At 36.6% G+C, this 72,089-nt stretch overlaps 1 pseudogene; it reads left to right on the plus strand.

The window, feature by feature from the left end:
- The first annotated feature begins 9,266 nt into the window (after positions 1-9,266).
- LOC101553152 (ADP-ribosylation factor 4-like) lies at positions 9,267-28,617 on the plus strand (annotated as a pseudogene).
- The last annotated feature ends 43,472 nt before the right edge of the window (positions 28,618-72,089 follow it).

Raw genomic sequence — 72,089 nt, forward strand, 5'->3', positions numbered from 1 at the left:
TGGCTTTTATTTATGATTCATTTTAAGATCTATTTTACTGATTAACTATGTCAAACTTCTTTTTTAGGTGCACTTGGCATATCCTTTTCTAGAGTTCATTTCCACTATTTGTATCTTTAAATAATCAATGTTATTTCTTATGGGTACCATTTTATTTGGGCATGCTATTTGATGCATTTTCACAATCTGGGTTTTTGTTTTACTTTTTATTTTTTACCAGGTGATGCTTGGGGATCACTCTTGGCAGGCTTTGGGGGGAGGGGGGTCATCTGTAGTGCTGGTGATCAAACCCTCTTTGGCTGCATGAAGGTGCCTCATCCACTATGTATCTCCTCCTGACAATAGTGGCCAGAGCACTGCTCTATTAATACAAAAGAAGAAAAATGAATTGACAAATGGCCAAAGAAAGTCCCTATCATCTAGAAAAATTGCCAGTAGCAATTCATGACTGCAGAGTCTAGACTAACTCCTGAGCATCACTGGGCATGACCCATCCCCCCAAAAAAAAAATTGAAAAATCACAGAAATGTATATCCATAATGTAGCAAGTTAAATATAAAATGCATAATTTAGTACAGATAAAAGAACTAATATATAGCCATCAGGTTTTATAGTGATCAAGTCAAACTTTGTAGGTGCCAATAAAAAATGTGAATACAGCACATTTCTTTATCATAATTTTCTCCCTTTTCTGCAACTGTAGCAAGGTCATCGGGCCAATAAGGTCCAGATCCATCAGATGTTACATGTCTAAATATCAGCTGGCAATTCCCACAGTTTCTGATTAAACTCAAGAATTAAGTCATGTGCTTTTTACATTTTAAATAGTTCATTTTGTGTGCCGGTATCATTTTTAGACTAAACAGTTTTCACCTCCTCTGATGTCTTCTCAATATCTTCTTGTGTTTTTGATTACTATTTATTACCATGTGTTGGATATTAATCCTAAGTGCTGTTAGGCTACATTAGTGAATTGCCCCTTTTCCTCTCCCAGAGAAGCTTACAGTACTCTTATGAACATCCCTAATCCTTTAATCCTTTATCTTTAACCTTTCCTTTGTGTTTTAGCCCTCATTGTCACAGTTCCCCAAATCAGTCTTAAGGCAAAACTTTCTGGTAATTCTGGATTTTGTATTTGAAGTGCTGTGTATTTGTACCTGCTTTTCTATTTCCCCTGTAGCCTTTTTATATTTTACTATAGAGCAATGTTCTTTGGTTAAACACAGACATATTGTGAATGCTGTGCTCCTAGTATTTGAGAGTTGATTGACTCAGGCTTCAGTTGCTGTAGTTCCCAACACCTCGAAAGGGAGGTCCTGCTGTGGGACTGACTGGTATGGACCCGGGGCGAGTGGCAAAGCTACCCTGGCATTGGAATGGGGCAGTCTAGAAAACATAAATGCATGTTTTTTTTTTTGTTTGTTTGTTTGTTTGTTTTTTTTTTTGCTTTTTGGGTCACACCTGGCAATGCACAGGGGCTACTCCTGGCTCTGCACTCAGGAATCACCGCTGGCCATGCTCAGGGGACCATATGGGATGCTGGGATTTGAACCCGGGTCGGCCGCGTGCAAGGCAAACGCCCTACCCGCTGTGCTATCTCTCCAGCCCCTAAATGCATGGTTTTGATGCAAGCTGTTATGACTTAAGAGACAGGACCCCCATGGGGAAGGACAATCAGAACTTGCCTGGTGGACTTAATCTGGGATTTACAGTAAAAGCCTTGCTTGCTCTCAGAGGTCAAAGAACTAAATTTTGAGATCTTTGTTTCTTACTGTGTTTATCCAAACAACTGAAAAAAAAGAAAACTGATAAAAAAAAATATAAGCTTAATTGTTTAACATATACAACTGGAAGGAAAGACAAAAGCAATGTAGATGTCCCTGGGAGAGTGTCTTTTTGAGTTAATCTCTCCAAGAGAATTGCCTCTTTCACATGTTTTACCTGTGTAAATGATCAATCATACTTATATCCTATACCTCAACCCCTCTCAGATGTTCCATAAGTATGCTAGCAGCTCTGCATTAAACGGGCCATTTTCACCATCAAACTGTGGTCCCCTGTCTCTCTGTCTCTCTGTCTTTCTGCTGGTGAGGCCTGGGGAGGATGGGAGAAGGCAGGCCACTGAATACATGTATTGTACAGCACCCACGTACTTACGTTGTGAACTCACAACCATGTACATCATTTAATACTCTTCTATTTTGCTTTTGCTTTTCACATGAAAGAATTTATTTTTATATAGTTTGGGGTGCACACTTCATTAACTATTGCATGTGTGGAAAAGCTTTTATTTTGCAATCATATTTGCATAATAATTTTGAAAAGTATTCTTGGCTATAAATTTTATACTGCTGAATTTCGAGCATCTTATTTTACTTTTGATTTATTTAATTTTTTTTTTTACTGAATCACTCTGAGGTACAGTTACAAAGCTTTCATGATTGAGTTTCGGTCAATAATGGAACACCCATCCCTCCACCAGTGCGAATTTTCCACCACCAATGTCCCCAGTGTCCCTCCCGCCACCCATGCCCCATCACACCTCTTGCCTCTGCAGCAGGCACCTTCCTTTTGAATCTCTACTTCTGGGCATCATGGTTTGCAATGCAGATACTGAGAGGCTATCATGTTTAGTCCCTCGTCTACTTTCAGCACATATATCCCATCCCACACTATCCCTCCAACTATCATTGATTTAGTGATCCCTTCTCCATCCCAATTTTCTTCTCCCCTAGCACATGAAATAGGCTTCCAAACCATGGAGTGATCCTCCTTGTTCTTGTCTCTACTGACCTTGGGTGTTAATCTCATATTATGTTATTTTATATTCCATCATTTTACTTTTATAACCAATAGGTTTCTACTGGAATGTCTTATGATAAGTGTTTGGGGAATTTATGATAGAAAAACTTATAGGTATTACCTAGAAGTTTTTAATTTTTTATTGTTGAATTTCTATAATTAAAAAAAAACTGTGAGTGGGGGGTGGGCTCCCAAGCGATGCTCTGGATATTTATGGGATATACTTGCTATATGGGTCTTGCTTCAGTGATAAAGCCTGACATTGAGGTGCTAATTGGCCCTGGTATTTCTGAGGACCACCAGAATCACCCCAGGGGATAGTTGAGGGCTCCCTAAGTCCATATTTAGTGATGCTCAGGCATCTCTAGAACTTCACTTGGTGATTATCAGGAGGTCACACGGTGCTAGGGATCAAATAGGGTCAGGTGCATTATGGTCTCCCCACTATACTCTCTTCCAATCCTGACTTTCAATAACTTAATAATAAATATATCTAGGCATAGACATTTTGAATTTTAAAATTTTGGTGCTCACTCAGTTCCTGGATTTCTACTCCTAGTTTTTCCTTAAATTTTGGGATTTCTCAGCTACTATTTCTTTGTGAAATCATGTTATTCCCATCTCTTCCTTCCAACAACTGGCATATCCATTACTATCATATATTTTCTTTTGTTTTTTATATTTAATTTCTTGGGCCAAACTCAGTGTTGCTCAGGTCTTGCTTCTGGCATGCAAAGGAGCATTCTGTGGTGCCAGAGACCAAACTGAACTCAGCAGCTTGCAAGAAAGTATCTTGAACTCTCTGAATTCATGTATATTTTTCTTAATCTTATACTTTTCAAAATGCTTCTTTGTTTTTTCAAATTCTTATTTTTCTCCTCATCTTCCATCTATGTTTATAATTGATTCTATTTCAATTTCACCTATCTCTTCTTCTTTGCTATTGAGTCTGGTTATATATTTCCATGAAGATTTTAATTTCACTTAGTGTGTCTTTCTGTATTTAGCGTAATTATTTTGATATGTTTATAGCTTTAATCTCCTTGATGAAAAACTTCTGTACTTAAATTTCTTTGTAATTCCATTAATATTTCATTCTGATAGTGTGAATTTGATAAGTGCCAGTGATTTTCTACATAACAATTATCAATCTATTATCTATAGATCCCTATTTTTGTGTTATTAAAACCAATCTCCAAGAATTTTTCTTTTATTCTTTTGAATGCATAATTCAACATTTTTGACATTTGGTTTGTTTTTCTTTTAAGATTAAGAACTGAAGACTTCATCTACAAGCAATAGTGAAAGAAAATTCAACTTGCTATATCATATCTGCTAAAATTTCTTGGATGCTATTGTAGTAACAGCACAAAATTTCAGGTGACTAGGTGGGTATTATGTTTTAGTGAATGAAATCACTCTAGTCCGGGAGGCTCATAACTCTACAGATTTTTACCTTGCAGAAGCTGCAGTATCCTTGAATATTCTGCCATTAACAGTGGCTTTTAGCTCCCATTCATTACAGGTGCTTGTAATGATCAGAAATTCTCAAGTGATAAGCAGAGGTGGTTGCATAAGTTATTTAGTTTGATTTCTCATTGAGTTTTTTGTTTTTGTTTTTCTTTTTATTTTGCTTTTTGGGTCACACCTGGAGATGCACAGGGGTTACTCCTGGCTTTGCACTCAGGAATTACTCCTGGCGGTGCTCAGGGGACCATATGGGATGCTGGGATTAGAACCCGGGTCAGCCTCATGCAAGGCAAACACCCTACCAGCTGTGCTATCACTCCAGCCCCTTCTCATTGGGTTTTAAGAAAATCTTTCCCTTGTGCAAAAATAAATTACTTATACAGTTGTTAATAATCAGGTTGAAAATGACTTTCAGATTCAAGAAATTTGAATTGCACTGTTACTAACTTTTATCTCAATATTACCATGGATGAATACCCTTAGAAATTCTTCTGGTTAATTCTCTGATCTGTGGTACTTGAGTTGCCAAATCTCTATTTGTATGAGAAGATGACAATGCTATTCAATTTATTTACAAGCTGTATTCAAATGACAAAAGACTTATACCAAAGTCTTTAATTTCTGCCTTAAAATATAAACAGAGAACAAGTGATTACATTTTAAATGCATTCCAGTTCACTTTTTTTTTCTGCAATGACTTAGCTTGTTATATGTCAGTCACTCAATAAAATGATGTTTTTTAAAAATGGATTCTGAATACTCCAATTTAGTTTTAAATACCTATGTTTATTTTATTATTCAATTTTCACTTGACAAATAGCAAAATTTAAATCACTATCTGAGATAAACCTATTTGATTTGTAGCAGTGTGGAGTTATTAAAGTTATAAGAACTCTTGGGAATGTTTGGTAAGAAAGGATAGTCATCAGTATGTGAACTGCTTCTTTGTAAAATCTGTCAATAATATGATTTTAGAATGCAAGACTCAGTATAGCTCATTAGTTTAGAGAATGCTTGATTTTAAATAATGATCTAGAATGTACTTGCCTTTCACCCTCCATAAGAACATTTGTTTACTACACAACTCAAGTAAATGTTTGTCTCTAGGGAATGGTAGAAATGACATTGCATATATTTTATTCATAATCATCTTAATACAATAATCTCCAGGGTATTTGAAAAATTTGATATGATGCCACTAATAATCTATAGTATTTCATTCACTGAGGAAATTATTTCTGAATACTGATTGAGAACCTGGAATATAACCTTTTTTTCAGTACTTGAGATTCTTATAGTGGCTCTTAAGCAATAGATTATTAAATAACATTGGATTAACTTTCCTCTTCCTGTAAATAAGCTGACTTCTTTAGTAGTGGCATTTTGCCTTAATAGCCTCTTACTAGCTGTGAGACCTTGGGCAACTTACAGAATCATAGCCTCTCATCTCAAGGATAAAAATAATTTTGGAGGTTATATTGCCACATTATTCAGAGAGTCATAGATCTTCTCCTTCTTCTGCACTCCCACGGAGTAGTCATTCTGCTACTGTTTAAGTGTTTTTCAGTAACAGGGAGTTCAGTGTGCTTAAACTGACTTCATATAACTCTGAGTCATAAGAATTATTTCTTTGCTCACTTTTGTTTTGTTCTTCAGAATCAACTTCCTTAGTTGAAATGGTGATAACCCTAGTTGTCTACCAAAGGATAAAATACATGTAGAACACAAAGTTCATATAATAAAACATCTCTGAAATACTTATTTTAGTGTAGTAAACTATCATTGCTCATAAATTTACTTTATAGGAAAATCTTGTGCTTTATTATCAATATATAATTGTCTTGAGCCAGTAAATTTCCTTGATGAATGGAATAAGAATCTCAATAGTATGTATAATTTGGGAAAGCACCTTTGAAGGGTAAAACACAACCTCATGTTTATCTTTCTCTTTCTTCTGTTCCAGTGGTCAGTAATACTTCAGACGATATCTTAAGCTTTGATGGGATCCTGGAATTTTAACGAAATTTTTGCATTGCATTTTAATACTGCAACAATAATATTGCATCTTTTAAAATCTTTCCATTTCCATAATGATTTTTCAATAATATTTTTGCAGACTTCTTGCCACTTCAAAGAATACCACCTTTTGCTAAGCAACCCTATGAAAACCCATCCTAATTGCCAGTTAAAATTTTAAGAAAACCTAAGGCCAGAGAGATAGAACAGAGAATAGGGCATATATGTATACACCGCCTACCTGGGTTCCCCTGAACACACCAGGAATGATTCCTGAGTACTGAGCCATGAGCACTAGTGGGCATGGCATTCTTCTCCCCTCCCCCATTAAGAAAGCTTTATCTGAGTACTAATATTCTATGATAGTTTTCATTAAAACTTCTAGCTCTTTGTCTTCTAAAAGGAAAAAAGTAAATTATTAAATTTGTGTAAGAAACATCATAATGTATGGTTGTAGTATAAGATAACAGAACTTTAGCACATTAAAGTTAAATAATTTCCTCATAACAAATTTGGTACTTTTAAAAGTGAAGTCTCCTAAATTTATGAGACTGTTTAAAATTCACCACATTTCTCCAAATCAAAATTTAACATTGTAAAATAGTGTCTCTTTGGGACAGAAAGGGACAATATATGATAATATTAGCAATAAAGAAATAAACTGTCTACTCATTATGCCTTTATTATGTGACTAACTTTAGTCTGCAGTATTTGTTTCTATTTTAAAACAAACTAAAATATATATTACTATCATTTTATGCATAAAATTTAAACTTAGACATTTAATCAATTTTACATGGAAGATAAGTGATAGAACCAGACTATCTTTTCAGGGATGTCACAATTAAATCTTCAGAACTTAGACATAAGGTATTTTGTTGTTTTATTTCTACTGCATTGAATTCTGGTTGCATGGGGATTAGTTTCCTTTACAAGTTAGAACTGAGAGGAACTCAGTTCCCTGGAATTCCCCTGAGAGAGTTCTTTTAAGAGTTTAGTAAAGGATGGGGCTGGATCGAAAGCAAAGCGGTTAGGGTGTTTGTTTGCCTTGCATGCAGCCGACCAGGGTTCGATTCCCAGCATCCCATAGGATCCTCTGAGCACCTCCAGGAGTAATTCCTGAGTAACAAGCCAAGAGTAACCCCTGAGCATTGCCGGGTATGACCCAAAAAGCAAAAAAAAAAAAAAAAAAAAAAAAAAGTAAATAAAAGAGATTAGTAAAGGATCATTCCAGCTCTTTAAAGATTTGTGTGTCTGTGTTGATATGAATAATTCTTCATTCTTTTTGCTTTCCAGAACTTGTTTAAAGGAAGTTTTCTTATGTTAGTTCTTCAGTTTTTCCACATGCCCCTTGATCTACAATTATGACATTTTCATTTAATATTACGCACTATAATGTTATCTGAATCAAAGTACTATGGTGTGAGGCACACTGGCAGTGCTCAGGATTTACTCCCCGCTCTGTGCTTAGATATCATTCCCACGGTTCTTGAGGAATATATGGTGCTGGGGATTGGACTGGAGTCCGATGTTTGAGGCAAGCACCTAACCCCTATACTTTCACTCAGGCCCCTAAATATTATATTAATATAATTTAATGCCATTGTTCCATTGCTCATATGTTTATGCACAGTCTATTTTGTAAAATATATATGCTGAATAAATGAATAATAATCTCTGGGGTAACCGCTCTATTTCTGGAGCTAATTCTACTATATGATCTCTTAGCTAACTTCTTTCTAATGTATCATTATTCTTTTAATAATAGTTCCAAGACTAATTGGGGCACTTTTGTGTTGTAAATAGTTTAAGTAGGTATGGAGTATGACATCTGTTCAATACATAAACACTGGCCAATGAGTGTTATTAGATTTTTAAAGACAGCAGATTGAATTCAAGCATTTAAAGACTCAGTGGAATAAATATAAAACACCCACAGTAATAAAGAGAAGAGTGTTCAATAATAGTGGTTGATCATTCAAATTTCAGAAGTCAGAAATCACTTAAAGATGAGGTAATAAATAATACAGCTTAAAGTATGAACATAGATGCATGTGTTTCTTTTTATCTGTTTTTCCCCTTCTTTCTTCATACAGCGGGGCTTTCACATAAATACAAATCAAGATAACAAAAACAGACAAATTAAAACCTACAGAGCTTTGAACTTTAAGTAGCTATTATAAAGAAAACTAAAAATGTTAAATTGTAGCTTGGAGTAATGAGGTCATCTGGTGTATTTAAGGTTGTAGAGGACAGACGCTTCAGCTCATTTCTTGTTCCTGTCTCACAATATACTCACTGCCTATTAACTTTTGGGAACACATTAACAATTCTTACGTTAACAAATAAAATGAATAAAATAAAATGAAACTAGCCTTAAAGAAACTATGAGTTATGCTTGATAATATCTTTTCCTTATCTTTCCTTTCCTCCCAAATGTGTACATAAATTGGCATATGTCTCAGAGGACCAGTTCACAAGGAAATTTACTGTTTCCTCTGGTTGAAGAAGGTAGTCAAAGTCTGTGGTCAGAGATAAACCTCAGGGTGAAAGCAGAATAAGTTCCAAACAGCTCTTGTTTTTAAAGTCTCCTAAAATTTATTGTCAAGAGTTTTCCTGGGCAGGAGCTTCACAGGGCCCTGACCCGGGAGCAGGGCAGGAAGTTCTAAGGGAAAATTCTCAGCTATTCCTTAGATGCTTTAAGTTCACACACACACACACAGAGTACATTTTAAATGAAAATATCTCACATAATTGTACTAACAACATTATATTGAATTCTAAAACCAATGAACAGAGGCTACACTAACAATTCTGTAACAATATTTATCATATGTTTGTTAAAAGATATGATTTGATCTTTTCTAATGATCTAAGGTCAGGAAATATGTGTTATTTGAAAGAAACTCTTATTGTTGAAAGTGATGTGGCAGTATGCAACTTTAAAGGAGATGAGGGAGAGAGACAAATGTAGGGAGATGAATGTTGAGAAGAGATTGGAGGACAGGGACAAGGAGAAAAGGTAAGTTAAGGGGAAAAGCAAGGCAGGAAATGACAGATGATTTTTTTTCTGTTTTTGTTTTGTTTTGTTTTGTTTTTGTTTTTTTAATTGAATCACCATGTGGAAAGTTACAAAGCTTTCAGGCTTATGTCTCAGTTACACAATGCTCGAACACTCATCCCTTCACCAGTGCACATATTCCACCACCAAGAACCAGAGTAAACCTCTTCCCACCCCCCACCCCCCCAGCCCCACACCCTGTTTGTGTAGCTGATAAATTTCACTTTTAATCTAAATTTACCTCTGGGAAATTCTCAGTGCACATTTACTACCACCAATATCCCCAGTTTCCTTCCCCACCCCCATTCTCTGCTTGCCTCAATGGCAACTCTGTCTCTCTCTCTTGCTGAATCTCTCTGTCTGTCTCTCCCTACCGACAGCTTCTTGCACGTGGCTGATCCAGGTTTGATTCCCGGCTTTTCATTTGGTACCCGGAGCCCACCAGGTATAACCCCTGAGTGCACAGCCAAGAGTAAACTCTGAAGCACAGCAAGTATGGCCCCCAAACAAAACAACAACCACAAAAATTCCAAGATGAAAGAAAGTCATCAGAACAAAACTCGGCAGAAAAAAATAAAAGGCTGGGGGGGGGGGGCATCAGCTGGAGGGCTTTGATAAGATTCTGAATCAAGAAGATAAAAAAATCAGTTTTTATTCTTGGAAGTGCCCTAACAAGGATATTTTTTGTTATTCTTTGTTATTCCAAGCCTGAAGCTAAAGCAGTCCGGTTCCTTCTGACTTTTCCTGCAGAGAGCATACTTTTATCTCAGATTCTTAGCCATGTCTCCAAACATTTAGTGATAGGAATCATCTCATGTGCAAACATTTGGGTGGTAGAAACACCTCATATGTCTCATATATCCAGTAACTCTCAAGTGCAACTTGATGGCTGCATTAGTGAGCAAGGTAAGACATTGGAGTCTACTCTTTGCAGGAGGTCATGCAGACTTCTTGACCTCTGGGCACTCTATTAGCAACATCTTAGAAAACTGGCACTCAAGGTAACAGTACATTGTTAACTATTCCTGTTCTGTGATTTCCATTTGAACTTCACTAGCAGCAGAGTCAAAAATAGGTTAAATGTACAGAAATCCAAGTACCTATCCTGGAAATACAAGCCTCTAGCAATAGGAGATTCTAGAAGTGAACGTATTAAAAGAAATAAAATAATTGTGTATACAGTAAATAGTACCTTAATCTGCTAAGGGACATGAAGCTATATCTAAAAAGGATTGTTTTTTTAAATTCCAAGCACATTCTTTTCTAGTGCACAAAAAAAATTCTCCAAGATACATATAAGGTCATAACACAGACCTATATACATTTATAAGTATGAAAATTATACCAAGCATCCTTTCAGACCACAATATCATGAAAGTAGAAATTAACCCTAAAAAAGTTAGAAAAGGAATTGAACCTGCTAGGTTCAATTGGTCCACATCCCTTATGGTCCCTGAAGCCTGCCATGAATAATTCCTGAGTACAGAGCCAGGAGTAACTCCTGAGTAAGTTGTAGTCCTAAAAACAAAAAGGAAATGTAGAAAAACTCTATCATCTGGAAGCTAAACGATGTAGTGCTAAATCACAACTAGATAAAAGAGGAAATCAAGGAAGACATTAGGAAAAATCATCGAAGCAATTGAGAATGAAGAAACAAACCATCAGGATCTATGGAACATAGTAAAAGCTGTACTAAGAGGAGCATTCATTGCAATAAAAGTCTACATTAGGAAAAAAGAGAAAAAGCTCAAATTAATGACATAAACACATGCCCTAAACACCTGGAGAAGGGACAATAAATGAATCCCAAAACTAGTAAAAGGAAGAAAATAAAAAGTAGAGCAGAAATAACATAGAAATTAGTAAAGAAATGCAGAGTCAATGAAACCAGTAGCTAGTTTTTCTAAAGAATAAACAAGATAGGTCTCTTAATGAGAGAAAAAAATCATATGCAAGAGATAGAGAAGAAAGAAAAGTATCAGCCATTGAGGCAGGCAGGTAGAGTAGGGTGGTGGGGAGGAAAACTGGGGACACTAGTGATGGGAAATATGCACTGAAAATTTCCCAGAGATAAATTTAGATCTTAAAAAAAAAAAAACAGAAAAAATCATTGTCTCACTTGCTGCCTTGCTCTATTCCTTAACTTACTTTTTCTCCGTTTCCATTTCCTCTATTCTCTTCCCAATACCCATCTCCCTGCCTTTGTCTCACTCCCTCATCCCCTTTAAAATTAATACTGCCACATAACTTTCAACAGGAAGTTTCTTTCAAATAACACATATTTTCTGACCTTAGACCATTAGGAAAGATCATAACTTTTAACAAACATTATATGATAAATATTTTTACAGAATTGTTCATGTAGCCTCTGTTTATTGGTTTAGAATTGAAGATAATGTTGTTAGTACAATTATGTGCAATATTTTTATTTAAGAAGTACTGTGTCTGTGTGTGTGTCCATGAATTTAAAGCATCTAGGAAATAGCTGAGAAATTTCCCTTAGAACTTCCTATCTTGCTCCCATATCAGGGCCCTGTGAAGCATATCTACTGCCTGAGTAGCCCCCAGTTTGACCCTGGAAGGCCCTGAAAAGCAAGGAAATACAATGTCTCAGTCCTGTGAACACAAAGTGTCTAGGAAGTAGCGGGGAAGCTACACTTAGAACTTACTATTTCAGCCCCAGATCAGGAACCTGCAAAGAATTTCTTCATATGTTACAGTGAGCATATACTGACGACCTAACTCTAGTCACCTATCCACACAACACACATAATAACACCTCCAAACTACAAAACTCACAATGGAAGAGCAACACAGACTCACAACACACAGTGCACAAATATGGCAGTCCTGAAGACTCAACCAGTAATGACCGGGTATATAATCTCTTTCATAAAGACTTCAGAGAAGAAATGTTGAGAATATTTAAGGAGCTCATAAAAAACAATGGAATAGACAACCAATAAAATGCAAGAGCATATGAGAGCAGAAATTAGAAAACTACAAAAAAAAATGACAGAACTAAAGAATTTGTAGTGGAAAATTCATTGAAATTGGAAAATGGAAAACTCATTGAAAGGTCTTAGCAACAGAGTAAAAGCAGCTGAGGAAAAAAAATCAGTGAGCTCCAAGAGATGCAGAAAACTTCCAGACAAAATCAAAAGATAGCAAAAGGACTCAAAATAAATGAACAATGTAAAAGAGAATTATGGAATAAATTCAGGAGGAGTGACATAAGAAACATCAAGAGCCTGGAATCAACAGACATCATTATTGAGAATTTCCCAGAGCTGAGGAACATAAAACCCAGATCCAGGAGGTTTAATGGGGATGGGTCCCAACTAAAAGAGACCCAAATTAAAAGACTCCAAGTTACATCCTTATCAGAATAATGAAAATATATTTGAATACTTAAAGGAGCAAAACGAAAGAAGGTTATTAAATAAATAGGGGCATCCTTAATATTTAGAGCAGACCTATCAAATGAGATCCTCTTGCCCCAAAGACAATGGAGGGGAATATAGTCTAAAAAACAAGCTCAATGAAATGAAGGCTTCACCAAGAATACTTTACCTAACCAGACTCTCATTTGAAGGAACAGCACATAACTTCATTGATAACACCAGTGCAGAAACTTCATAGACTCAAAAGCAACTTTAAAAGAACTGAAGGGACTACTGCAAGCAAAGACAAATCTCACAAACACAACAAACATCTACACAAAGGTGGCATAAAATATTCCATGACCATAATCTCACTCAATATCAGTGGATAGAAATGCACTAATTAAGAGACAGAGAATGGCAAGATGGATTAGAATATTGAATCTGATATTCTTCTGCCTGCAATAAACATATTCGCATAGAGCAAGCATGTAAAAATATATTTGAATAGAGCAAACTAATAATCAAAGGTTGGAAGACAATTCTTCAAGCAAACAAATCCCTCAAAATGGCTGGGGTTGCCATACTAATGTCAGATAAAATAGACTTCAGGATCAAGTCTATGCTTTCCAGCAACTATTCATGATAAAACTCTAAACAAAATGGGAGTTGAAGAAACTTTTCTCAATTCAGTCAAAGCCATCTACCACAAGCCCACAGCAGCATTATTCTCAATGATGAAAAATTAAAAATCTTCCCTCTAAGATCAGGCACAAGTAAGGGTTGCCCACTCTGACCACTTCTATTCAGGACAGTGCTGGAAGTACTTGTCATAGCAGTTATGCAGGAAAAGAGGGCCAGAGTGACAATACAGTGGATAGTGCACTTACCTTGCATTCAGTCAACTCAGATTTAATCCACAATATCCTATATGATCACCCAAGAACCCCCAGGAATGATTCTTGAGTACGGAGCCAGGAGTAACCCTGAACATTTCTATGGATGGCCCCAAGACAACAACACAATACCACAAAACAAAAAGATATTAAGTGTACCCAGATAGGAAAGGAAGAAGTTAAGCATTCACTATTTGCAGATGGAATGATACTATGTTTACAAATCCTACAAAAAAGCTTCTTGAAACAATAGATTTGTATAGCAGAGTGGCAGGCTACCAAATTAACATGCAAAAGTCTGTGGCTTTCATATATGAAAATAATAAAATGTAAGAGAGAGAAATAAAAAAATAACAATCTTATTCACAACTGTGCCTCAGAAAATCAAATACTAGGAATCCGCTTAACCATAGAGGTGAAAGACCTATACAAAGAAAACTACAAAACCTTATTTAAAGAAATAAAAGAGGACATGAGGAAGTGGAGACATATCCCCTGCTCATTAATTGGGAAGAATAACCCACGTTCCGTGCCCTGGAACCGCTGTGTGTGCTGTCGGTCAAGAGTAGGCGATGGAAGGAAGAAGGCCAAACTGGTTGCTCAATAAGTTTATTTCATTCTCTCTCTCTACTTCTCTCCTGGCTCTGGATCTCTCCTGGATCTCTGGATCTTCTCTCCTTCTCTCATCTCTCCTTGTCTCTCCCACCTTGCCCTCTAGGCTACACCCAGCCAGGTAGCAAAATCAACATAAGAAAGCCCTTCCTGAGGGCAGGGCACTCCAATGCCCTTCCTGACTCTTAAGGTTTTTTTCCTTTCCTTAGTCCAAACACTTATTAACATCTCAATACTAGTTATTTTTGTATGGACATAGCAAGAGATACATTGAGGCTTGCAAGGCAGCTCTCCTGGCAACACCTTGCCACAGGCTCAGACCACAGCACTCAGGCCAGATTAATCATTCCTCACCCTAGCAGGGTCCAAATCTAGTATCACTCTTTGGATCATGACAACATTTGTCCATGATCAAGCTCTTAACTTATAGTTAAGCATTAGGCACCTTGTCCAGGCCCATCTCGATGCCAGGGTAGCACACAACTCACTCTTTGCCCTGGGTCCGTCTCGTCCCTTGTCGGGACCCTGATTTTGGGGGTGGTAGGAAGTAAGAGCAGCTGAGGCTTAGGCAAAGAGAGCAGATGCCCAGGAGGAAAATATGTAGAGTCAAATGACTCCCAGGTTACAAAAGCATAGCATTTGCTAAGTCTTCCTGTGTCCATACAAAAAGGACATTGCTCTGAATAAACTATGCAAAGGACTCAAGGAGAAGAGAAAAACAGTATTTGCAAGTCAACAGAACACTAAGAAAGAAGTTACAAATAAACAAAGATGAATGGGAGCACTGTAATGGGAGTAACCCAATAAACCTAAACTACCTGAGGCTATGTTATCCTACACTATACTACAAATTAATTAAAAAGTAAATTAAATAAATTTAACTAATTATTAAACCAACATGATACTGGAATAAAGACAGACCCTTAGATCAATGGAACAGAGCTGCAAATCCAGAGACAGATCTTCAGGTGGATGATCAATTCATCTTTCACCTGTTTATCTTTGATAACTTTGTATCTCACAGTGATTCAATAATGTTTTAAATGAAATATATGTGCAATTGACCATAAAAGTGAATAAAGTAATGATAAATTAAATAGAAATTGGCAGCCTGTGGTTTAATTACCAGTACTGTGTATGGTCCCCTGAATACTGCCAAGATTGACTCCTGAGCAGAGAGGCAAGAGTAAGAAGCCTTGGGTAAGTATTCAGGGCTTGCTTCCACACTCCAAAGTAATTGAAAGCCTAGTGGCTAACTGATCTTGGAAGAAATTGATAAAAATACTATTTTATATCATTTTTAGATATAATTGCCTAAATCAAGTAAATGAAGTCTTTAGTTTTTTTCATAGTTTTGAAGTTAACCAAGAGAGTAAAAAATATTAATTCAAAAATTATGAGAATGAAAAGAGTTATCATGTAATATAATAAATTGTCATATAACAAAAACAATGTCATGTAATAGAAACATAAATATTTAAAAGTCTTCATCTGAACTTAGTCTTATACTGTTTCTCCTCATTCAGGGAGTTCCATCTTCTACTTTTCAATTAACTTTTCTACTTTCAAAAAAAAAAACAGGGGCTGGAGAGATAGCACAGCGGGTAGGGCGCTTGCCTTGCACGCGGCCGACCCGGGTTCAAATCCCAGCATCCCATATGGTCCCCTGAGCACGGCCAGGGGTAATTCCTGAGTGCAGAGCCAGGAGTAACCACTGTGCATCGCCAGGTGTGACCCAAAAAGCAAAAAAAAAAATAAAATAAAATAAAAAATAAAAAATAAAACAATTTAAAAACGTCTTCATCTTTGAGGATCTACATTATTTATTTTCAGGTCAGAATTTTACTGTTTTCTAGTTGACTGAATGGAACTACAAGTTGAATATAGTACTGTCTTAAAAAGGTATAATTTGTATTAAGATGTTCTAATGCAAATGTCTTTGTATTAAGATACTCTATGGTAAGGGCAGTCTTGAGTGTTCAGATCTCTGCAAGTAAATTTATTTTATATGTACTGTGCATGTGGACAGAAGCAACAGTTTTCAGCATCCATTTCCATTAAAAAAACAGTTTTCTCAAACTAATGTCAAATTATTTGTTCTATGCCTCTTTCTCTGAAACTTCCAAACTATCTAAACTCAATAAGGAGTATCTCTAAATATCCTGCTGTAAAGACAACAAGTTAATTCTACTGCACCTCATGCCTGCGTATTATTTGAACACATAACTGTTTTAACAGTCTCAGACTAAGCAGTCATTGGAAAAAACTTGGGGAAAACTTTATTTGAAGTAATTGTCTTCTTCACTATGTAGGAAATTATTCCTTGAGATTTGTTTCATTATAAAGAAAACTCATATTTATTTATTTTAGCCAAACCAATAGATGTCCTCTTTTCATTCTTATATGTTTTAATCGAGGATGGGGGAATTAACTAATTTGAGTTAATTAGTCAATGCAAAGATTTTAAGGCAACCAATATGGAAATAAAGGAGGGTAAATCAACATCATTTTTATATTAAAAAAACAAAACCTTTACTTTTATGTGACAGATAACACATATTCAAACTAGAAATGGATTACAGATATAAATGCAAAGAAGTGGAAAATAAAACAAAGTTCATCTGTTGTCATGTGAACCAGATAAATATTTCTAAAAACACAAAAAATCCCAGCTATGAAAAATTATAAATTGAATTTCATAAAATTAGAAAGTAAAAACCACAGACTGGGGGAAAATACGTGTATTTGACAAAGAAATGTATCTAAAATTTATAACTATCTATTTCTACAGCTATATGAAGATAAAATGCACTCAGAAAAAAATGGAATATGTAATTGATATTGGAGAAGATGGAAGCATACCTGGTGGTGCTCAGGGTTACTTAAGACTTAGTGTTTCAGGGTTGCTCCTGTCGGTGCTTAGGGCACCATGCAGTGTGGGATGAAGCCTGGCCCTCCAGCATTCAAACCATGAGCTTTAGCCCTTTGATCTACCTTTGCAGCCAGAGGGCAATAGTTTTTTTTATAGAATACATTATTTTATAGAAGACCACATAGGCATAACAAGAGAAATGAGAACATACCTGTCACTAGAGAAAATTAAAGTCATAACCAAATACTAAATTATCCATTTGGATAACTATAATTAAAAGATCTGACAATGTCAAGCTTTGTCTAAAACTTAAACTCACAAGAATGTTACTGTACTGCAAAGATTGTAAAATACTCCACTATGAAAAAATAACCTGGTGTATATTGTAAAATTAAGTATGTATCTGCTCCATAACTTAGCAGTTTTACTTCTATTAAGTACTTGGGGAAGTCAATACTAAAAACAATATTGAGATTAGTAGAAAATTAAAATGATAAATTTCATACAATTCAGTTATCCCACTTCTGTATTTTCCCACAAAATACATAAACACTAGTATTAATGTGTACACACACATAAATTCTCCTCCTCTCAATATTCACTGCAACATTGCTTATAATATACACAAATGTAAAATAAACAAACTGCTCATAAATAGATGGTAAAAATACTACTCAGCTATAGGAAACAAATTTCTATTCATTGAAATAGCATGGTTAGACCTAAGGGATATTATCTTACCTAAATAAACCAGAAGGATAAAGGGTACCTTATGTTTTAGCTCATATGTGCGTTCATAGACATATAAAAATTGATGAATAAAATAAACCTGCAGATTATAAAACAAATTAACAATGACCAGAAAGGAATGGGAAAGGAAGATTATAAATCAATTATACTTAGGACTTTTAATGGTAAACTTGTAGTATTTACAGGTGTTGATTTAGAATTATGTGCACTTTTAAATTTATATAATGTAATGCAATTTTATTTCAAGAAAAGAAAAATAACCTCAAGTCCTTAAAATTATTTCTTTTAGGGAATATTAAATAATAACTGATGTATTATCTTACAGTTCTGGAGGCTGAGAGTCTGACATGAGTCTCAGTCTCAGTCTCAGGCTAGCATCAAGCTATCTGCTGGTATGCAAGGCTAAATTCCTTCTAAAGACTTTTAGTTTGCTTGCATTCCTTGGCTTGCTTGTGGTTGCTTCTTCCATTTTCAGAGCCAGCACATTTTATTGAGCTATATGCACACTACCATCTCTTTGGTCCTCACTTCATATTTACATATTTCCTTTCTAAGGATCCTTATGATTACAGCAGACTTACCCAGATAGTCCAACATAATCTTGTCTTTTAAGATCAGTTGATTAACAAATTTTGTAGTGTAAAAATTATTCAGAGTTCCTGGGGATGTGGAATGAACAGCTTTGTGGTATGGCATTAATATCCCTCATATAACTTTGAAATGATTGTTAGAGGAAAATTCTTACAACTTCATTCTTATTAACTGAAAACAACTAACTTCAAATGCTTTACAACAAATAGAAGAATAGAAAATGTCGAGCGGTTTTCAACCTTTTTGCACCTGCACATCTATGTTAAGCAAATTTGGGAAACAAATTTGGGGACTCAATTATAATGGATTCAAGGTCGAAAACCACTGTTACTTCATAATTTATCTAATATTTTGGAAAAGCAAGCAAATGGAAGGAAAATTATTTGATAGATATTGGGAGGGAAAAGGAGGTTGCAGTTTATTGCATAAGGACAGGAAAGACTTTAGTGTTACAGAAATATCTATAACTTTGTTTTCATTGTGGATACATATTTGTTAAAACTTATTAAACAAAGGCAGTGTTCAGTGTTCACTCTTGGCTTTGTGCTCAGAGATCACTCCTGGAAGTATGCAGAACCATATGTGGTATCAAGGAACACATTAGTGTAAGTTTCAATAATAGATAAAGATGGGTGATCCAATGGGCCCGCACAGGCAGGACATGGCAATGGCATTCTGCAGACAGAGAACTGCCTTTCCAGGTCGGATGACGGGCGGGCAAAGGATGGGCGACGGAAACAGTGAAACAGGAACTGGGACCCAGGCTGGTGGGCAGTTAGTTTATTTCTCTCTCCTCCTAGAGTCGGCCGATCTCTCCTTTATGGCCCAGTTTTGGCCACAGTCCCAGTCATCAGAGTTTCTTCATCTTAGTCTCCTCGCAGACCTCAAAGTCTCCAAAATCTCAGTTCTCCTTCTTGTCTTCAGTGTCTTGTTGTCGAACATCTCGTCCTCAGCATCTAGTCTTCAGCATCTAATCTTCACAATCTCCTTCTCAGTATCTCCTTCCCAGAGTCCAGTCTACCTCCTCCAAGTTCCTCTGCCAGCCACAAGTCTCTTAGCTGCAAGTCCTCGCCACAAGTCTCGTCTTCTCACAAGTCTTCGTCCCCAGTCTCTTTCTTCAATGTTTGCTCTCATTCTGTTTCTCTTTCTTACGTTTTGTTCTGTTCTTCTGTCACAAGTCTTTTCTCTTAAGGGAAGACAGAAGACTTTTCACAAGTCTTCTTCTTTCTCCTGTTGTTGTTTTCTATCTCAATCTTCTATCTCAAGTCTTCTCTCTAAGTCTTCTCTCTCCCCAAGTCTTTGTCTTCTCTCTTCCTAGCCCCTTATAGCATAGTTATATAGGAATCATGTAGGGTGGGCATACAAAGGTGGGGTTGAACATTATCATAACAACAAAGAGAAGTAAAGGCCACTCCTTCAGGAGATTAAATCAAGGGAAAAAAAATCTAAGGAAATTACTTCAGATTACTAGGAGATCCGCCCAACGGCAGGATCTCAACCAGGATGTGTTGCTTTCTCTTTTCCTCAGCTAGTAATTCATTTAAATAGTTATAGCAAATTTACCTCTCATAATATTTCTAGCAATGTCACTTTGTATGAGCACAATAAAAGATATATCAAGCTTAAAGTTTAGCTCTTCCTAAGAACATCTCATTATATATTCCAGACCACAGTTCTCAGGCCAGATTAGTCTTTCCTAACCCCAGCAGGGTCCTTATTCAGTTACTCTTTTTTGGGTCATGACAGAATTGGTCCATGACCTTGCTCTTAACTTACAGTTAAGTATTATGGCACTTGGTCTGGCCCATTTCGATGCAAGGGTAGCTCACAGCTTGCCCTAGATCCATTAATTCCTCATCGGGACCCTGCTCTTAGAGTACTAGGGGAAACTGAGGTTTAAGTCAAGTAAATATAAATGCGCAGGAGTAAATATTATTTCGGAATCATTTAACACCATGTTACATGGCATAGCATCAACTGTCTTCCTGTGTCTATACAAAAAAGACATTGCTAAATAAATCATACAAATGACATAATGGAAAGAGAAAAGCAGTTTAGAATTATTAATGCCTGGTGGAATTGGGTGTAGCTCACTTGCACTGTTGTAAGAGTGGCTCAATAAACCTTAAGCTCCCTGTGGGAGCAGCAAGGACAACCCAGGGTTATCCAACACATTAGGTTTAGATACATGCAAAGCAAGTGCCTTAATCTTTATAATATCTTTCTGACCCTAGTTTTCTTATGTATAATTTATATGCAAAAAAGTTACCAAAAATAGATAGTTTGTAGAAAAGTGTATCAAAAGAGGATAAAAATGTTTTAATTTTATTATAATTTTACTATTGCTATCAATATTATTTTAATACTTTGAGCTTCCTTGAGAACAAATAGTTTATGAGGTTATATATTTGCTTAATTTGTTGCCTTTAAAAATTGGCAAGTAGTAGGGGCTGGAGCAATAGCACAGCGGGTAGGGCATTTGCCTTGCACGCGGCCGACCCGGGTTCGATTCCCAGCATCCCATATGGTCCCCTGAGCACCGCCAGGGGTGATTCCTGAGTGCAGAGCCAGGAGTAACCCCTGTGCATCGCTGGGTGTGACCCAAAAAGCAAAAAAAAAAAAAATTGGCAAGTAGGGCTGGAGCAATAGTACGGCAGGTAGGGCATTTGCCTTGCACACGGCTGACCCGGGTTCAATTCCCAGCATCCGATATGGTTCCCTGAGCACCGCAAAGAGTCATTCCTGAGTGTACAGCCAAGAGTAACTCCTGAGCATCACCAGGTGTGACCCAAAAAGCAAAAAAAATAAAAATAAAAAAAGTATGACTTTACACATAGATATATGAAACTAGTTGTTTAACACACATGGTCAAAACATGGAGTTGAATTAGCTATCAGTAGCATGCATGCTACAATGCTTCAAAGGTTATCCAGGTAGTGCTCAATTTTAACACTCAATTAACTCTCACATAACTCCTGGCAGGAATTATGAACTCAATTTAAGGGAAAATGGAAGTGAAAGATAAATGAACTTTCCAGCTGCCGGAGGCTTTAGAGTCTCTGTTAGAACTTGAATGACTTCATTCTCCTAAGACCTTTGTGCCAGTTGCAAACATATTAGAAGTAATAAGCAAGTATTTTGATGGGAAGCTATGAATTGCTATATGTTAGAAGTGGGTTCTTCTACTGAAGAAACTAACTGATCCCTTTTATTCTGAAGCCCTAGTATTATTTAAAACCTTCATTTCTTAATCAGGAAAATGAGGGCTTTTAAAAATATTAGATACTCTCAGTCAGAAGGATTTTTGATGAAGCAGAAGTTAGATCAATCAATAACTTCAAAAATTTTATGGAGTATATGTTAGATCAATCAGTAGCTTCAAAAAATAATTCCAATTATTTTTGCACTCTTACAGGATTCAGAAAACATGTGTAGCACAAAAATTTAAAGGTTGCTATTAAAAGAATTGATGGGAACGGAACTGCTATTCACCTGTGTTCATTTGTGCTCTCTCACTCAGAGGCCAATTAAGAACCAAGACCACAACTGGAATCTAGCAGTTGGTAATAACATCACAGAACAGTGTTTGGTTAAGATTCATAGTTTTCTACTTCTTGCAAGCAAATATTTTTTTTTACATTGATCCTCTACTTTAGTTCAAGCAATGTTATATCTATGATGTACCTTTTGAACACATGTATGAAAGAAAAATATAGGTTTGTAAACTCATCTAAGATTGTATCCTAGAACTGACTTAGTGAATTTACTGTGAAAAATCACTACAGACTTAATAAGTGTTAATCAAGAAAAAAATGTGTTATGTTGCTGTTCAGAAATCCATTAAATTCTGTGAATAAGATTGTGAATTTTATTAGATAATATATACTAATTGAAAAATACCAAGGAGCTAATTGCACAACATATAAGCCATGCTCTGCTAAAAGTTTATATTAGCAGTATTAAACAGATGTCAGAATGATAATGAGGTGAAAGTAAACTACTTGAACTTCTTTAAAAAAAACACTGCATTTCCACTCTGGTTCTCCCCTGTGGCACCTGAATTCCACAGTAAGTATACAGAATCATTCTTACACTTGGAATTTTTCTGAGTTCATTTCTAACTTAGCCCAGAGAAAGGCAGTTTGATTTAGGTACTTTGGTGGACCCTTGATAACAGAGGGTATTCTCTATTTAGGAGTTTGTGATTTGAATAACATCTTAAAATTATTTTATTCTTGTATTTTAAGCTATTCATAAATTCAATTGATTAAGAAAAGCAGATTCTTGGGTCTTTCAGGGGTCATTATTCTGCATACCACACTGACAAATATCAAGAATATCAATCAGAACCAAAGTTTGTCAAGTAGTGAAGGTTTTATTTCTTATTATCTGTTGCATGAACCTTCCTGCAGTCAAAGGCACTAAGATAAGGAACACAGAAGAAATGTGTTTCATGGAGGACCAAGGCTCTCTCTGACTCTTGGCCAAGGTAGAGAGCCCCATGATCTCCTTTTATTGATCATGGTACCTCTAAAGGGCGCTGTATTTCGTGATGTCACCAAAGGCATCAAAAGAGGTTACAGGAAGAACATTGAGGCAGTAGAATATGTTGTTTCCTTGTACCTGCAGGCTTGTAGCCTGGGGGAAAATATACAAAGCCAAAACAGAAACCTTTCTTGGGCTATAGGCACTTGGATTTACATCCCAAAGACAAGGCTGGGTGGCCACCTAAAATCTACACTTCAAATACAAACTGGGCAGACTCCTGAAATCTACATCCCAAAGACTAGGCTGGGCCAGAGCCTATATTTTGCAATCTCAAAGGTCAAGCATGGCTAACACCCGAGATCTGCATGTCAAAGACCAGCCAGGCTTCTGTGAGAGATGGAAAACCCGCTCTTTTCAATATACTGAAATTATTTTTCTGAAGGCAGCTTGAAGGGGGAAAATGTTCCTGTCTGTCTATGAAGGCTCACCCTGATAGCTCAGTTCATCCCCAACAATTCTCTTTATTACTTTTTTTCCTCTAGCCACTTTCTGGAGAGAAACTCGGTAAATCCTCCATAGAATATGTTCTGTGTAAAATAAATTTCAGAAATACTTTATATTTACAATAGCAGTTATTCACATACACATAAATATGCTTAGGCATCTGGACATCTTGATATATTTACCCACTTTTAGGGTGGCTCATTCCCAGTCATGCTAGGGTTCTGAGGGCTCTCAATCCAGTATAGATTTGATGGCTTTTGGTGCTAAGGCCTTTTGGTGCTTTGGGTCCCACTGATGCTTGGGGATCCATGCAGTTCTGGGCATCAGATTTGGAGCCTCCTGTATGGCAGGCCTAATATCCCACCAATTGAACTGTCTCCCTGGCCCCTGCACTCATTAACAGTCCCTGATTTTATCTATTTTGGTTTTGGGGCCACATCTAGCAGTGCTCAGGGTTTACTCCTGGCTCTGCACTCAGAAATTTCTTTTAGGAATGTCCTGGGGACTATATAGAGTGCCCCAGATCGAACCTGGGTTGGTGTGTGCAAGGCAAGAGCCCTATTTGCTTTACTATTGCTCTGGTGACATTCACTGTTTTTAGATATATTTAACACTCTTTAGCTCTTTGTTTGTCTTAAAAGCACATATATTATACTTATTAACATTTTCACCTAATTCCAAAATAGTTATTTTCTTTTGCTTCTATTCCTACCTCAAAATATACTTCTTATAGTATTCTATCATTGATGTTTTCTCATTTCTTTAGTCTTTAATTGTGAAGTCATTATTTAGTCTAAGTTTTAAAATCAGTTTTCTGACCTCATCACTCTTTGAATGATACATTAACATACATTATCAACTATTTGAATCTCTACCTTTCATCAGGAGACAGTACTTAACACATCAATTGCAAAAATAAAAAATCTGCTCCATTCATAGTGTTCAATATCTCACCAACTAAAAATTTTAGTCTTTTGGTTCTTCAAAGTAAATATTTCAAATTATTCTTAACTCATGTTTCTGAGGTCTCATATATGAGTCATGAGCTAATCTTTCAATTCTTTTTTTAAAAAAATAAGGGCCTAGTTTTTTTTTAATAAAGGTTTTAAAATAAAGGGTTTTGTTTCAAATAATATTTGAAACAAGAGGACCCTTAATTTATCAAAACCTCAGTTTTTCCTCTTGCATTTCAGCTCTATTTTAAATATACCCCTAAAGTTGACCTCTCCCTATTTATATTATCAGGATTGAAATAACAATGACAAAAAAATGACAAAAAAACCCACAATGTTTTATATTAAGTATGTGATACCCTCCTAACTTTATTCTTCATTGGATAATGTTGATTACAACAGACCTAATTTGGGCCCAATTTTCATTTCATTATCTTATTCAGTATAAGATTTGTGCAATGAATATACATGTCAACATCTCACCACTCAATGTAGCCCTTCTTGGACAGAAAAGAGGAAAATTGAGGACTCAAACTTAAGTTTCTGAACTTCCTGGACTGAGTTTTGTTCCTGCTTAAGCTTTAGAGAAGGATTTTCTTTCATCCTCCACCCCTCTACTAGAAAGTGGATTTAGACAAGAATTCTCTAGAACTCTATTTTTTAAAAAACTTTATTTAATTTTACTTTATTTTTTTGCTTTTTGGGTCACACCTGGTAATGCACAGGGGTTACTCCTGGCTCTGCACTTAGGAATCACCCCCGGTGGTGCCCAGGGGACCATATGGGATGCTGAGAATCAAACCTGGGTTGGCCATGTGCTAGGCAATTGCCCTACCCGCTGTGCTATCACTCCAGTCCCTCTAGAACTCTAGAAACTCTAGAATTTTCAGAGAATTTATTTCAAAGAATTCAGAAAATCTAGGATTTTCAGAGAAGTTTCCTGTATGTATTACTCAAGTAGATAGTCCTCAGAAAAGCATAGTATTTCTTTGAAAATTAAAAGTTCATTGAGAAAATTAAGTCTTTTTTTGCTTGTTTTATTTTGGAATTACACATGGCAGTGCTCAGAGACTATTTCTGTATTCAGGGATTACTTTTAGTTGTATTTGGGTGATAATAAGTGATTCCTGAATTCAACACATGTCAGCTGCATAGAAATAAAGCATATTATCCACTGTACTGTTTCTCAGTCCCCTAGTCTTAAAACTATTATCTAATGTGAAAAAGTCAGCATGTTAAATAGAAAACACAAAGCATATACCTTATCCCTTCTCTTCATACAGAATCACCAAAACTAGATGAATGCCTCTGGATAGTTTCTTTAAATGTTTTAATAAAATTTACCCTAATAATATTAAATCATTTTGTGAACTTTCTAGTTTATAAATGTCAAATTAATGTATTATCAAGTTGTTTTATCATTTTTATCTATGTTAACTTATTCACAACTTATTGATTGCTTAATGTAACTCAAGAAACTTTTAGTTTATGAGGAAAAGAGGTAAACACAATCCATAAACTTTTGTTGATACCTCCTTTATAAATCCCCTTTCTATTTGAACCCCATATATTTTCTATAAAGCCTATTCGTGCACATAATCTCATGGTTTTTTTCCTCTTTGACTTACACTGTTTCTTCTAATTTGAAAATATTCATTTACATATGGATGTCTGAATATCTTCTCTTTTTCAAATACAGGTTTCACCTTATTTATGAAGCTGGAAATTTCAATCCCTCCCCATGGTTAAAAACTGTGAATAATCTGGCATTTGCCATAATTATAAGCTAATGAGTTTATTCAGTCATCATTTCATAGACTGACAAGAGACTTAAATGAGACTCCTGGGTTTAGAGATAAATGACAGCAATAACAGTAAATAGGCTTTTCCACATTTTTTAAGTTTGCTTCCAGACCAAATTTCTACAGTGCAAAAGATGACAAGGGGCAGGAGAGCCTACACATGCAGAATTTTATAGTTCAATGGGAAGAAACCTGTATTTGGGGAATGAGTGTATTTTTTTAACAGAACTTTTGGATCTTCGTAGATAATTCTGAAGGTAATGTGCTTGCTTTGTACTCAGCCGAACCCAGTTTGAGTCCCTAATGCTACATCAGGTGCCTCAAGCACCACCAGGAGTGATCCTGAGTCAGGAATAAGCCCTGAGCACACACAAAGAAAGGCTTTTGGTTTAAAGGAAATAAAAACACAGTAAAGAAATGTGCTCGTTTGCTCCAGGAGACACTCTGTCTTGCAAGTTTGATCAATATGATCTATAGTTGAAAAGATAGTCAAAATACAGAGATGCAAAATGAAAGCCCCATGAGAAAGAGTCTCCCCATAAGTTCACCAAAACAGTCTTTACATTTTGAGACTGTTGACATTTTCAAATTTATGTTGTCATTCATTTTTGTGACCCTCTAATCATTAATCTCATAGTAACTTTCCTATATAGTATTATCTTAAGATTAAAAAATGCTGTTTTAAGTAAAATTATAAGCATATAGGTAGCTTAAAATCTTCACTTTAATAACTTATGGATTAGGTGTTATACCTGGTGATGCTCATGGGTTACTCCTGGCTCTGCACTCAGGAATTATTCCTGGCATGCTCAGGGACCATATGGAATGCCGAGGATGAAATGCAGGTCAGCCACATGCAAGACAAGCACCCTACCTGTACTATTGCTCCAACCCCTAAAATCCTCATTTTAATTACTGTCTTTAGGAGCTGGAATGATAGTAAAGCAGGTAAGGCAGGTGCCTTGCAAAAGACCCACCTTGGTTCAATTCCCAAAATCCCTTGTGATCCCCAAGCACCTGAGTGCAGGGCCAGGGGTAAACCCTGAGCATCACTGGGTATGTGGCCCAACAAACAAACAAACAAAAACATCAATGTCTTTACAGTAACATGCATGTGCTTTCAAAAAAGATCCTATGACTGAATATTAAAATTCTAAAAGAATTATTTTTGGATTTTCCTATGAAAAATGTCATTCAAAGTATGAAAATCATTTTCTTTCATAGTTATCTTTACATTCAGATAAATTTAGCAACAAGCTATTTTTTATCCACCACATGCCAGTCATTTTGCAATACACCTTGATTAAACAGAACAAATCAGACAAACAACCCTTCTCTTCTGGGGCTTGAACACACCGATTTATAACCTTAGTCTATTTTTCTGCCACATTTCTCTTTTTGCATAAAAGGAATATAAGACATATTTGGAGATTTCATAAGACTCTACATAGTTTGCAATTCTTCAAAATGTTTCTCGGGGCAGAGAGCAAATGGGTAGGGCACTTGCACGCAGCTATCCGGGGTTCAGTCCCTGGCATCCCATATGTCTCCCTGCGCATCACCAGGAGTGACTCCTCATGCAGAGCCAGGATCAGTGGGAGTGACTCAAAACACACACTGCCTGCTGGGCCGCTGCCTGAGTCACCCACTGAGGCTACCTTGTGAAGTGGCACAGCCAAAGTCCTAATTAAAGCTAAGAGCAGGTCACCAAAAGGATCCTCACCTAGCTTTGTGTTCCAGAGCTTCGTCCAATTCCCAGCTATTAAACTGTCTTGACTGTCATCTCAGTTTCTATACCATATTCCTATTCACTGACAGGGTGAAAGGAGAGCCCAAGGGGCGTCCCAAACCACTTCTACCTGTTTCTTGTGCCACTACCACCAAGGGTCTCAAGATCGTTTCATTTTTTTCCCATTTCTGCAAGAAGCAGACGCACATTTTGATGGTTGGATTGGATGCTGCTGGCAAGATTCATATTCTGTCTAAAGAGCAGTCAGGGGAGATAGCCACCACCATTCCTACCACTGGCTTTAATGTAGAAATGATTGAATATAAAGTACAGTTGTTTCACAGTAGAGCATGTTGGTAAGTGAATTATATAAGACCTCTGTGTAGGCACTCCTTCCAAATTGCCCTGGGTCTTATGTTTGTGGTAGATAGCAATGACCACAAAATAAATCAAGAAGGAGCAGAAGAGCTGTAGAACTGTTTCAGCAAGATTGCTTGCAAGATGCAGTATTAATGCTTTCTTAATTTTCAAACAAATATATGCCATAGCCATCAGTGAAATAACAGATCAATTAGGTCTTAGTTCTCTTCCTAGCAGAACATGGTATAGTCAAGCCATGTGTGCTACACAAGGAACTAGGCTGTACTAAGGACTTAACTGGTTGTCAGACGAACTTTCAAAAAGTTAAATAGTGTTGGATATATAACCAAGGACACATTTGATAGATATAGGCTTGTTATAAAAAATTAATTTGGATCTTAAAAATAGTGATAGGGGCTGTTTGGGGTAGAATATTACAGCATTAAAACTTACTTTGTTGCTGACTATTGTTTGCCAAGTATAATACTACTGGCTCAGCTACATGCTCAGTTTTAAAGAAGTTCTCCATAAATTGGGATAAGGTATTCCTTTCTAAATGTTCCTATCCTTAAACCTACATGCCTGGACATAGTTATAATGACAACTTCAAATAAATCTGTTTTGATTTTTTTTTCAGTGCACAACCAATAATGCTTTAAATTTATCCCCTTGCTATTTTAGTAATACCTAGGTATCATCTTTCGTGGGACAACCTGCTGATTAAAAAATGTAGCACTTCCTTTGTATTTTTCTCCCAGGCACTGTAGCACTGTAGCACTGTTGTCCCATTGTTTATCCATTTGCTCAAGCGGGCACCAGAATTTCTGATGCTGAGTTTTTCCCAGGCAAAAAAAGATTTTCTAATATTGCTTGTTATAGACAGGGAAATGCTCCAAAAACCTATTTATATATCTTGCACAGAGGAACTTCTTTTGCTCCCCATTATTAACTCCTGGCTTCCTCGCTCAATGCTTGTTGTGGTTTGGAATTGATAGTTAATTTGCTATGGGTTGGTTGCAAAGAGATGATTTTTAATCCTCAGCAGATTGTCTTTTTACTCTCTTTTTTATGCTGCATGCTGCTTTTAGTAACAGCCTGAATTTGCCCAGTATGATAGCTTAGCTGACGTTTTGCTTATTGGTGAATACACCTTCTTTAAAGGGTTTTTTTTTGAACTCATCAAAGTCATTAAGACTTACTCATAACCCATTTGAGGGCATTCCTAATACAATGACAAAATATGCAAAACCTGTATTGCTACAGTTTATTTGTAATATGAAATATCAAACACATGTCTAATAAGTAGTAGAAATTTGACAAAATTAAGTGGAATGTGGGTGAGGAGCAATTAAACAATACAATTTATGTGTAATATCATAAAACTAGGTGCACTGTAAACACCAAACACTGAACTTTGTTTTCCCATTTATTTCTCCTCTTTTTTCACTAATTGGGTGATAGGTAGAAGAGAGCAAGTGTAGTGAGTGTATGCAGTACAGAAAATATGGCCAGAGTTTCACCTGTTAGGCAAAGGAGTTGCATTTGGAGCAACCTGGGAGGAATTATAGCCGACTTTGGGTTCTCCCTTGCCATGTTTCTTTATTTCATTCTCGATAATAAAATGTTTCTGGCCACAAGCTCATTAAATCAGATAGTAATAGTTTCTGTATTATTTTTTCAGGCTTTGAACAGATATACAGAGCTGTAGAATTGAGCAATTTTTTTTAATGTAATTGCCAGTTTTTAAACAAATCCTCAGTTGTATCTTGACCTCACCATTTACTTGATGCAACTTGAATGCATCAGGTATAGTTTCAGATGTTGGCTCTATCATTCATGAAATAAGGACAAACTAATGGAATTTTTAAGATTAATTAGTCCAGTGTAATAAATTTGAAACTATTGTGAAAAGAACATTGAGGTTAAGAGGTGTTATGTTGATTTTCCTGTTTTTATTTTTTAAATTTTTATTAAGTCTTTTTTCTGATAAGTAAATCAGATATTTGATATTAGAACAAAGTGGGGGAATTTTTATCCTGATAATTATATTTTCTTGGTAAACTGGAGAACATTGTGATGTATCTCAGCATGGTGATTCAGAACAGACTCTGAGTCTATATGGTTTGAACATCATCTCTATTGTTGTGTTGTTATTTAATCTTTTAGGAGTTCAGTTTTTATTTATAATATAGGGATAATAATAATATCAACATATCAACAGTTATTTTGAGAATAGGAGCACATACTTCATGATAATTTAAAATTCTCTTTGAAAAATATCCTTTTCCAGTTCAGAGACAGCTCATACAGTTGCAATACAATTAAATAAGCTCATATGATTAAATAAGTAATATAAGAATTGATTATTTAATTTCACAAATTTTACAAGACAATGGAGATATTATGAAAATTAAATTTAGGAAAAGTGACTTCTGTAGTGGCATGTGGGGGGAGTGAGTGGTGGGCTGAGAGCAGAGGGGAAACGGGACCCTGTTTGGTGGTGGGAAAAGTACACTGGTGAAGGGACAGGTATAGGATTATTATAAGGCTGAAATCCAATCACAAACAACTTTGTAAATGTATTTATCACTGCTAATAAATTAAAAAAAACTTTTAAAAAAGAAAGAAAGCCAGTGATGCATTATAAGCTGAAGAGTATTAAAACAAAGTAGTTTTCTATTCTGGGACAAGCTATTATCTATCAGATTCTTGTTTTGGTTTTGTTATTTTTGGTAGGGATTTCCTAAGCAGTGCTCAGGAGGTAACTCCAGGAACACTTGGCCAACCTCAAAGAGCGTACCCTACCTGTCAACGCTCATGGACTGCGTTGTATAGGGGAATAAACCAGGGTCACCTGCATCCAAAACATATGAATTAGTGCCAGTACTGCCTCTCTCATCCTATGATTTATATAAAACATAGAGGAAATTCTTGATTATACAGACGTATTAAAACTCAATCATGTTTTATTCTCATAAATACCATCACATTCAGTTTTATATGTTTTTTACCTTAAAATATATTCATATAAATTCTTTAAGTTCATATTTATTATAAACATTGACAATGCCTTATTAAGGAGTAAATTAAATTGAATTTAGTCATCTCCAGCATCCTCAATCATTTGAAATTTTATATTTTAACAAAATGGAATAAACACTTGGCAAAATGAGTTCTGCATTGTTAATGCTTAGTTGATCAAATATTAGGGATAGTTTGAAAAATATAGTCTAATATGAAATGATATGATATATTCAAAATGTACTGATGTTTTGTGAAAACTGTACCACTGAGAAAATCAATAAACTTAATAAAATTAATAAAATTTTAAAAGAAAGATATTAATAATTCTAATCAGAATAGTTGAAGTGGGTTTTATTATCATTCTAATCACCATCGTGGAATTAGTTAAACTTCATGCATTCTAAATCCCCAGAGAAGCTATTGGATATTCTGAGTGTATTAAGCACAGGTAAAGAGACTGTATCAATAGTAAGTCTGTATCAAAAGTATCAAAAGTACTGTATCAAAAGTAGCACAGAGATTTTGTGGCCTTTTATCATCACAGCTACAAGGAGTGTCTTTAATTTCATTAATTTTTCTCCACATAGGCTTAACTGAGGATCAGTACAGTGACCTTAAGGATATTTAGTGTCAATTATGTTCAGGAAAGATATCTTGAGAAAAATGTGATTAGGAGTCCATTGGGAATCAAAGATTATTCCAGAAGAAACAAGATAATTTCCTAACTACTTCTGAGATCATTTTTACACATTTGTTAGTCAAAGGCATTGAATTTTAAAAAATTATTTGTTTTCCAGTCATAATAACATTAAATATATATCTACTTAATCCTTAACTGATAATTTGTAAACAACATTGATGACGCAAAAGTTTGTCAAAAAATGTTGAGAATATAAACACAACCAATTAATATATAAAATAATATAAAATAATTAATAGTAAATTAAGAAATAATGTCACTGTCACTGTCATCCCATTGCTCATCGAGTTGCTCGAGTGGGCACCAGTAATATCTCCATTTTGAGACTTGTTGGTACTATTTTTGGCATATTGAATATGCCACGGGTAGCTTGCCAGGCTCAGCCGCGCAGGTGAGATACTCTCAGTAGCTTGCTGGGCTCTCTGAGAGGGGCGAATATAATGTAGAGGCATTAAAGCACATAAAGCTTACCTGAAAGCTATTTAACTTGACTAATCAACACATCAGTCAATTGACATTGGAATTTCAATTGAATTTAAAGAATAGATTATCATCTGAATTCTAAACATGCTGTAAACTTGATCTTTCAAAACTAATAAGGTTGATGAGGTGATATAAACCAGTGCATAAAAGGGTATCTTTTAGGGGCTGGAGATGGGGCACAGGTTTCTAAGTAGTGCTTTAGGGTGCTAGAAGTCATTTTTGGTGGTACTCAGACAATAGGGATGCCCTGTTCAATGCCAGCACCTGACAACATGGAGATGTCCAGACCTCACTGAGGATCTAGGGAAAACCACATCTACAATGGAAATGTTCTGGAGGTCATTTGGTTCTAAAGATTAATGTCACTGTCACTAAGATAACTCTGCAGCCTCATTAAAAAGGTCATTTCAATCAATGCTTAGAGTTATCTATTATTAATATCTCATCAAATAAACCTTTATAAATCCACTGAGTCAAAAATATTAGTTGGAGGGAGCAATAGTGTGGCAGATTTTTTTTTTCAATACAGCCATTCTGGGTTTGATCCCCAGCATCATAGTTGTCCCCTAAGTCCTTTCAGGAGTGATCCCTGAATGCAAAACCAGCAGTAAGCCCTGAGTCTGCCAAGTGTGTCTCCCAAGCAAACATAAAAAGTATTATTTTTTTTTAGAACTGACAGTATAGTGGATTCTAATCATATATGGTACTCCAAGGACTGATTATGAAAGCAATTCCTTAAAGAGACAAAAAAAAAGCTAACTCTGTTTTGTTTTATAATCATCAAGAATCTATCATTATAATAGCACAGACATGAAAAGGCACACATGTCACTGCAACTGTATTTATTAATATTCATTTTGAACATATGGTTCCTTCTCTAAGCACATATTGCTGATTCTGGGTTTTGAAAATAACCAATCTACCTCATTGGTTATTTGCTATACTCAAGTAAAAGCATTGACATAGAGTAAGAGATTTGGAGACAGAGAGATAGAACAGCAGATAAGTACTTGCCTTACACTCATCTAACCTGGATTCAATTTGGTCCCCCAAGTCTGCACTGAGAAGTGATCCTGGAATACAGAGTCAAGAGTAAGCCTTGAGCACAGTCAAGAATGGCTCAAAAAACAGAGAGAGAGAAAGTGACTCAAATACTTGTAGAAATTTAGTTCTGAAGAAACAAAACAATCACTAGTAAGGTAAATTGCCTTTATTATTATTATTTTCAGAAGCAGGCATTTATCCCTCAATTCTTTTTTTTTTTTTTTTTTTTTTAAATTTTATTGAATCACCATGTGGAGGGTTACATAGTTCTCAGGATTATGTCGGTTATACAGTTCTCAAACACCCTTCACTTCACCAGTGCCCATCTTCCATCACCAACCCCCCCAGTATACCTGCCGCCCCCTCCCACCTCCCCAGTCCCAACCCTTGCACATGATATGTTTCACTTCGTTTACGCCTTATTTCGATTACATTCCATGTTTCAACATACAACTCACTACCGTTGTTGGGGTTTCCCCCAAAAAAGAAAAGCAGTCCTATTGCCAAGGAGGCATTTGATAGTTCTCCATTGCTAAGAATATAGAGATATTAAGTCCCGCTGTTTGTTACATAGTTTTTCTTTTTCCCCCTTGCCCCGCGCCACCGAGTTCACGCCTGTTTTAGTAATCGCCACGCTGCCTGACAAGGGAAAAAAAAACCGAAAAGGATGGTTATTTCCCGTCATCAGCAGGCGTGGGGCTCTGGCTTAGTTGATAGACTTGTAGAGTATCTGCAAGCAGTCTCTGGAACCGACGGTCTTGCGCTGGTGTCGGCTCCGGCTCGAGATTCCACCAGCGTCCCGCTGTTCCTTGTACATAATTTTTCCCCTTATATCCCATTCCCACGCCACCAGGTCTGTTTGCTTAATGGACATCACACTGTAGTTGATGACACACCGCGTTTCTTCCCGAGAAAGAAGAAAATTTCTTCTCAGCCGGCGTGGGGATATAGCTTAGTTCAGTCTAGTGAGATGGCTACCACTTTGATTGCCTTCAATATTTCAGCAACAGACTTACTATTAGGATCTCCCACAAAAGTCCGACCCATTAAAAATGGACATATTACATATTGCTGATGCTAAGATGACATTAGGTCGCGCGGCCGCGGCCGCGGCCGCGCGGTTTTGGGTTTCTGTATAAAGTCCAGGGAAAGTACAACCAGAAATAACATCACTATAAACTTTTACCCTTTTATGGTGCTCATAAGATGGAGAAACCTAGAGAGAGGCTCGGCGTCTCCGTTTTGCGCTCAGGAAAACCGCGGCCCCTGCGCTGTGCTCAGGAGGGAGGAGTTGAGAGAGAGACAGGTTAAAAGAATTGGGGGATGCCCGGGTCCCACAGCTTCAGCACGCCGTGGGGTCTCTGGTCCCATGCCGGAATTAGTTCAGTGGGCTGCTTGGGGTCCGAGGGCGCTCCCTCGGGCCCCTCCATCATGCTCCTTCCACAGCCGGGTCCAAAAGGAAGCACACGTGGGGGAGGTGGGTTTAAGTATCTAACTGCGGTGGGCGGGGGTCGCCGCCCCCGCCCCCTGGGGACTCCCGCAAGCGCGCTCACGTCCTGTTTTGGCTGAATCGGCGACTCCGTTTTGCGCTCAGGAAAACCGCGGCCCCTGCGCTGTGTTCAGGAGGGAGGAGTTGAGAGAGAGACAGGTTAAAAGAATTGGGGGATGCCCGGGTCCCACAGCTTCAGCACGCCGTGGGGTCTCTGGTCCCATGCCGGAATTAGTTCAGTGGGCTGCTTGGAGTCCGAGGGCGCTCCCTCGGGCCCCTCCATCATGCTCCTTCCACAGCCGGGTCCAAAAGCTATCCCTCAATTCTTGTTCACAATTTCTTTAACTGTCCTTCAAATGATTGTATTCCAGGTTATGTAAGAGAGAAAATAAATATATAGCCTGATATTTAGCATTCTATAACTTGACATTCATTTTTTTGGTATTTTTTCCCATTTTTTTCCTTAAGAGAGCTTATGTATTTCAGAGAATTATCTGCAAGATCAGCCCAGTGCCCCTCTGAAATCCCAACCTCCACTGCATTCATGGCAAGATAATGGCCTGGAAATGATCTATTCCAGGTAGATTAAGCACAGTGGGAAGAAAGGTAGCCTGATCTGTATCAGATTGATAAGAGTGACAGAGTTCATTGTTCTGTCATTGAGATTTCCAGCTTTTCTGTGTCATTTACTTTCTTAAACAGCAACCATATCAAGCTCTGCTGTTATACGGGGCACTGGCTATTCTACATTTCTATTGATCAGACTCTTCTCTTTTCTCTAAGAACCAAATATAATGTCAGTAGTTGCAGAAAATTTTAATAATCATTTTTAAAGGAGGAGGGCTGATCTGTCTTCAAAATAATATTCCATTTGTTATTGCCTTTTTTGAATGTTACTATTTGTACCTTGAGTTTGTACCTTGAGTTTTGGGATTTAATGAGTAAACTTTATATAGCTTTCTACCAGATACATCACATCACAAGGTCTTTTATCTTGGGCTGCTGTGGATTTCATGGTATGTAAGACATAGTGGTTGCTATCTAAATTTATTCTTTTTTATCTGAAAACTAAATAACATTTTTTGTTGGGAATTTCTACTATTCCAAGACCAGATCAAAGTCAGACATACTTCCTATAAAGTTTGAGTTATTTTTTGAACTAGGACTTGATTACCATTTTAGTGTCTTTTTTTTATGCAATGAATTTAAATTTATGTAAAAAATCATATTCAATGGTAAAAACATAATGTTTAACATTATTTTCCTATGCATTAAGATAATTATACTACATGACAATAATTAAGGGAAATAAATGCTTGAAACCAGGAAAATAACACATCTCAACCATACCTATTAAATGTCAAACTCAATCCCACTGTCGAAATAAAACTTTGACTGATTCTCAGGTGCTCTCTTTAGAGATGTAATAGTAATGAAATATTTTCCAAAGTCCTCTTTACTCATCTGCCTCTGAATTCTGCAATCAACCTTCATACATTTTCTAGGGCATTGTGGTATACATGGATTATCCAGAATCCTGAAACATGCTCATTTTACAAGCTACTGGATAAAAAAATAATTACTAACATGAGGATAAGCGATTTTTCCCTAGATTCAAATTCAAGGATACTCGGGCCTTTGAAATTTATCAGTTTCTAGTTATGAGATCAGTGAATTTTTCTCTCAGTGTTACCTGACTCTTTTATGTGAATTAAGCTGATGTAGTCATTTCCCCCCCCCCACTTTCTTTGAATAAATCAGAAGCTTTAAATCTGACCCATCAAGAAGCCTTCTTATCATATCAGAAACAGATGTAGCAGTTGAAAATGAAGGCAAGTATTCTTCTATTGATCCATAGATCTACCCCTCTTATTTAAGGCTCTGAAAATTAGTCCATATTTTACTTCCAATCACTATACCTTGTGTTTTGGTATAGTAAATCTGACAGAGCAGTAAAGAAATTCTGTAACTGTCTTGTAAAAATCTATTTGCTGCTGACCAGTAAGCAGTATCTCCTGACTTTATTTTAAAACAACATGTTTCTAAATGAATGGTAGAAACTATGTTAATTGAGGATTTTGTACATAATAAACTTTGCTCTGAAAAACTCAGGTGGAAATATGATTTTATTTTGAATGTCTTAAGGAAAGTATTTATAAAGGGACCTTGACTAATCATTTTGTAACATCCATTGCCATCTTATAAAGTGGACATTTTTTAAGTGGTCTTTCACAAGGTAAATATTATTTGAAATTATTTTTTAAAAGTCAGTCTTTGTTAATTACAGGTCTTTTGCTTTTGTACTAATGTTTTTTTTTGTTTGTTTTTATACTATGTGTTGAGATATAAAGTACATTTTTTAATTCTCCTGTTACCCTACATCTGTCCCACCCAAAAGCTTTTCTTTAATTTATTTCTAATTCAAAAATCACTATTTCAACTTTTAAAAATATGTTGAAATGATTTAGTAGTAATATTTTTTAAGGTGGTTTGCTGTTAAGCATATCAACTACGAATAGAGCTCTGTCTCACTTCCAGGAGTTGTAAGGGCGAAACTGACACCATGACAGGAGGCAGAAATCAGCAAAATCAGCTAGGCCTCAGGTTCACTTACGCAAACTAAAACAGTTTCAGTTTCCCAGCAATAAAACAATTCGGAACTAGCCAACCTGAACCCACCTGGGAAAGTTCCTGGGCCCAGAAAGTGGGCTCAATCAATCACTATGCCCCAAGTAAAAATGCCCTAGAAATTGTCTTTTGTTAACCCTAAAAGAATGAGTTGTTTATGTAACCATGAGCTGTTACTGGAAACAATTGTTTAACTATGGCCTGACCACTGTTACCCTAGATACTTGCCAAAACACCTTTGTCTGGTAACTAGGTAAGTTTTTTTTCTGAAACAATAAGGCATACATGTAATCGAACCCTATATAAACTGCTTGCTGCCTGAAGTCCGGGTGGCTATCAAGAGACCACTCTGTGCATGAGATAGTTGACCCCAGTATACTGGAATAAAACTCTTGCTTTTGCATTACTGAGTTAGTGTTTCTCTCCATCTTGCCAGGGGTAGGCCCTAAGCACTACCATGCGTGGGCCCCCAATAAAAAAAATCATGGAGAATATGTAATATATAAGACATGTCTATTTTCTAGGCATGTAATAAATTCAATAAGAATAATTAGTTACCTGTGAGCACTTGTTACTGTGGGGGTAATGAAGGGGTCACTGAAAAAAATGTAAGTGAAGAACTAAGAATAAGAAATATATAAATTTGGGTCCAGAGAGATGGTTTAGCTGGTTGAATGTCTGATGTATATGTGGAAGGCCCAGTTCTATCCCCAGCATTATATGGTCCTCCAGGCACTGCTAAGAATGATTCACTTAGCATAATGCTGGGAATAGCCCCTAAAAACCACCATATGTGGCAAAAAGTACAAATTTATTCTAAAATTTTTATTTTTATTATATTACTTTTATTTTACTAAATGACCAAGTAAAATGTTTCTAATCAAAATTATGTTAACATAATAAATAATAGGACTCGAGCAATAGCACACTGGGTTGAATGTTTGCTGTGTATGTGGTCTACCCAAGTTCAATCCCAGGCTTCAGATATTGTCCCCTGAGCACTGCCAGGAGTAATTCCTGAGTGCAGAGCTAGGAGTAATCCCTGAGCATCACCAAGTGTGTTCCCCTCCAAATATTGACAAGACGCTTCAATACTACAGATTATATTTCGTACCAGTTGTTGAAAGCACTTTGTTAATGTGATAAAGAATTTATCTGATTATTTTTATTTATATATTAACATTTTCTATTTAGATATATGCACTGTAGTACTGTAGCACTGTCATCCTGTTGTTCATCAATTTGCTCGAGCTGGCACCAGTAACATCTCCATTGAGACTAGTTACTATGTTTGGTATATCGAATACATCACGGGGAGCTTGCCAGGCTCTGCCGTGTGGGCAGGATACTCGAGGTAGCTTGCCGGGCTCTCCAAGAGGGATGGAGGAATTGAACACGGGTTGGGCATGTGCAAGGCAAACTCCCTACCTGCTGTGCTATCACTCCAGTGCCGAATATATAAATTCTTTAGTATAATTTCTAAATTCTATAACTTTTAGAAGACATAATTTGAGAAGTCTTTAGAAAAATAATACTTAATTTATGACCACACTTACACTCAATTTATTATATAAGTTCAGGTCACATGGTTACAACAGTACTAATGTTCATGGTATTGATATAGAAAATTTCTGTACCCCCTTCCCACCATACCAAACAAAGTGCTTAAGACTTAGAGGTCCCTGTCTCTATGTCACATCTAGCCCACATTTTCGTTCCTTTTTCCGTCCCCCCTCTGCTAGGTAATCTAAGTTCAAGGGTTGTCATTCTATACTGAAAAAGAGAATGTACTTAGGTTGTCAGTCTACACTGAGGAGACAAATTTAAAATAGGTTCATCTATGTTTGCCTGCCTGTACTCTGTCTGTCTCTTTCTTACCACAAACACATAAAACCTGAGAGAAAAATTAAGTGGTAATAAATGATCCTATTAATTTTCTCAAGTAAAGAACTGTATCACTCTAGGGACTGGAGGAATAGCACAGCGGGTAGGGCGTTTGCCTTGCACGAGGCCGACCCGGGTTTGAATCCCAGCATCCCATATGGTTCCCTGAGCACCGCCAGGGCTTATTCCTGAGTGCAGAGCCGGGAGTGACCCCTGTGCATCGCCAGGTGTGACTCAAAAAGAAAAAAAAAAATAACTGTATCACTCTAACTAATGTATCACTGCAATCCCGTTACTCATTGATTTGATCAAGCGGGCACCAGTAACATCTCCATTGTGAGACTTGTTGTTACTGTTTTTGGCATATCAAATACACCATGGGGAACTTGATAGGCTCTGTCTAGTGGGCGAGATACACTCGGTAGCTTGCCAGGCTCTCCGAGAGTGGTGGAGGAATCGAACCCGGGTCAGCTTCGTGCAAGGCAAACATGCTACCCGCTGTGCTATCGCTCCAGCCCAAGTAAAGAACTATAGGAAGTTATTAAACATGTCTACAAACAATAGAACAGAATTTTCACAATTAATGAGGCTTCAGTACCTACTCACTGAAAAAATGTTTGACTTTTGAAACAAGGTGTTTATTTTCACATTGATATTTTGTTTTTACTATTACTAGTACTAACATCTTAAAAGTAAAACTTTTTCAAAAAGATCATTTTTCACATTTTACTTAGACTAGGATAAAGGACACTGTTTTTCTAAATTAAAGGTATAAGGAGTCATAGAGATAGTACAGTGGGTAATGTGCTTTCTTGCATGTGACTGACAGATTTGATTCCTGACAACCTATATGATCCCTGAGCAATGCCAGGAGTGATCCCTGAGCACAAAGCCAGGAGTAAGCCCTGATAACAACTAAGTATGAATCAAAAATAAAAATAAAGTAAATAAAGGTATAATAAATTAATTGTTACTAAAATATGTGGAGGGTTTCAGAGGATGGAAGAGTAGAACAAAATTGTAAAGGAGTTAAGAAAATATGCCTTAGAGACACAAGGTTTTAGAGACAGTTTCATATACTCTTAATAAATCTTCAAAGGAATTCACAATACTAGAGGACAAAAACAACTTAAAAAATTACCAGTTACTGAATGTAATTATTTTTAGTGCATTCATTAAGCATAGAAATAATTATGTGTAAACCAAATGATTGACCTGAAAAAGTGGTTCCTACGATAATTATAATGAAATTATAAGTCATTAACTAAAGAAGAGCAGTGACCTTTACCATTTCTATAAAGTTAAAAGAAGAGGTTAAATAAACAGTTTAAATTGAGAACTAATTTCAGTTTCTACATGATCTTTGTTATAGAGAAAACCTCTAACATTAACATCTAGAGAGAGGAGAACAACAGTAAACTGGCAAAAAGTAGACTCTGCGAAATAGCAAATCTAAATCAGGAATAGGAAGTGGTTAAGTTTTATTAACTTTAAAAAATATATTTTTTAAGGAAATGCACAAGCAATTGTCAGATTTTCCCCAGGTCCACACCTGGGAAATCTTGAGTCAGCTGTATAGATTAAAAATGTGGGACATTACATTCAACAGAGAAGCGGCCAGGCATTCTGGTGAGCAACACGGCCCGGAAAATGCTCTGGACCAGAATTGGGGCCAACAAAACCGGGGAGCCGGACGGAGGAGGTGCAGCCTGCACACCTTCTCCAGATGGAGCCCTGGCGACACCGAGCAGCAACTAACACGGCTCCGGGATTCGGGACTGGGACACATCCGACCTTTTCTAAAACCTGAAAACATACAGTCTTTTAATGGAAAACTAATTATCAAATGCTTCCTTAGTAGGGCTATCTTGTTTGGGGTATAACTCCCACAACAATAGTGAGTTTTGTGTTGAAATATGGAATGTAATCAAGGTGAAGAGAAAATGAAGTGAAATTCATCAGTTATACTGTTGCGGTGGGGGGCGGGGGTATACCAGGGATTTTGGTGGTGGAATATGGGCACTGGTGAACGGATGGTGTTTGAATACGGTATAACTGAGATATAAACCTGAGAACTTTGTAACTTTCCACATGGTGATAAAATAAAATAAAAAAAAAATGTGGGACATTGACCAACCAGGCAGTAAGGTGCTGCTCTTGCCAGCACTGCTGGGAGTCACTGGAGTCATTCAAGAGGAGCTCAAGAAACCATGCATGTGGCTGGAGCAATAGCACAGCGGGTAGGGCGTTTGCCTTGCACGCGGCCAACCCGGGTTCGATTCCCAGCATCTCATATGGTCCCCGAGTACCACCAAGAGTAATTCCTGAGTGCAGAGCCAGGAGTAACCCCTGAGCATCGCTGGATGTGACCCAAAAAGAAAAAAAAAAAAGAAAGAAACCATGGCATGATAAGAATTGGACTTGGGGCCTCTCTGCATGCCAGATATGCACTTTAGCCATTTGAACCATCTTTCCACCTGGAGGCAAAGTTACTTATTGGCATGATCACAGTATTTATGAATATGCTGAGGGTTAACAATCCCATAAGAACATTTTTTTCTGAAAAAATTATGAATAGCATGTTCTATTATCTTTTTCAAGCTCATCCTTCAAACTTTTAAGAAATTTTGATGTTTCTAGGGACATATAATAGTCTCATCTTTTAAAATTTCAATCACTCTTCATTATTAAACTTTTATTTTAAACATTTTTTCTTGGTTTTGGGGTACATCTGGAGGTGCTCAGTGTTTTGGCTCTGTGCCCAGGGATCATTCCTGGAAGACTCAGAAGTCCTTCTGTGGTACTGGGGATTGGACTCAGGTTTGCTTCATGCAAGGTAAATGCCTTACTCATCTAACTATTTCTCTGACCCCTAGATCTAATTTTCAAACAAAAATTCTCTTTCCTTTTCAAAAATTTATTTTTATAATTATTATAGTTTCAATAACATTTTATTAATTATTATAGTTTCAATAACTCTTTTGCAATGACATTTTTGCACTTATGGTTTTGACTTGAAAAATTACTGCACCTCTATCACCAACAAAGTACCCAAGACCCTCTAACTACTGTTGTTTTGTTAGTCTCCCTATTTTCACTCCAATGACTTCCTTCACTATAATTTCACTTATGTAATGATCAAGGAAAGGTCATTGAACCATATTCTCCATTTCCTTATTTTCTTCCTTTATAAACAACACATGAGTGACATCAATCCATAATATGTCCTCCTTTAATTTATTTTACTTAGCATGAAACTATTTAGTTCTGTTCTGTCCTAATCTCAGCAAACTTAAATAAGGTATATCAACCACTAAATGGAAATGGAATATATCAAAAGGTTTTAACATTACATTGTTGGCAGAGATGTAAAAAAGAACCCTTGTTCACTGTCTGAGGGTATGTAGTCTACTAATAAAGACACTGGAAAACACACACACACATGTACACACACACACACACACACACACACACACACACACACATATATATATATATATACATATATATATATATATATGATCAACTATGTTCATTGTAACACTTAATACAATAGCCAGGACAGGGAAACAACCACTATGTCCAGTGACAGATGAATGGCTAGATAATTTGTTGAAAATGTAAACACCATATCCACAATAGTGAGCACTACAACTTCCAGAGGTGTAAGCACCATTGCCAAGTGTTTGACCCCCAATATGAGAATGTGTGGACATCACAGTTTCCCTCAGTGAGAGCTAAAATCAGATTGTGAATAACAGCACAACTGGAGGGTTGTGAACCCAACAAACAAGTGTCCAAACTCCACAATCAAAGTACATGATCTTTGGTGACCACTACTCTCATTATGCAGCACCAAAACCAGTTGTATGACTTCTGGAAAATACAACAGTAATGACAGATAGGAAAAGGGGAGGGGAAAAATCTGAAGGTACAATAATAAATGTTCCATTCCCAAAAGAAATAAATGAAGACAACTCTAATTTGAGCCAAATGTTGAACTGAGTAAACTAATTATAAATCATAGATCAAAATAATGGGATTAAATATGTTAAAAGTAAATTATATTAATTATTAAGTATAATTACATAAAATCTCAACAGAGACAGAAGATCTATTTAAATATTGATCCTGCATATAATAATTCATTTATACATTAATACAATAAATAAATACAATAAATATATTTTTATTTGTTCATTGTTTATCTAGTTTTGGTGCAATACCCAGCCATGCTCATTACTTCTGGCTCGGTACTCAAAAGTACTCCTGGAGGTGCTCAGAGACCACATGGGATGCTGGGATTGAACACAGGTTGGTCACATACAAATCAAATGCCCTAGCCACTGTACTATCTTGCTATCCCCAGAAAAATAGAACTGAAAAATACAGTATAATGTGAAAATCTCTCAACATAACATAATAGAGTCCCCTTTATCATTTTAACTCCCACTTTTTAAAAAAATAGTGACAAAAAAGAAAACATTGACAAAATATAATGACATATAAACATTGACACCAGATAATAGTGAAATGTTGAACAACAAAATTCTTATTTATTTGGTAAAATTCATAATATACAGTCATTATGGAACTCAATCTGATAGTTTCTTAGAAAACTAAAATTATTCTTACTATATAATTCTGAAATGCCACTCCTTGATATTTATTTAAAAAATGGTTTGGAAACTTATGCCCTCTCTCTAAAATACCTGCACATGAAGACTTATGGTAGCTTAACTGTAATTTACAGAAGATGGTGGCAAACAGGATTGCCCTTCAGTAGGCAAAAGGATAAGTGTTTTACATCTGAACAATGGATTATTTTAACATATGAGAAGAAATGAGGACTCTAGCCATGAAAATGTAAGAAAGACTGTCAAATTCTTAATAATTGGTAATAATCAAGTAGATATATAAAGACACAGGGATCCAGTTGAGAATAAATTTATTTCTTAAAAGATAAAGTCCATAGAATGAAAGGGAAATTAAAATTTTTCTAAATTATGGTTTAAAAGAATTAGCCCTTTTCTAGACGTTGGTGTTCTTTTGACTCTGAATCATCTTTTAACATCAACAATGAATATAATTATACAGTGTCAGTGTGACAATTTGAGCTGAAAGCTGAGACAATAGCTTTGCGGTCAATATGTCTGATGTGTGCTCCATTTATCTTCTAACTTATTTTTCCAAAAGTCACATTAGTGATGGTAGTGAAAACCTATGAAGGACAGTGGATAAACAGCTGTGACTGAGAAGGGAAGCTTGGTCCCATTTGTGAACTCTGATTCCTGTGAAGGGAAGCCTGGTTCCAGCTTTCATGTTTGTTCATCACAATTATCACTCTTCCATATCTGTGTACTCTATCACCCTAACGTTTTGTGTACAATGTCACCCTGTCCTATAACCCGACCTACTTCCTGCCTCAGTTGCAATTTCCCAGGGCGAAACATACCCTCTGCCTGAGCAAGGGCCATTTAGGACTGTAACCTGAGTCCCAGGTCAGGAGCCCAGCCAGCTCCAGTATGTATATTCGTCTCTTCCCTTTGCCTGGCTATCCCACAGCATGATCAAGAACAGAAAACAGTAGGAAAGAAACATGTCTGTGTTGATGGCTCTGATAGAGTAATGTATTTTGTTTCTGTTTTTTGTTTCATTTCATTTCTAAATTTCCCCCCATGTTATATATGTAATTGATTAGAACCCACGATCTATGCTATAGGCAATATTTCCTTTATTAAATATCAAGGTGGTGGATTTCTGGTTCAGAAATTAAGCAGCAGAAATGTTATATTAAATATAACTCCCCAGCTAGCCTGGAAAGATATTGTCAGGATGGAGGGGATAATTTCCCCACCCACTCTGCGCTGTTATCAGAATAGTTCAAAAATCAAAACAGCAGAGAGAAAAGATCAGATTAGTAATATATTCATAGGAGAAGTGCATATGTTATGCATTATTACGCAGGTCCACTTTTGAAGCTTTAGAGATAAGATTTAAGTCATGAATTAAGGAAAACATTAAGGGATTTAGGAGGCTAAGGATAGGATTTTTATTATGAAATAGGAGGGATGACTTCATTTTTGCTATGAAAATAAAGATGAGTTTATCAAATAAAGAAAGTGTGTTTACAAATAAGCTTATACATAGATGTTAGTCACCAAATAATATTCTTTAAGTCAAAAGAGACGTGTGGTGGTTTCTTCAATTCAGGGTACGACAAAAAAAATATCAAAGAAAGGGCCAGAGCCGTTCAGCACCCTGGACTTACATTTCTCTAATTTAAAATTCTCTGCCTGCAGCATTAGAGGGAGATGGGATATGAACTGAACAAAAGTGGTAAGGCAGAACAAAATTCAGTAAAGTTACACAAAGACCTGAAACGTTGTCCAACTACAGAGAATAGCCCAATTTCTATTCTCCTTAACTAATAGGTGAATATTTTTGCATTTGTGAAGAAAAGAAAGGAGAGAAGAGGTGAAGGAGGACTAAAGAAAAGAAGGGGAACAGAAATATGAATTTATTTATCTGAAAATTCCTTATATCATATCAACAAAAATATGTTGCATATTTCAATGCTTGTAAATGAAATAGAACTATGACTGTGAAATCTATATGTACTCATTCTAAAAATGCTTAATGTATCTTATGTTTTGTTGTTGTTGATTTATGAGATTGCACATTCAGTGGTGCTTAGGGACTTAGAACTACTTGGCTCTGTTGAGACACAGTGTCATTTATCTCATACAAGCAAGGTATATGTTCTAGCACATGTGCCATATTCTACATGGCTACTCTGTGTCTTATTATGTTTTCTCTGAACCTTTGGTACTGCCAAAGTAGTGTGTATGTGTATGTGTTTGTGTATGTGTGTGTGAGAGAGACAGAGAGACAGAGAGAATGAGAGAGATAGAGATATGCATTTTCACATAACATACAGAATAATATTTTCCCCTCTAATTCTTTTCTATTTATTGGAGAATATTACAGTATGACTGATAAATTATACAAAATTATAAGTATGCATAAATGCTATGTAGAAATTAATTTTGTTGAATTTTTAAAAAGGAAAATAAAAGAATATTTATATAGGAATAAGACATAATTATTGGTTAGTAAGCATAATTTTAAAATAGCACAATTTTTCTTTCTAAAATTTTTATTTGCATTTTCAGTATTCAAAGAAATACAAGGCCTTAAGTGAAAGGTAAGAGTACTTAAATAAACGTAAAATGTCTATATATCCAGCGTATTTTATCACAGGCCCAACCATTGAGAATCATGGTCTCTTGTGTGCCATGATAACACTCATCTATCAGACTTCATGAAGTCTCAGTCATGTAGGGAGTGCCATGGCAGCAGGGAAGCATCGCCAGGGCACTGAAATTCCTGGGAAATAATAAACCAATAGCCCTGAAGCTGGAAAAAGCTCACCTGTGAGCAAAGGAATTAAGGCCTGATAACACCTTCCTGGCACCAATACCAGACTCAGATAGGGCTAGAGAAGTTTCAGCAGGATCAAAATGGCAAGAAAGAAATTTTATAGAGGATTATTGACCACCCCCAACGCAATACCCGTGGCAAGTACCCTAGCAACGAACTTTTATGTAGGTAGAAGCCCCATGTGGGGACAGGTTGAAGAAACCTTACAAAAACCACCTTGAACTAAGGAAGGGCGCACACCTGCTGCCCAAGCCCATGTACAGCTTGTGCCCAGGTGGCTGAGCACATGTGGTGCCCAGGCACACGTGTCACCTGCATTCTCTCCTTTGAGATGTGTACTGGAGGGAGCTCTTCTTAAGCTTTCTCACTTGAGTGCCTTTTCTCTCTCTCCTCTCCCCCTCTCCTCCTCCTCCTCCCCACCCCTGTCCTCCCCTTCTCTCTCTGTCTCTCTCTGTCTCTGTCTCTTCTCTCTCTCCTCTTCCTTCTCCTCCCTTCCTCTCCCTCTCTCCCCTTTTTTTTTCAGTACTTCTTGGGAATATAATTAAAGACTATATTATAAATAGAGCAAACTGAAATTCATCCAATAGTCCCTTTATTTAGAGACTACAGATATTAACATTACTCCCCCCCACTTTTCTTATTCTCAAAGAGCAAATTACCTGCATTTTTTGGAGCTGAGGTTATTGTATTTAATTACTTCAAACTCAAAACCAAGAGGGTGAGTCACAGAGGAAATAAATAGGCAAAAATCTGTATTGTTTAGCCAACTGATTAACAAGCTTTCAGATATTCCAATTTCATCAGTCAGTGGGTCTCTTTTTTGTTATTTTTATTTAAGCCTTTTAGAATCTTTTTTTTTTTTTTTTACTTTTTTGTAATGTGAATGTTCTTTTTCTTATCCAAAGCATCCACTCAGCTTTCATTGTCATATCCATGACTAGGCAAAGGCTCTGAAACATTAGCATGCATCAGAATTGATTGGAAGACTTTTAAAAACCTTTAGACCTGTATGAGAATTTCAACTTTGAAAAAGTTTCCGGTGATGCTGACACTGCTTGTCCCAGGAGTTATCAGCTGAGAATTACTCATCTGTGCTAGAGCCCAGGATAGGGCTTGCCAACTCTCTCGCTTGGCAAGTTTTTGAAAAAAGCAACTTTTATAATAGTAATAATACAACTTGACTCATAAAGCTGTATCCAATTTTAGGAGAAGTAATATTCCTCTTTAGTTGTAAATTAAATAAAACAGTATTTTTTTTAATGACCCTATACTACCTGACGTAAGCATAAAGATACGTCCATAGAATGCCTGGATGGAAAATTTATAAACTAGCGACAGAACACATTTAAAATCTAATGAGCAATAGATGGAATAAATCCTGTTCACTGTTGAGCAGCATATATGTGTGAGTCCTCAATAAGATCCTGTCTTACTCCAGGGATTCAGAAATGAGAAAAAGAAGGAAATAAAACTTAAGTATTTGAGGTAATAATATTTGTGCATGTTTTATCTGCTTATCCTCCAAACATCAGTACACCTACTATTAAGTTATAATTCCTTCATGTGTCAGAATTTTATCTGCAACTGGGAACAAAGATTTTACTTGGGGATATTTAAGAGATCTCAATCATGGAGACACCGCTGAGTTAAGGCCTTGTATATCAGAGAAGGCCGTGTAATGTGACAATGTGGGGGAAAGTACAAAACATACAGTTGGAGCTTCCTCTTTTAACAAAATAAAACAAAAATTCTTTAAAAGTTAAAATAAAATATGAAAAAGAGAAGGGTGTCTATAAGCAAGTGAAGGGATAAATTTTCTAAAGCAGAGGGCGATAGCAAATTGCAGTAGAATTATGCAATTTTGCTACCTTGCTGATTTGCTTATGGTGGCATATGCAATAGTAAATCCAAGTTTTCAATAGTACTCCTCTACTTCCAATGGAAGTCTGACTCAAATTTTTTTATATTATGTTAATTTAATTTATTTTTTTTTCTTTAAAAAAATTTTATTTGGGTGGTGGTGGTGGGGTGGCTTGGGGTCGTATCTCACACCTGCCTGTGCTCAGGGCTTAACCCTGCCTTTGTGCTCAGGGATTACTCCAGGTGGTACTCTGTCAACTCATATAGCATGCCAGGGATTAAACCTGGCTCAACTGCCTAAAGGTAAATACCCTATCCTTTGTACTATTTAATTGACATTTTATGATTTCTCCACACTAGTTAGCAGTAAACAAACACAGTGTAATTTTTCAGATGTCTTGTCTTTAGTTATACATTATCAGTCTTAGTCAGAGTCCCACAATTAATTTTTTTTCTGTCAGCAATGCAGTTTATGCAAAAAACTTCAAAATATTTTATTAAACAAAGAAACATCCATCTCTTACTCATTAAGAATATGTACACATCTTTAGATATAGAAAGGAATTAAAAAATATATATAAGGCAAGAGGCATGGTAAAATCTTATTTATTATGTGTTTTTAATAACACGCAATTTTACTTTTTTCTTATCGTGACTTCAAAGCAATTTTTCTGAAAAACTGCTGGACTAGTACTAAAAATACACAAGTAAACTTACAATATGGTAAACGATGAGGGCCTGATTTATTTTGTCTGTGCAGAGAATATTTATTAGGTTTTATATTTTAACTGACTACATAAAAATGCAAACTGTTTTAAAAATTTGAGTTGTGCACAAATAAATCACTGAGGTTAGCTGATGGCATGTCTTATCAGTATTCAGCACTCAAACTTAAGATAAAAGCAGAAAAAAATTCTCAGATGCACAGGCAATATAAGAATTCTTATCTAAAACCAAAACCTGACATCATTTACTCATTCCTACTCCCACTAAATCAACTTCAGCTTTTCATCAAGAATTTTGTTAGAGGACAGAAAATATGCCCTTTATTATTAGTATTATAAGTGAACCAAGGCTTATAATGATGAACTAATATTAAATATTAACTGAAAAATAACTGGACCCAAGCAAATTTAAATACTATATGCAGAAAAATTAATTTACAAATAGTATAAATTTAAAACTAAATGCAGAAAAAAATATCTGGATCCAAGTAAATTTAAGTACCATTCACTGAATTTATTTTTGAATTAATTTTATAGTAGACATGAACTATAGCTACAAAGCTATAAGCCCCTTATTACACAATATTATTTAAGTGATACATAGAAGGTTTAAAATTATGATTTGAAGGAGTTTGACCTACTTGTGAACAGAAGGACTGTAAGGATGATGCTAAGGTCTAAGAAAAGCTTTTGGTTCTTAGGCTTAGCACTTTTATTATATGTGCTACTTTGACTTATCTTCTATTTGTCAATCTCCAATTAGATAAAATAACAAATTAATGATCAAGTAATAATAATAATAATAATAATAATATAATGCTACTTACTATAGTTAACACTTGGGACCAGCGTGATAGTACAGTGGGTAGGACTTTTGCGGCACAGAACCTACCTAGTTTTGATTCCTGGCACCACATATGATTCTCAGAGTCCACCAGGACTCATCCCTAAATGCAGGGCCAGAAATAAGCCCTGGGCATCACTGGGTGTGTGGTCCCCAAACCAAAAAAAGTGAACAATAACAGCAACAATAACATAAAACCCAAACATATTTTTAACACATTGGATTCTCAAATTAACCAATTAGTTTTTCATTTGCACAATAATAATTCTTTTTAAAAGTAAAATTTAAAGATTTACTGTTGGTTTACCTCTGTATATATTTATATTTATAATATATTTACATTTCATATGGGCTGGAGCGATAGCACAGTGGTGGGCTTTCGCCTTTCATGTAGCCAACCCGTGTTCGATACCTCTGCCCCTCTTGGAGAGCCCGGCAAGCTATTGAGGGTATGGAGCCCTCACAACAGAACCTAGCAAGCTACCCGTGCATATTGGATATGCCAAAAACAGTAACAATAAGCCTCTCAATTAGAGACGTTACTGGTGCCTGCTCGAAGAAATCGATGAGCAACATGATGACAGTGACAGTGACAGTGATATTTCATATATAATTTATATTTTGACTGGAGCGATAACACAGCAGGTAGGGCATTTTCCTTGCACACGGCTGACCCAGGTTGATTCCTCCGTCCCTCTCAGAGAGCCCAGCAAGTTACCCGACAGTATCCTGCCCACAAAGCAGAGCCTGGCAAGCTACCCGTGTTGTATTCGATATGCTAAAAATAGTAACAAGTCTCACAATGGAGACATTACTGCTGCCTGCTCTAGCAAATCTATGAACAACGGATGACAGTGCTACAGTGCTATAATTTATATTTAGGTGTAATATTGATTACTTTTTAAATATTAATTACTTAGGAATAATACTGCTAGATCATGATATTTCTATTTTTGGTAAATATCTTATACTACTATAGATATATATTACAACAATTTACACTCTCAGCAGGTGGCATAAAAGAATATTTTTTCTCTCACCTCCATTTCAACACTTGTTTTTTTTTTCTTATTTGATATAGACCATTTCACAAGTGTGAGGTAATATATCACTGTGGTTTTGATTAACATTTCTCTAATAACATGAAATTGAACTTTTAATTATTTTCAGCATGCCTGTTGACCACTATATATCTTATGTGGAAAAGTATCTGTTCAGATCTTCTTCCCATAAAAAAAAAATTCACATTTTTAAGTTTAACTCAACTTCAATTGACACATGTGAGTCCACTATATATTTTATATTTTAAATTTTTGCAGATATACTTTGGTCAGGAGTTAGGGGCACTTCTTATTTTTATTGTTTGGTGAATAGGAATTTTGCAAACTTGCTTTCAGGACATATGGATAATATCTGTGCGTTCAGGTAAAAATATGAAATAATATACTATACTATATGATGTAGTTAGTATGGAATAACTATTGTAAGCCAAGTACAAATACATCAGTTAAAACCATAGATTCAGGTTACTAATATAAAACATAGTATTGATATCCCCTTTTTGGTGTCATTTTTTTGAGATTAATCAAGGAAAAACAGAATGGAAATCACATGTAAGGACAGTAAAGTAAAAGCAAGAATTGGGTTTGGCTTTTGGAAAACAGTATGGACGATTCTCAGAAAACTAGAGGTTGAGCTCCCCTTTGACCCAGCAATACCACTGCTGGGAATATATCCCAGAGAGGCAAAAAAGTACAATCGAAACAACATCTGCACATGTATGTTCATCGCAGCAATGTTTACAATAGCCAGAATCTGGAAAAAACCCGAAAGCCCCAAAACGGATGACTGGTTGAGGAAACTTTGGTACATCTATACAATGGAATACTATGCAGCTGTTAGAAAAAAGGAAGTCAAGAATTTTGTAGTTAAGTGGATGGGCATGAAAAGTTTCATGCTGAGTGAAATGAGTCAGAAAGAGAGAGACAGACATAGAAAGACTGCACTCATCTATGGTATATAGAATATCAGAGTGGGAGACTAATACCCAAGAACTGTAGAAATAAGTACCAGGAGGTTGACCCCATGGCTTCGAGGCTGGCCTCACGTTCCGGGGAAAGGGCAACTCAGAGAAGCGATCACCAACTACATTGTAGTTGAAGGCCATGTGGGGGAAGGGAGTTGCGGGCTGAATGAGGGCTAGAGACTGAGCACAGCGGCCACTCAACACCTTTATTGCAAACCACAACAGCTAATTAGAGAGAGAGAACAGAAGGGAATGCCCTGCCACAGTGGCAGGGTGGGGTGGGGGGAGATGGGATTGGGGAGGGTGGGAGGGACGCTGGGTTTACGGGTGGTGGAGAATGGGCACTGGTGAAGGGATGGGTTCCCGAACTTTGTATGAGGGAAGTATAAGCACAAAAGTGTATAAATCTGTAACTGTACCCTCACAGTGATTCTCTAATTAAAAATAAATAAATTTAAAAAAAAAAAGAATTGGGTTTGGTAAGAATAGGCTTAGAAATTAGAAGGCAGACATTATCTTGAGCTTTTTTTTTTCAACACTTTTAGACCTTCAAACCCAGCAAGCTATAGAATTTATTATATTTCTACTAATGTTAGCACACCTTTATACCAGTGGTCACATAAATGGGTCCTTTAACCTGGAAGCTGAGCGAGAACTTATTAAATTGAAGTCATACTTAATGTGAGATGATCCTTTATTTTCACATTTCTGAATGTATAAACAAAGGCATAAATTTATTCTAAATAGGATAGTCTAAGATGTCTTGAAGTGCAGAATTTCCTGACCCTGCACCATGTAATTGAATTAAAAGTTCAATTTCATGTTATTAGAGAAATGTTAATCAAAACCACAGTGATATATTACCTCACACTTGTGAAATGGCCTATATCACCAGGCTGTCTTCACTGGGGCACCTCAGTGGGGGGTGGGTTGAGTCTCTCTCTCCCCACCCCAAGTAGAACCTGGGCAGCCAAAAACCTCCAGAACCCAACCGCCGCCATGCTCAAAGACACTCTCTACATGCTTGGACAAGCCTCAACCAAGAGGGACCCAACAGAAAAACCCAGGTCTGCGGGAACCTGTGGCTGGGATCTCCAAGCTCGCTTGGATCAGAACTGGGCCTCCTTACCCCCAGTTCCCCAATTTTCCAGTAGCTTGGCAGTCACACCCACGAACTGCACCCTGCACCGTGTAATCTCATCAACTGCAAAGATCCAGAGACTATAAACCAAAACTCCTGGAAGAGAGCGACTCAGAGTGATATTCTTATACTCTACCCCACTTACGTACCAGAAGTAATACATATTTGTTTGATTTTAACATACTTGCTTGTATCCTCTTATGTAGGGGCTTAAATGGCTGCAGGATGAAGTACAACCTTTACATCTTCATGTGTTGGGAAGGTGCTCAATGGTGAGGTTGGTATTTGAATATTATATGTAATGAACTATTGTGAACTACTTTTATGAAAATAAAATATATAAAATTCAAAAATGAGAAGATGTCTTGATGTGCCCAATTTTGATTAATAGAGGTATCTCCCATAGGAGTAGAGGACATGTTTATCTTGTCTAATTAAAAACAAAAAATGATAATCTATCTTTTGAGGGCAAAAATTAGGAAGATTTGTATGCAGCTCATTATAGTTGATTTTGGTTTCCTAACTTGGCATTAGGGTAAAAAATCTCAATTCCTTCACAGTTCTTAACACTATGTGATTCAGTTTAATTTGTCTTGCACTGCGTATTCCCTCACTACATAAAAATCGCTGATTCTCTTCCCACCTTGATTGCCTTGGGAATCTTCAAATAATTTTCCCCTTCCTCCCCGCATGGGACTATGTGAAAGAAAAAAATGATCATTTCCTCTTTTCACTTATTCAAAATACGAACGCTTACATTATTGCTGATACTTGGTTCCCTGTGCTATCACTTTCAAGTCTGCTGACTGGTGTTCACTCTTCCAAAGCCTAAATTTTCCCCTCAGTGCACTTTGTATCTTGGTGTTAGAGTCATTCGCTAAAAATCTAGTACATAAAATTCAATAGATCTCTCACCTGATAATTTTCTCACTGATCAATTAGTCAAATTTGCATGTTTTTTCAAATTTCCAATATATTGCTGTAGATTTTAATATTATTTCATTTGAAATAATATAAATAGCCATTGGCTATTCCAAATATGTTTAGTAGTCTGATTTTTGTTTCATTTTAATAATATACTTTTATGAGGATAGATTTATGTGTTTTTCCATGATTTTTTTAAGAATAGTGGATCTGGGGCTGGAACAATATCACATCGGGTAGGGCATTTGCCTTGCACGTGGCAGACCTGAATTCCATTCCCAGCATCCCATATGGTCCCTGAGCACCGCCAGTAGTTATTCCTGAGCACAGAGCCAGGAGTAACCTCTGTGTATTTCCGGGTATGACCCAAAAAGCAAAAAGAAAAACAAAAAATAATTGTGTGTAGATGACATTACTTTGTCCTCTCCCCCCTTGCCATGAGTAGCTTGTCCCGGTTTTTCCCGGAGTTTAGGCTTACCCCAGTCTCACCCATCAAGGTGTTCCCGAATCTCTCCCATCCCTTTGTTTAGCTATAATCACTTCTCTATAATCACTTCCCCAAAACAGTTAATCCGAGCCTTTCCCTTAATCTGACTCTGCTAATTTGTAAGGTCAGACTTTCCTAGGATACTGAATTTATATTATAAGTTAATATTGCCTTTCTCCTCCCCTCTTTATTCCTTTTGAATACTTTACTTTAAAGCTATGTCTTTTTTGTATAGACACAAGAAGACAATTTATGTTTTTGTAACTTGGGACTTAATTGGCTTCGAATATTATTCCCTCCCGGGCATCTGCTTTCTCCACTTAAGCCTCAGTTGCCCTCAGTTCCTAGCACCCTAAAAGCAGGGTCCTGATGAGGGACGGGACGGATCCAGGGCAAGCAGTGAGTTGTGTGCTACCCTGGCATCGAGATGGGCCTGGCCAAAGTGCCTAATTCTTAACTATAAGTTAAGAGCTTGATCATGGACAAATGCTGTCATGATCCAAAAGTAATGATGAGACTAGGACCCTGCTAGGGATAGGAAAGACTGAACTGGCCTGAGCACTGTAGTCTGAGATTGAGATGGCCCCAGGAGAGCAATTCTATAAGCTTTAATGCATCTCTTATTGTGTCCATACAAAATGATTAATATTATGAATGTTTATATGTTTGCTGACTGAGGAGAAGAGAAACACACTCATGGGACTCTGCCCTTAGGTGGATCCTCCTGCTGAAAGAGAATTAAGTCCTAGGAGAAGCATCCCCTAAGGGAAACGAACCTCAACCCTATTGATGGTGACCATATCTATGTGTACACCCCAACCCCCTTATGCTGGGGAGATTTAACTAGGCTGTAAGAGTGGGTTGGGGGGCCAGATCCACAAATCCAGAGCCGGGAGAGAAGCAGAGAGAGAGAGTGAAATAAACTGATCGAGCAACCAGTTTGGCCTTCTTCCTTCCATTGCCTGAGCTTGATTGACAGCACACACAGAGGTTTCAGGGCACCGAAGGTGGGCGGTGAGACAGAGCCACTCGGAGAGCCTGCGAGTGCACGTGCCCATCGGCGAGCTTTAGTTTTTTACAGTAGTGGACCTAAGAATAGTGGAAACTGAGAAAAAGAGAACCGACCTCTGTGCTTCAGACTCTGGAGAAATTAGCTTTCAGTAAAATGGTCAGTTTCCTGCATTCTTCAGACACTTGAGTTTTAAGCTAGCACACAAATGAGAATTTAGTTTCCAAAAATTTTAGAATAGAAGCACAACAGAGGAGAACGAAACAATAGGGGTATTAGTGCACTGAATGCATCACCAACTTAAAAGAAGAGGAATCTGTATTAAGAAAAAGTGTTTGTACATACAAAGTACTAGTTACATAGAAAGTTACTGGGAAGATAACACCATAATCATCTTTTTTTTTTTTTTTGGCTTTTTGGGTCACACCTGGCGATGCACAGGGGTTACTCCTGGCTCTGCACTCAGGAATTACCCCTGGCCGTGCTCAGGGGACCATATGGGATGCTGGGATTTGAACCCGGGTCAGCCGCGTGCAAGGCAAATGCTCTACCCGCTGTGCTATCTCTCCAGCCCCATAATCATCTTTTGATGGAAATGACTCATGCCAGTAAGTGGTGTATTCCAGGCCAGAGATTATGCAAATCCTGGAAGAAATATGCCATTAGGTTTAATTTAGAAGATTTCATATTTTAATTTCTTTTTTTTCTATTCCCTTCATTTGAGTATGTGCAGGCGTGGTTGTGGATGGGGGTGAGATTAGGGGTTCTCTCACAGGCCATTATCAGGGATTCAAGGGACCGATCCCAGCATCTGAGGCAACTGGGCCTGAAGATTCAATGAAGTTCAAGGATGAGGTGCTACTCAGGCCCTGCAGTGTTGAAGACCATAAAGGTCACCCCAGGGGTTCTTGAGGACCTCTAAGGCCACACTCAATGGTGCTCAGAACCTTGCAATATCAAATCATATATACAAATCTTGTGTTCCTAACCTTTATGCTATTTACCTGTCTCTTAATTAATTTTCATTTATCATAGATCTATTATTTTTTCTATGTTTTTCTTGCATTAACTTTGGTAGTCTGTCTTTTTTCTAATAAGTTACTTTAATCTAAGTTATTTATTTTTGGCATAGAATTCCTCCACACTACTGTAAAAAACACAAAATAACACACATATTTCTTTAAGATCAATAGTATGTCCTGACTTAAGTATTTCACAGTTCTATAATCTCTTAGACATTTCACATTTATTTACTATCTGATCCTTTATGTTTTAATACTATTCTTATGCTCAGTTTACTTTACTATTTCCCAAAACTACTTCTGAGTTATAGATCCAGTCATGAAATCTATCAAAATCCTTATGTCAAATTTACTTATTTTGCAAATTTTTCTTTATAAAAACATAAAAGAGACTAGATTTTCTTAGGCACTTTAGAATTTAATAGCTCTGACATAGTATATGAGCCATCTAGTCTGTATTTATTAAAATTGGGTGCCATAAAAGTTACAATTACTTAAAATACATTGTTCCCTCTCAAAGAACGATAAAATCCTGAACTTATAAGACTAAATCACAAGGCATGCCAAATGATTTAGAGGTTATAAATAAACATATTTATGAGAAGAACTTACAGCTGGGCACTTTTACTCTATTTTCAGATTTAACTGCATGAGAGAACTTCTACATTCTTCTATGTTAGATTTATTTCATCATAGTAAAAACCTCTTTGTTGGGTGGCATGAGACTTTATCTCTTTTATTTAAATGAACATTTATTTAGTATAAAATGTGTAAACTAAGTGTAAACTGATATATGATTCCTGAGACCCGTACATTTTATTCACAAAAAAAAATTATTTGGGGAAAAATGTGGATTTTTTGGCAGGCAGTGATCAGGGCTTCTCCTGTCTCTATGCTTAGTAATCATTCCTGGAAGTACTCAGGGGCATCATTTGTGGTGCCAGAGACTGAACGAGTGCTGCATGCAAGGAAAGAGATATATTCCCTGTGCTGTCTCCCCAGTTTCTTTCTTTCTTTCTTTCTTTCTTTCTTTCTTTCTTTCTTTCTTTCTTTCTTTCTTTCTTTCTTTCTTTCTTTCTTTCTTTCTTTCTTTCTTTCTTTCTTTCTTTCTTTCTCTCTCTCTTTCTTTCTTTGTCTTTCTCTCTTTATTTCTCTCTTTCTTTCTTTCTTTCTTTCTTTCTTTCTTTCTTTCTTTCTCTCTTTCTTTCTTTCTTTCTTTCTTTCTTTCTTTCTTTCTTTCTTTCTTTCTTTCTTTCTTTCTTTCTTTCTTTCTTTCTTTCCTTCTTCCTTTCTTTCTTCCTTCCTTTTCTCTTTCTTTCTTTCCTTCTTTTTCTTTCCTTCTTTCCTTCTTCCTTCCTTCCTTCTTTCCTTCTTCCTTCCTTCCTTCTTTCCTTCTTTTTTCCTTCCTTCTTTCCTTCTTTTTTCCTTCCTTCCTTCCTTCCTTCCTTCCTTCCTTCCTTCCTTCCTTCCTTCCTTCCTTCCTTCCTTCCTTCCTTCCTTCCTTCCTTCCTTCCTTCATTGAAAATCTTAAGATGGAAGATTCTATTTGGTTTTTATTTGGTTGAGCTCAGCACACAGTTACAAATATCATTATTGTAAAAGGCATTGGGTTTGAATCTGGTTGGTTTCTCATGTTGTTTTCTAGTTTTTCTTGTACTTATCAAAATCATTTTACTCATTCTCTAGTTCGTTATGTTCAATTTCAGTGAAAACTTTATCTTTGCTTTGCTTCATTTTAATGTAAATTGGCTTCTAATGCTGAAATTAAATGTTAAATCTTTCTGAAACAGTTTTAGGTTTATAATAACATTGAAAAGACTTTGAGATTTTTCAATATACTCCTATCTAACACATCTATTATCTCTTTCATTATCATAATCATACATAAGAATAATGCAGTTTTAAACCAATTATGAATGTAAATAGTACCTTAAATTTCATAATTTACATTTGCTTTTCCTCTTTTGGTATACATTCTATGACTCTGGACAAAAGTAAATTAGCCCTTTGGATCCGGCTGCGGAGCGAACATGATGGAAGAGCCCAAGGGAGCGCCCTTGGACTCCAGGCAGCCCACTGAACTAATTCCGGCATGGGACCAGAGACCCCACGGTGCGCTGAAACAGTGGGACCCGGGCATCCCCCAATTCTTTTAACCTGTCTCTCTCTCTCAACTCCTCCCTCCTGAGCACAGCGCAGGACTTCTCCATCTTATGAGCACCATAAAAGGGTAAAAGTTTGTAGTGATGTTATTTCTGGTTGTACTTTCCCTGGACTTTATACAGAAACCCAAAACCGCGCGGCCGCGGCCGCGGCCGCGCGACCTAATGTCATCTTAGCATCAGCAATATGTAATATGTCCATTTTTAATGGGTCGGACTTTTGTGGGAGATCCTAACAAGAATAGTAAGTCTGTTGCTGAAATATTGAAGGCAATCAAAACGGTAGCCATCTCTCTAGACTAAACTAAGCTATATCCCCACGCCAGCTGAGAAGAAATTTTCTTCTTTCTCGGGAAGAAACGCGGCATGTTGTCAACTACAGTGTGATGTCCATTAAGCAAACAGACCTGGTGGCGTGGGAATGGGATATAAGGGGAAAAATTATGTACATGGAACAGTGGGACGCTGGTGGAATCTCGAGCCGGAGCCAATACCAGCGCAAGACCTTCGGTTCCAGAAACTGCTTCCAGACACTCTACTAGTCTATCAACTAAGCCAGAGCCCCATGTCTGCTGATGACGGGAAATAACCATCCTTTTCGTTTTTTTTCGTTTTTTTTTTTTTTTTTCCCTTGTCAGGCAGCGTGGCGATTACTAAACAGGCGTGAACTCGGTGGCGCGGGGCAAGGGGGAAAAAGAAAAGCTATGTAACAAACAGCGGGACTTAATATCTCTATATTCTTAGCAGTGGAGAACTATCAAATGCCTCCTTGGCAATAGGACTGCTTTTCTTTTTGGGGGGAAACCCCAACAACGGTAGTGAGTTGTGTGTTGAAATATGGAATGTAATCGAGATAAGGCATAAATGAAGTGAAACTTATCAAGTACAAGGGTGGGGACTGGGGAGGTGGGAGGGGGCGGCAGGTATACTGGGGGGGGTTGGTGATGGAGGATGGGCACTGGTGAAGGGAAGGGTGTTTGAGAATTGTATAACCGACATAATCCTGAGAACTATGTAACCCTCCACATGGTGATTCAATAAAATTAAAAAAATAAATAAATAAAATTAAAAAAAAATTAAAATAAAATAAAATAAAATAAAACAATATCCTTTTTGTGTGGACAAAGAAAGACATTTATTAATATGCTTTGGTAAAAAAAAAAAGTAAATTAACTGGTATTTATAACTAAAATATGAAACGGACAGAGAGATGCATCCTTCACCTGCTGCAGACAACTATAACTAGAAGTTTCTCTGATAAAGCCCTGACATTCCCTCAAACACCACTATTGGGGTGGTTATACCACTCTTTGGCACCACTGGGACTCAATCAAGCATCATCATATTTTCAGCTTCTACATTGAACCACTGACCTTATTAGCCAAGAATTTTCATGAAGAGCGACAGACCTTCTTTACACTGTTAGAGTGGCATCCCTTATCTCTCCTGCATTCCTAGTTGAAAAAAAAAAACTAAATAAATAAAATAAACTATCCTTTCTCTCCAAAAGCCTTTCACTGCTTTGACTATGCATCTCTCTAATACCTTAGCACAGCCAAACACAGCTCTGTTTATTGTTTTCATAGTTTCCTTTCTCCAGAATATCATATAGTTGGAATTAAATTGTATTTAGCCTTCTTGTGTTGATTTCTATCACTTAGTATTGTGACATCACGGAATCATGTTTTTTCCATGTCTCAATAGCTTACTTCATTTCAGTATTAAATAGCTTTCACTGTCTGAATGTATCACAGGATGTTTTGTGGGATCCAGGGATTGAATACAGGTGCTCCAACATGCAAAACAAACGCTTTGCCACGGAAACGCACTGCGACCCCTTTGTAGGGTTTCTTTATCTGCTTACTAACAGAAGAAAAGTTTATTGTTTCCGCATTTGGCAAACATGAATAAATCTTATGTAAACACGTATGTAGGAGTTTTTATTTTCTCATTTGGGTAATATGAACTGTGACTGTTGGTTCATATGGTTAAAATGTAATTAGTTTTGCAAGGAACTAAAAAGTGTTTTCTAAAGTAGTTTGCCATTTTGTATTCCCAACATTAATGAATGAGAGTTAGTGTTGTAGACACTCATAAAACAGAAAGTACCTTGGGATCCAGTAGGAAAACCTAAAAGGAACGTACAAAATGAGGTTTAAAAAAAGTACGCAGAGGAAGACAATTCTAAATAGAGAAACTGTGAGTTACAAAGACTGAGGGGCTGGAGCGATAGCACAGCGGGTAGGGCGTTTGCCTTGCATGCGGCCGGTCCGGGTTCGATTCCCAGCATCCCATATGGTCTCCTGAGCACCGCCAGGGGTAATTCCTGATTGCAGAGCCAGGAGTGACCCCTGTGCATAGCCGGGTGTGACCCAAAAAGCAAAAAAAAAAACAACAAAAAAACAAAGACTGAAGTGGGAATGGTATCCAGTGTCTACAAGGAACATCACAGAAATGAGTCTAAGTGCTGGAGTACAGTAAAAATAGATGCTAAGAAGTGCAGGAATGGCATCAGAAGATGCTAGATACGTCAATATACTGTCTTATAGGTAAGCATTTTACTTTCAGGCTGAACTACATGGGAGGTTGAGAACAAAGTTGAAAACTCAGGATTGAGTTTGGTTTCAGAAGGTAATTTTGGCTACAATGTTGAATAATGGCTCTAGGGGATATGGAGTGAAGCAAAGAATTCGTTACTTCAACCTAATTTTAAGACAAATGTTTTTGTCATTGGTGAGTCACTTAGAAACCCAAATTGCTCTTGTGGTTATGAAGGATCTAAAGCATTTTGCAATGAACATAAATCTGCTTCTTTGATGGAAAAGTTGAGACCGGAACACTTACCACTGTTTGCTACTCTTCTGAGAGTCAGCTCACTGCAGATAATGCCAACATTGGGAATAGGAAATGGATCATATGGAAAATAATAACTTAATTATTGAAGAAAACTGAGGTGAGAATCAAAATGTAAATCTCATGCAGGACCTTTTGAAGACAAATGATTATATGGTAAGCATTTTTGTTCTTCACTCAGAAATTGAGAAATAGGTACTGAAGCAAACCAATAACTCAAGTGGCATTTCAAAATGTCAAGAATGATATCTACTTGTGATGCTAATCCTCTTGGAGGTAAGTAAAACATTTGTCTCAGGTAATGCTTTGTTATTGCATTTTTATTACGAAAGTTCTAGGTTAAAAAAAATGCTTAAAGAACTTCATTCCAGGGAACCCCAAAATGGAGTTCGTGCTCAATTCAATCAGCTTAATCAATGGCTGAATAAATAGCAGTACTCCTACATCCTGTTGCTCATCGATTTGTTCCAGCCGGCACTAGTAACGTCTCTCATTGAGACACTTATTGTTACTGTTTTTGGCATATCTTACATAATTAAAAAAAAAAAAAAGAAGACTTTGGTATCAGGGACTGGAGCCATAGTGCAGTGGGTAGGGTATTTGCCTCACACACCAGGCCCAAGTTCAATTCCTCCGCCCCTCTCAGAGAGCCCAGCAAACTACTGAGAGTATCTCGGCATGGCAGAGCCTGGCAAGCTACTGTGTCATATTCAATATGCCAAAAACTGTAACAACAAGTCTCATAATGGAGACGTTACTTACTGGTGCCCTCTTGAGCAAATCGATGAGCAATTTGATGACAGTCACAATGACAGTGACAATGAACCTATTATTGGTGATATGGAACTAGCATTTATGATCACTAATGAATAGAAATAAAAAAAGTAATTCTCAAAAAGAAACCAAAAATAAAATAAACAATTTTTCCAGAAAAAAGTGAATGATAGTAGAATGTTGAGTTCATATCAGAATCCAAGTTTTCATAATTTTTATATTCTTTTTGTTTGAGATTATTTTGGACTTTATCCATAATAGTGAGTGGTTCTTCAAAATGTTAATTAATTTCTTCAACTCTGTTTCTGTCTTGCATATGCAGGCAATTTTTTAAAAAATAAATTACTAGCAAATCTCTGAACTTTAATTATCTAATATATGTATGTCAATTGGGTAACCATAATTATTTGATTGTTCTGAGACTGATTATTCAATTTTAATGTTTCCCATTTTAGTTAAGTATCTGATTATTCTATTCTTATTTCATTTGCTTTTATAGTTATACATTTCTTTTAATCATTTCAGAGAATAGGCAATTACATTTGTTTACATAAAAATTGATTAGATGATTTATTCTTTTTATTACCTTGAAACAGATCACTTTTCTAAAATCCTTGGGTCATAAAATTGACTTCTATCATTTTCAGCTTTTTCATTATCAAAATAAGTTGTAACCAAAAGCAGATTTTCAAGCTATGAAGTTGAAAACTATCTGTAATAAATAAAATATTATTTTTGTTACTGATATCTTAAAATATAAAACAACTGTTTTTGTTATTGATAAAACATGATGACAAATACTACAAATGCTAAATTCCATACAAGGTCAGAAATTCAGAGGTGATAACAAAAAGTACATTTGATATAACCATACTTGAAATATTGTTTTAAGGTTCTGAAAAAATGCCCGTCATGAACTAAAGTAGGGAGAATAGGTTCTATCCCTTAATAAAAAGAGCAAAATATCCTCATTTTAATTTTTCACTTGTCTTTTGGACTACTCCCAGCAGCACTCAGGGCTTAGTCCTGGTGGAGACCATATGGGGTGCTGTATTTTTTTTTTGTTTTTTTTCTTTTAGGATCACACCCAGCAATGCTCAGGGCTCTGCACTCAGGAATTACTCCTGGCGATGCTTGGGGGAACCACGTGGGATGCCGGGGATCTAACCCAGGTCAGTCAAGTGCAAGGCAAACACTCTACACCCTGTGCTAATTGAGGTCAGGCACAGGCAAAGCAAACATATAAACTGCTGTACTATGTCTCTGGCTTTCAGATTATTTTCATTAAATACATTTTGAGTTGAATGATGACCATATGACCATGTTGTCTCAGCATTTCTATGATTACCCCATAGTTTCCCAGAAAACAAAAACTAACATTTGCTCCAATGAGCAAATGGATTTATATTTATATTCTATTTCCAACTATGTCAGAGAGTAAACTTTTATTTAAATGAATCTTATTGAATGGAAATTTTTCCTAAAAAGATGTGGCCACATAACTTAAAAATTTTTGTCTTTTGTAATGATCTGATTAAGGCTTTAAGCCAAGTGCTTATTGAAATAAAATGTAAATGGATACCGGTTGTATTTTATTATTGTTATTGTGATGTGGAATTCTTCGGGCGACCTTCTTGGACCTATCTTGGCATTAAAATCACCAACAATGTTCTTGTAGAAGGTGTGGTCTTCTTTATAGAACTTCTCCAGTTCCATGTAGAACCTCTCAATTTCTTCTTCATCATAGTTGGAAGTTGGTGCGTAGATGATGAAGACAGAAACTGCAGACAGTGAGCCACATCTATTCAAGTGTCCATTTCGGGTTGATAGGCATTTGAATGAATCGATGCTCATGGCCAAGTTCATGTTGACAAGGACACCAACGCCACCAACGCCTCTGTTGTCGCATGTTCCAAGGAACAATTCTTCTCCAGTGTCCTGATGGTGCTTGGGGCATCATGTATGATGGCACGGATCTAATTAAGATCTACCATGTACAAGGTAAGTGTCTTATATTATCTCCCCAGTCAGTCCCTTAATTTTTTTTTTCAATTTTGAAAATATCATAATTTTTATACTTTTATCTTTCTTTATCTTTTATGCTTCTACTTGTTGACAAGTGATACAAGTGATTATTGCGTGACTCTTTATAGAGACTATCAGCAATTTTTAAAAATTACCAACTTGAAGGTCTCCTGAGCCCTGGTAAGAGAGAGTGCAGAGCCCAGAATAAGCCCAGAGCACTGCTGTGTACAATCCCAAAACAAAAAAAACAAGATCAACTCTAGTATTAATACATAGAAACCTAAGCTATGATCAGTCCAAGTGATTAGTCCTTAAAAATTAATAATGGGCTGTGACTGACTGTCTCCTCAAATTCATGAACTCATTTTCTCTTGGGCTCTTGCTGTGAAAATAATTCACAGGGAAAAGAATGCAAGGTAAATAGAGCTAGGGGGAAAGAGATTATTTATGCTCTAGGTCGCTGCTGGCACATCTATAACACATAATTGCTTGAAATTTAGCTGTTGTAAAGAAAAAAAATATTGTCCTGTTTGCCTTGAAAAAGATGTTGTACATTTGGGCTGCTTTGACATATGGATTCTTAGAATATATATTATTTTTCACCTCAGACTTTCTCTCTTTCTCTTTCTCTCTCCCTCTCTCTACATCTTCATTTTCCATGGAAAAGATGAAGTGATCCATTACTTTTGCTTTATGGTGTATCCTAAAATTAGGAGATCTCTGAAAAACTCACTAAAATATAGAAACCTATCAAATTCTGGGGAAAATTGAACAGTTTATATTACCCCCTCAAAAAATACACTGTGAGATCAAATAAACTTTTACTGCAACAGATTTTAGCCCTAATCAATAGTTTTTTCAATGACAATAAGTATTTAGAAATTAATAACATTAGAACTGGAAAGAAAGCAGTAGAATTTAAGTATTATAACAAAAACCGAAGAAGCCTGGATGAAAGGCATAGAATGATACCATGATACCAGGTATTGGAAGAAGAGAAAGAAGGAGAGAGATGGACATGATGATGGTATAAGATAGTAGGAAAGCAATTTTTCGAGTATATCCTTTGCCCACCAAGAAAGTAGAAATTAGAAAAAAAGATATTTAAAATGGAGGGATAGGTGTTGGAGTGACACAAAATAGAGGATAGGGCACTTGCATTGCACACAGTCAATCCAGATTGATTTCCCAGCATCCCATACGGTTCTCCTGAACACCACTAGGAGTAATTTCAGAGCACAGAGACAAGAGAAATCCCTATGTATGGACAGATGTGTCCCTCCCCAAAAATGAAATGGAGGGATTAAAAAAATAAGGGAGGTATAGAAGAGGTTATTCTACATTTTATTCTCAACAATTTTATTTTAAATTCTGAGTTTGATTTATGAGTTGAGTTTAATTTAAATATATTTGTAATTGCTAATGTCAATTATGCTTTTGTCCTATTTTATTCTGTATTTATTCATTGGTAATAGGATATTTATATTTTTGATAACATAATATTTTATATTTTCAGTACTATGCATATTATATTATACATATTATATGAAGAATATATAGATATTATGCAGACATACAACTTGTAGGCCATAGATGTTTGGATTCCCACCTATTATTATATCATTTACTTGGTTCACTCATACACTCTATCATTCAATCATATCATTCAATAAGTATCACTCAACAAAGCTTAGAGAAAGTGTTTAAGATATCAAATACTTTCTGGATCAGGGAATTCATAACTCAACAAAAACCTAAGTTCCAACCACTACACCAGAAGATTATAATTATGATGAGAAGTACATGAGGACAAACAAACAAATAAAAATTTGTTTTTTATTTAGATTGCCCTCAATGGGCAAGCTAATTCAAGTTTCTAATTTGGTCTAATTTGGTCTATAATGGTAAAAATCATAGAAAAGTGGGTAAATTTATACTGTAGAGAAGATACTTAGGGAAGACTTTCCAAAGGCTGGAGTGTTTCAATTATATACTGGCAAAATAAGAAAAAAAAAGAAAAGAAAGTAGGCAACATCAGGAAGAGCTAATTCACAAAGTTCAAAAGGGAATAGAAAATGTGAAAGCTCTAAGAAAGAAATGAATGGTAGTTTGTAGAACCAAATAATGTCAATGTGAATGGAGTAATGATTGTAATGAAATGAGGTTACAGAGGCAGTTTGGGGCCAGTTCAAATAAAACCTTGTTACCCCAGAAAAATTAGAAATTGGTGTTTTATTCTAAGATCACTGGATAACACTTGAAGTGCTTTAAGCATGGGAAATGGTACTGTGTTTTAAATTATTGTTTTGTCATTCTGATTAATTTTATATCAGCATACATTATTTAAAATGTTTAAACAAAATCAGTATTTAAAATGTTTAGGAATGTGGAAAAAGAAATTAAAACTCTGCGGTGACAATAGTTTTTACAAGAAATTATGATGATAACTGTGGTTCTTAACTGGTTGTTTTGAAGTGATTTTGACTTGAGGGTAGAAAGTAAAGAAAAATTGTCTTCCTCAGGTAAATTTGCTCTCTATTAAATATTCCCATCCAAGGAACACTTTCTTTCCTCAGAGGAGATATTAACTCATTTAGCTGGAACATTGTTGATAAATATTTCATATTCATTGATTAAAATAAATGTCTTTTTTTTACTTAGATAATTTATTTCAGTAATTCTCAGGTTATATTCCTGGCAACCAGAGAAGGAATTAGAATGAGAGATAAGGCTAGAATCTTTTGCTGTTTGGAGGCTGCACCTAGCAGTGTCCAGAGGCTATTTCTAATTCTCTGCTCCAGAGTTCCTACTAGTGGTGCTGGAGAATCAGGGATTGCACTGGGGTCAGCTTGCCCATGTCCATGCGAAACTACCTTGCCCGTGGACTATCTCTCCAGCCAAAATAAATGTCTTTTGAGATAAGGAAATTGGAAGTTCTTTCCAGTTAAAATCTAGATGCTCATATATACATATATATATATATATATATATAAGTTAAATCTAGTTAGAATGAAAAATGCCAATGAACCACTTGCTTGACTCATTAAGTGATAGAGTTTTATATCCTCAAATAAATGAAACAGCTTAAATGAATACCTGGTATCATCAAAAGAAAATAATGATTATCTTGGGGATTAATTTGAAACTGGTGGCAATGACAAAGCTTTCTGGTAAAAACAGAAATCACTGTATCACTGTATCACTGTCATCCCATTGATCATCAATTTGCTTGAGTGGGCCTAGTAACCATCATTCATCCTAGCCCTGATATTTTAGCAGCTTCTCTTTACTCATCCTTCCCAATAATGCCACAGTAGAGGCTCTTCTGGGTCAGGGGAATGAGACCCATCATTGTTACTGTATTTGGCATATGAATACGTCACTAGGAGCTTGCCAGGCTCTCCCCCATGCAGGCAGTAAACTCTCAGTAGCTTGCCGGGTTCTCCAAGAGGGAGAACTAGGCTATCAGATGTCCAGGAGCTTGGTTTAATAGTCTCTGGACATTGATGGGATTACACAGACACCGAGGGCAGTTTCTGGGTGTGACTGCCTAGCTACTGGAAAATGGGGAAATTTGGGTGGAATAGACCCAGTCCCGATCCAACAGCCTTGGAGATCTCGGCCCCAGGTTTCGCACACCTGGATTCCTCTGGCGGTTCCTTCATGCTTTCTGAATGATGTAAAATGTCAGTCTATCAGTGTATCACTGTCATCCCATTGTTCATCGATTTGCTTGAGCCGGTGCCAGTAATGTCTTCATTTGTCCCTGTCACATGCTAGTGTAGCCCAGTGTGTCTGGCTCGCTCCAGGAACATGAAGAGCATGTTGTTGTTACTGTTTTTGGTATATCAAATACATCATGGGTAGCTTGCCAGGCTCTGCAGTGTGGGAAAAATAAAATAAATTAAAATAAAATAAAAATAAAGATGTCACTCAGCCACAAATGTGGCCACGCGCTCTAGGAAAAATTGTGTAGCTCTCTTCTGGGCGCTTTGTTTTATAGTCTCTGGATATTGGCCATTGGTGAGATTACATGGCGCAGGAGGGAGTTTGTGGGTGTGACTGCCAAGCTACTAGAAAACTGAGGGTCTGGGTGGAGGAGGCCCAGTCCTGATTGGAGCAGGCTTGAGATCTCAGCCATGAGTCCCACATACCTGGATTTCTCTGTCAGTTCCTTCATGGGTGAGGCTCATCCAAGCATGATGATAGTGGCCTTGAGTATGGTTGTGTCTGAGTTCTGGAGGTTTTTGGCTGCCAGGACTCTGCTTGGGAGAGGGAGGGAAACTCAACCACCCCTTTCTGAGGGGGCCCCAGCAAAGACAGCCTGGTGTGGGGGTAGAGTGTAAAATGTTGTTAGGAAAAAATTTTTTTGACTCATCTATAAAAAATTATTTTTAATCTGCTTTTTTCAGAGTTCACAGAGTATTTTTAGTTAAAAACTCAAACTGGATTTGCATACAATGAAAAAATTATATATATACATATATACTTATGTATGCATATATATATGGTTTGGAGCCATACCTGATGCTTTACTCATGAGTATACACTCAGGAATCATTTCTGGCTGGCTTGAATACCATATGGAGTTCTAGGGGTTAAACTGTGGTTGCTGTGTGCCAGGCAAGCACCCTGCCCACTATACTATTTCTCCAACCCTGAAAATATTTATATTTTATTTATTTTGGTATGTTTTATCTTTAATGTAATTAAGAGGTATAAGGTTTGTGTTTTGAATGAAATATACACATTAAAACCACCATTTAGTTTTCTATGGAATTATAGTATTTTTTGAGATATATGGAAATATAGTAATTCTATGGAATTATAATATTTTTCTTGCCTTTTTTCAAGGAAAAGCTCTAGAACTCAAACTCTATGTCACTAGCATAAATGGGGAGGCAAAGATAATTAGATTAAAGTTGCTTAATTTTGAAATTATCAGTTTTCTAATGAGTCATGTGGTTGAGATCTTGAGACATTTGAATTATATCAGAAAAGTGCATTTTCTTCAAAAGTGAAACTTAAAAACCCAAGTCCTTATGTTAAAACTTTCTGAAATCTTCTGCAAATATATTTTATAAGTTCTTGAAGTGTCAACTTATATTGGTTTTCCTAAATATTAAATGTTTCAGGAGGTAGTTTCAATTCCCCCTAAAGGAAGTATAAAGTAACCATTTAAAAATTAACATGTAACTATAAAATATTATCCTTTAGCACAGCAGGTGTTTGCCTTGCATGTGGCTGACCTGGGTTTGATTCCTCTGTCCCTCTCAGAGAGCCCAGCAAGCTACCGAGAGTATCCCACCAGCATGGCAGAGCCTAGCAAGCTACCCATGGTGTATTCGATATGCCAAAAACAATAACAAGTCTCACAACAAGAGACAATACTGGTGCCTGCTTGAGCAAATAGATGAACAAAGGACGACAGTGCTACTGTGCTACAGTGCTATCCTTATAATAAGCATGATTTTTTATTTTCAATTATGTTTCATTGCTATCAGAACCGAATCATTTGATTAAAAGACAGCTGGAAAGATAGGACTCATAAATCATTGCTATGTCCTTTTCTGAATTACACAGATTTCATGAATTACACAGAAAGGCAAAATAATTTATTTGTTATCATGGAAGTATAGGCTTTGCTGTATTATCTTTTTTTTTAATACTTTAAATATCTTGGTCATTTCTGGAACCCTACTCTCAGCCCCAATACATACATTCTATATCCAGGAATGTGCCATATTGGGTCCCTTTAGAACTTTTTGCATTAGGGGCTGAAGGTATGGTAGGGTGTTTGTGTTGCACAAAGCGAACCTGAGTTAGATAGCCAACACCCCATTTGGTCCTCTGAGCACCTCCATGAGTAACCCTGAGCACAGGGCAAGGGGTAAATCCTGAGCACTGCTGGGTGAGGTTCTCCCAAACAAAATAAAACACACACACAAATGAACTTTCGTCCTACAATTGCTTCTTAGCTTTTTTATAAAATATGTTTATAAAATATGTTTACATATTTGTCCCTACTAATAACACACTGATTGAAAGTGATGCCACATGTTACCAGATAGTAAGATCTAGAAACTTTAAATATATTTATTTAGAAATACAAAGAATGATGACTTAGTGCAGTGCTTCTGAAAATGGGCGATACAACTGTGGGGTAAATGGAAAAATCCAGGGAGGGTGTTGTAGCCTTGGGTGCAATTGGATGTATGTGTGGGGTGGGGGGAAGGGGGTTCTATTTGCTGATTTGCAGGAGCTATATTTTTAGGGGTATGCTGAGATTCTTTTTCCATTGTACTCAGGGTAGTAGGTCAAATCAGTTTGGAAACCTTTATTCCATTGGTTGGAGTTTCAGACACAATGTTAGATATCGCACTGTAGCCCCGTTGTTCATCAATTTGCTCAAGCGGGTACCAGTAATGTCTCCATTGTGAGACTTGTTACTATTTTTGGCATATCAAATGCGCCACGGGTAGCTTGCCAGGCTTTGCTGTGAGGGCAGGATACTCTCAGTAGCTTGCAGGGCTCTCGAGAGGGATGGAGGAATCAAACCTGGGTCGGCCGTGTGCAAGGCAAATAAGTGCCCTACCCGCTGTGCTATCGCTCAGTCCATGTTAGATGTAAGTGAGAAAAGAACATTCTTTAGCAGATATTATTATTTATATTATGTACCTTCTAAGTTGCCCTTTCTAAAATTCAGTCCACCTTGATTAATAAGTATTGCAAAACATGGCTTTAAAATGATTTAAACGATTTTATGTAACAATTTAAAAATGAAGTCCTGATGCGGTGAGTGAAGATGGAGAGTGTTGAGAGAAGATGGGTAAATATGAGGTTACGATACACTAAATTATTTCATGATGTGTTAAAGTATCCTATGTCTTTGAATAATTTCCCCTACTATCTTCAGGTGAAATGCATATCTAAGAAGGTGTGTGTGTGTGTGTGTGTGTGTGTGTGTGTGTGTGTGTGTGTTACCTCACACAATAATGAAGTTTGGGACTTCACCCAGTCCACAAGCTCATAAGAGAGCTAGAGACATAGTACATAGATTAAGGTGGTTGCATTTAGTCAATCCCAGCTTGATCCCTGGCACCACATATATTCCCCTGACCGTCATTTGGAGTGCCCAATGAGCACAAAAATAACAATAGACTCTAAATACATATACTAGTTGTGGACCCAAAGGAAAGAAGAAACAAAAAAAGTGTAAAAGTGTATCTAATAAGCTCAGAGGTGACAAGGCA

The sequence above is a fragment of the Sorex araneus genome, chromosome 11 (genome assembly GCF_027595985.1).
Source record: "Sorex araneus isolate mSorAra2 chromosome 11, mSorAra2.pri, whole genome shotgun sequence".
NCBI lineage: Eukaryota > Metazoa > Chordata > Mammalia > Eulipotyphla > Soricidae > Sorex > Sorex araneus.